General features: G+C 35.1%; 6 protein-coding genes and 1 pseudogene across 14 annotated transcripts in view; 3 read left to right on the forward strand and 4 right to left on the reverse strand.

The window, feature by feature from the left end:
• LOC104766309 (probable magnesium transporter NIPA1) overlaps positions 1 to 2,224 on the forward strand; it is a 6,247-nt gene extending 4,023 nt beyond the window's left edge. For 3 of the 6 annotated variants that reach the window (XM_019240660.1, XM_019240659.1, XM_019240661.1), the window contains exons 3-10: positions 477 to 539; positions 618 to 674; positions 762 to 852; positions 949 to 1,109; positions 1,199 to 1,326; positions 1,415 to 1,552; positions 1,646 to 1,738; positions 1,836 to 2,224. In XM_019240660.1, coding sequence (XP_019096205.1) covers positions 477 to 539; positions 618 to 674; positions 762 to 852; positions 949 to 1,109; positions 1,199 to 1,326; positions 1,415 to 1,552; positions 1,646 to 1,738; positions 1,836 to 2,042 — 938 coding nt within the window. In that variant the 3' untranslated portion in view covers positions 2,043 to 2,224. Of the gene's footprint in view, positions 179 to 291; positions 540 to 617; positions 675 to 761; positions 853 to 948; positions 1,110 to 1,198; positions 1,327 to 1,414; positions 1,553 to 1,645; positions 1,739 to 1,835 lie in introns of all 6 variants that reach the window. The other 3 variants (XM_010490163.2, XM_010490165.2, XM_010490164.2) reach the window with 2 other exon arrangements.
• Positions 2,188 to 3,429, reverse strand: LOC104766308 (annotated as a pseudogene).
• On the forward strand, positions 9,415 to 10,315 carry LOC104766310 (peptidyl-prolyl cis-trans isomerase-like). The gene has a single exon (XM_010490166.2). It carries the CDS (start codon positions 9,450 to 9,452, stop codon positions 10,224 to 10,226), a length of 777 nt encoding a protein of 258 aa, XP_010488468.2. The 5' UTR covers positions 9,415 to 9,449; the 3' UTR covers positions 10,227 to 10,315.
• LOC104767809 (DNA topoisomerase 2-like) lies at positions 11,808 to 17,612 on the forward strand. Its single transcript, XM_010491783.2, has 19 exons — positions 11,808 to 12,547; positions 12,658 to 12,950; positions 13,038 to 13,104; positions 13,195 to 13,465; positions 13,562 to 13,758; positions 13,834 to 14,043; positions 14,142 to 14,255; positions 14,356 to 14,469; positions 14,557 to 14,721; positions 14,806 to 15,147; positions 15,220 to 15,353; positions 15,431 to 15,779; positions 15,857 to 16,043; positions 16,128 to 16,177; positions 16,261 to 16,698; positions 16,778 to 16,964; positions 17,056 to 17,129; positions 17,210 to 17,291; positions 17,401 to 17,612. The coding sequence occupies exons 1-19, from the start codon at positions 11,981 to 11,983 to the stop codon at positions 17,610 to 17,612; spliced, it is 4,053 nt and encodes a 1,350-aa protein (XP_010490085.1). The 5' UTR covers positions 11,808 to 11,980.
• On the reverse strand, positions 17,498 to 21,694 carry LOC104766311 (serine/arginine repetitive matrix protein 2-like). 4 transcript variants are annotated; one of them, XM_010490170.2, is made up of 8 exons: positions 20,917 to 21,694; positions 20,390 to 20,830; positions 19,753 to 20,254; positions 18,455 to 19,668; positions 18,294 to 18,358; positions 18,106 to 18,186; positions 17,685 to 17,735; positions 17,498 to 17,608 (listed from the first exon to the last, which is right to left on the reverse strand). In XM_010490170.2, the coding sequence occupies exons 1-7, from the start codon at positions 21,482 to 21,484 to the stop codon at positions 17,703 to 17,705; spliced, it is 2,904 nt and encodes a 967-aa protein (XP_010488472.1). In that variant the 5' UTR covers positions 21,485 to 21,694; the 3' UTR covers positions 17,498 to 17,608; positions 17,685 to 17,702. The 4 variants fall into 4 exon arrangements, with proteins under 4 accessions (XP_010488472.1, XP_010488470.1, XP_010488469.1 ...); XM_010490168.2 differs by having other exon boundaries at positions 17,498 to 17,594; positions 19,753 to 20,275; XM_010490167.2 differs by having other exon boundaries at positions 19,753 to 20,275.
• LOC104766312 lies at positions 21,818 to 24,773 on the reverse strand. Its single transcript, XM_010490171.2, has 12 exons — positions 24,638 to 24,773; positions 24,462 to 24,561; positions 24,309 to 24,372; positions 24,090 to 24,191; positions 23,924 to 23,988; positions 23,753 to 23,833; positions 23,432 to 23,511; positions 23,141 to 23,357; positions 22,955 to 23,010; positions 22,698 to 22,826; positions 22,401 to 22,584; positions 21,818 to 22,122 (listed from the first exon to the last, which is right to left on the reverse strand). Exons 1-12 carry the CDS (start codon positions 24,685 to 24,687, stop codon positions 21,997 to 21,999), a joined length of 1,254 nt encoding a protein of 417 aa, XP_010488473.1. The 5' UTR covers positions 24,688 to 24,773; the 3' UTR covers positions 21,818 to 21,996.
• LOC104767811 (UDP-glycosyltransferase 71B8-like) lies at positions 30,203 to 30,784 on the reverse strand. The gene has a single exon (XM_010491784.1). The coding sequence runs from the start codon at positions 30,782 to 30,784 to the stop codon at positions 30,203 to 30,205; it is 582 nt and encodes a 193-aa protein (XP_010490086.1).

The following is a 72,089-nucleotide window of genomic DNA, read 5'->3' on the forward strand; positions in this document are numbered from 1 at the left end:
GTCGATTTTTTTCTTATTTTGATTTCGATATGATTCTAAATTTCTCTCTTCAGTTTCCTATATTTGCCTGTTCTGCCATCTGTTGGGAATTTAATATATTTCTTTCTGAAATTAATTCTTGTGTTTTTGGTTGATGAGCTAATTATTAAAAGTAATCAGTCATGATCATTTGCAATTTGTATGTGGCTTTCTTTCTTTGCTTTTTATTTTCTTTATAGTTTATGAAAATTCAGATTTTAAAACTCACTTTTGATGTTCTTATTCTGTTTTTTTTTTTGTGTGTGTGTCCAGATGCAAGAATCTCTTTGAAAAAAATTTGGAATCTTTCTCCCCAAAAAAATATTTTTTGGAGTTTCATATATCTTTCAGGCTGATTCATCTTATTTATATATAATATATATCTGCTAAGATGGATCAGATGTCACCTGATAACATAACTGGAGTCATTCTAGCAGTGTCTTCAAGTATTTTCATTGGTTCTAGCTTCATCGTCAAGAAAAAAGGTCTCAAGAAGGCCGGCGCAAGCGGAGCCCGAGCAGGTGAGTAGCTGATCTTTTACATATCCCAAGTTGTTGATATTAACACTTTAATCTAAACCTGTTCTTGTTAATTATCAGGTGAAGGAGGGTATGGATATTTAAAAGAACCATGGTGGTGGGCTGGAATGATAACAAGTAAGTCTTAAAACTCTAGATTCTGTTGATATGTTTTAAAACTCGAGATGCAAATGACTAAACCTGTTTTGGCCTATTGATCTTTAGTGATTGTTGGGGAAGTAGCTAATTTTGCAGCCTATGCATTTGCACCGGCTATTCTGGTAACACCTTTGGGAGCTTTAAGTATTATATTCAGGTATTCTTAATTGTTGAAACCTGCATCAGTATTAGATTATATATTCTATAGAGTAAGGTTTTCCTGAAAACAAGAACCTATATATGTTTTATGCAGCGCAGTGCTAGCGCATTTTATTTTGCAAGAGAAATTGCATATGTTTGGGATACTTGGTTGCGTTCTCTGTGTTGTTGGGTCTACAACTATAGTCTTACACGCTCCACATGAGCAGAAGATTGAATCAGTCAAGCAAATATGGCAGCTTGCTATTGAACCAGGTAGATGACTATTCTATAATCACCACAAATTTTGGTATGCAAAATCGATTTTAGTAAGACTGATTCTGATGCAAGCTCTGTTTCATTAGGCTTCCTTGTGTATTCTGCTGTGATTGTGATTGTGGTTGCTATACTGATCTTCTACTATGAACCGCGCTACGGAAAGACTCATATGATAGTATATGTTGGAATCTGTTCCTTAATGGGTTCTCTTACTGTACGTTTTTGTTGAGCTCTCTCTTTCTCTCCTTGTTAAGTACGTTTTCATTGGAATTTTCCTCAAGCTCTCTTGTGTTTCTTCATAGGTTATGAGTGTTAAAGCGGTGGCGATTGCGATAAAGCTGACATTTTCAGGGACGAATCAGTTCAAATACTTCAACACTTGGATTTTCATTTTAGTGGTTGCGTTTTGTTGCCTTTTACAAATCAACTACTTGAACAAGGTAAACACAAAAAAACTCCTTAACTTCAGTCGATATTGCTCGCACTCACATTCTTTTTTTTCTGAACTTTTCTCTTTGTAATTTGTCTATCAGGCACTGGATACATTCAACACCGCGGTTATTTCACCGGTTTACTACGTTATGTTCACAACTTTCACCATCATAGCTAGTATGATCATGTTCAAGGTCAAAAACAATCTCTGTTTATAATTCCCTTATCTTCTCTCCCAAGTAAATAAACTCCCATTATAAACAGTTTCCTCTGTTGTGTGAGATTTAACAGGATTGGGCATCTCAGAGTGGATTAAAGATTGCAACAGAGTTGTGTGGTTTTGTAACGATTTTGTCAGGAACATTTCTGCTTCACAAGACGAAAGACATGGGAAACAGTGGAAGTGGCCGTGGATCTGTCTCTATGCCTAGAGACACTCCTGTCTTCACCAACTCAGGATCCGCTCGGAGCTCCACCTCAGATAAACTACCCTCCTGACTCTAACGTTCCAAGATTCCCCCATTGTACGTATACGTGATCGAAAGACTTAAAAGCATAAGGATCAATGTATTTTTGAATACTTTGTTAGGAAATATATTCTTTTTTTTTCTTTTTGGTTTCCCACATGACAATGTAATTTACAACTAAAGAGAATTAAAAAAAACAAGATTTTTCTTTAAGTAGAGGACTAGAGGTACAATAATGATGTGCATATAAAACTGAACCAAATCTTGAATGTTAAAGAACATTTGGAGAAACCATTGTCTTGACATAAACTTTGGCGTCACGACAACCACTTAAGCTATGTGCAAGTGGGTAGTGAAACCTTCCATTAGCACAGTCATAGAGAGCTAAACCAGATCTAAACTCTAATAAAACCACTAAACCGTCTGAGATCCATAGCGGTCGAACAAAGTCATTCAAACCAGGAATGGTCAAGAGTTTAGACCAAGATGCTCTTTCTCCAAACTCCTTCATCACCAAAATATCTGCGTTAGCTCCTTTGCAATAACACACCATCGAAAGACATCCTCTCAAATCTCCAAGCGTCAATGTAAAACATCCTCTGCTGCAACAAACTGACATAATGGTCCTTGAACTCATCACGTGACATGTCATATGACATAATGGTCCATGATGACGATGATGACGAGTGAGTGGCTGCCCAGTTTAGAGTCCCTTTGATGTAGATTCCGGATCTTGATTTGTCAGCAACAACAACTCCAGATGGGAGACAAGCGTTGTTGCTTCTTCTCCAGAGCTTTTGTCTCCTTGAGTAAATCTTTGCCTCTATCTTCACTTGTTGTCTTTGTTGCAACAATGCAACAACTTTATAGTCATCTTCAGATTCATCATAACCGAATCCATACGTGACAACAAACTCATCCTCGCTCGTTTCAAGATCCGAACCAGACAATCTTTGTTGAAGCTTGGTGGTCGGGTTCCACAAGTAGAGGCTTTTATCGTAATCTACATGGAAACAAACCAATCCATGACAAGTCCCCACGACTTGATAGTAATCTCTGCCTAAAAGCTCACCATCATGCTCCGAAACATCGACCGTTGACTCATTGTATAGAGAATGTACGCAGCACGACTTGAGATGGTACCTAGACGTTGTGATGACTCCGTAAGGATTCGTCTTGGAAGTGGTTGCCTTCGATGCCTCCAAGATCGAAGCGTGTTTCAGAGCAAACAGAGTCTCTGAGATCAAAGATCTCCATGAGCTGCAAACGCATTTGAATCGTGTCAATGACTTCACGGGTAGTCTTAAGAGAATCTGTTCCACCATTTCAAGAGGAAGAATGGGTGGTGAGAACATCTCTCTGATGGTTTCCTCCATGAGTCAGGGCAGAGGAACCTATACTGTTGGTATTAAATAAGAAAATATTAAAAGATTAGTTCTTTTTAGGTGTACATGAACAAGTGGTTGTGGAAAAAGAGGAGATGCATGTATCAGGATAATGCAAAATATTATGTACTTTATGATAAGAAATATAGTATATTTAGATATAGAGATGATAATGTCGTAAAGATGTTGACATGAAGCTAAAGGGTAGGATCAGAAGAAGTCATAGGGCGATAAAATTTGCTCCTTTTTTTTTTTCATCTCGTAACAAAATTTTGGTTCGTATGCAAGAAACAACCAAAGCTTCATTATTGACCGTGGCAGAAAAGTTCCAAAGTATTACAACAAAATTGAAGACAACGTTATAGAGATGGAAACATAATCTATACTATAAAAGTTGTGTAACTTTCTCCATTTGAGTGATACGTCAGCAGTGCAGAGTGCCATCTGTCTATCATCATTAAAAACAAACAAACCTAAACTAAAAGGAATATGAAACATTTTATATGTCTTTATATATATATATATATATATATAATATCCCAAAAACAGTTTTAATATTCACATAAGAAATTTAGAGAGGCTTAGAAGATGTCTCAAGAAAATAGATGCATCACCAAAAGATAAAAGGGCATCAGAAGAGAATCAAAGAGCCACTTTTTTCCCTTGGCGTAAACCATGAATGTATCGACATATGGTTTAGGCGTTATAATTTTGTCAATAGTTTGAAGAGTTGCAGTAATAGTTGAGATATTTCTTAATATTGTAGAAAAATTTATGAAAATTTGTCCCAAAAGAAATAAAATTTTATATATGATGAAGATTGGGGTTTTCTTCACTATCAAATAGAATATAATTGAATTAAATTGTAGAATTTTAGTTAGAAAAATACAGAGACAAAGAGGAAGGAGGTTTTCATATTCTAATATTTAGAAGTTGTCAAAAATAAAATTAAATGAAATTATTATTAAAAAAAATTAGAGTTATGTTCAAGAAATAGAAGAGCTAACATAAAAGGAAGATGTCTATCTTAATTATATTTATATATATTAAAGAGTTAGCCAAGCTGCAATTCTTGATAAAAGAAAATATTAGTGTTTCATAGTATATAATTGAGAAGCTTAAGTATGAAGATATCTAAATACTTAAGCTTCTTTTGAATGAATGTAAAATTTATTCAACCAAAAAATTATCTGTTACAAAATATGCATACTTAGATCAAGCTTTCATTTGAAGTACTTTTTTAGAATTTTGAGACAAGAATTATAGAATGTTTAAATCTCCCAGAACAAAGTTGTTCATGCATGTATCTAATAATTCAATTACAAAATGAGAAAACCTATTTGAAGTATTAAAAAAAAATTAATGTCAAAACTATATTTTTCAAGATTTCAACAACTAAAAAAACCAAAAAAAAAATAGTAGCACAATTGTTTAAAAAACGGTAAGCCAGAAGCCCGCGCATAGCGTAGATATTTATCTAGTATTAATTATAGGAGATCATGATCAAAGGGTAAACTTACTCAATCAATTAATCGAGAAAGAAATGGTTTTTTTGTTGGACAACCTTGAGCAATATACAAACAAATGGTTAAGTTAAACAAAATAAGAGTTTTATACAAGATAATCAAAAGATTAATAGCTACTAGGATGAGTTAATAAAGACTAACTTCAGCTTTAGTGACATATACACATCATCACTATCTAGCTTAGAAGAGTACTAATTGGACGTGAAGTGTACATAATTAAATATTATATGAAAAGATATTTTTGCAATATATAACAAACTATAAAGTAGCCCATGCGATGCGTGGTTTATGTATGCATTATTAACTTCAAATATAAAATGAAGTTTATATTCAATTATATATGAAAAGTACATATGTAATTGTTAATATATGTCTTAAAAAATAATATTCAGAATACTACGTTTCAACTACAATTTATAATTTATATATGTTATATAATATTTCATAGAAAGGTCATGAAAAAGAGGAAAGTTAAATTACATATTACTAAATATTTTTGATTATAATATATTGTTGAAATTATTTAAACAGTATGTTACTATAATAATAAGACCATTACTTATAGCAAAGTCAACTATATATGGTATTTTCATAAAATAGTTAAGATAAATTATATTATTTTATGTTTTTGTCTTTTTGGAAAAGAAAAAACTGATAAATAATCTAAAAAGAAAAATGTAAGATCTTACTTAATTATTTTGATAGATAATTTTATGTTGTCCTATATATTAATTTTATTGTCATCATCTAAAGTAATAGTTAACAAAAAATTAGTTTTATATATGATAAGTAAATTTTAAAATAATTTATTAAAACGATATCACAAAACAAATATCTTATACTATAATTTTAACCAGTTTTATAAAAAAAAATCTTGAAAAGAAAAATGTGTGAAATTTAATATATATATATTTTTATTTTCTATATACTGTCTCTATTTCTAATCATTTTAATATAAATAGTATAATTAACAATAAATTAATTTTTGAAATTATTGTTTTCTGTTATATCATAGGGTGATAAAGCAATTATGTTATGATACCATTATGTTTTTTAGTATATATGTTTTAAAGACAATCAAACTGTAATTACTATTAAATACAAATTTGAGTTGTGTATTTAATACAATATATATGATTATTGAATATAATGTGAGTTTTTTATATATTAGAAAATCTTTTATATTTTTAAATTAGTCTATCATAAATTAATTTGGTTTCAGTTTTTACTTTGAAATGTATGAAACCACTTTATAGTAATAGGTCAATTAGTTACAGCAAAGTTAATTAAATTTTGTATGTTCGTTAAATAATTAAGATAAATTAATTAATTTATAGTTTGTTTTTTTAGAAAAAACTGATAAGTATTCTAAGAAAAAAAGGTGTAAGATCTTACTTTGATAGATAAATTATGTTGTCTTATATACTAATTTTATTTTCATATATAAAAGTAATAGTTAACAACAAATATTTTTATAATATGATAAGTCAATTTTAAAATAATTTATTGAAACGATATCACAAAAAAAATATCTTATACTCTAAGTGTAACTAATTTTTTATAAAATTCATGAAAATAAAAGTGTATCAAATTTAATAGAAATATATTTTTCTTCTATAAATTGTCTCTATTTCTAATAATTTTAAAATAAATAGTATAATTAACAATAAATTAATTTTGAAACTATTGTTTTCTGTTATTTCATGGGGAAGATAAAACAATTATGTTATGATACCATTTTTTTAGTACATATGTTTTAAAGACAGTCAAAATGTAACTTACAGAATACTATTAAATAAAAATTTGAGTTGTGTCTTTAATACATTATATATTATTATTGAATATAGTGTGAGATATATATATATATATATATATATATATTAGAAAATCTTCTATATTTTTAAATTAGCCTATCATAAATTAATTTGGTTTCAGTTTTTACTTTAAAAGTATGAAAGCATTTTCTATTTTATTTGGTTTCAATTTGTTTATATTTTTTTTTTGGGTTGATCAGTATTATTTTTTTAGGTTCTATGGTGTATGATTTCATTATAAAATATAATAGATGCTAAAACTAAAAAAAGGAAGGAATATATTTTTGTAACAATGTTGAAAAAAATTCAAAAAAAAACTATACAACAATTATCTTTTTTTAACAAACTATACACCATACAAATAAAATAAAGTCAAATAAAAAAATAGAATGTTAAATTTAAAATTAATGATGAGAATGACATGTATCACAAAAGTAGAGTGCCAAATATCACATTGTTAGACAAAGTTAGAAAAAACCTTATCTTATTATATAAGATACGAGCACTTTACAAATATATCAACTTTGGTCGAAGATGATACTAAATTGACCACTTTAGACAAAAATTTGAATTTTATCATAAGCTATACCAAAATGTTATTTACAAGTAATTGTGTAAAAGAAACTAATATAGAAATGTCAAACAATCTAAAGAAACAAAGTAAAATAAAAATTACATATTTACTACCAGTTTTTTTATTTATAAATAAATTTACAAGATTTCTTTTTTTTGGGTGTATTCAGTATGATCTGCTTGCTTACATTTAACCGCAGACTTTATATATTTTCCTGTCCCATGCGATCATCAAAATTTTATAAAGATCCTCTCATGCTCCTAGTTATTTTAATGTTTTGATATTTTTTTCCTTGCTCAGAAAAATAAAAAACCTTTCCATGTTCCTATATCAAACGGCGGAGCTATTCCACCACTGGTGGCCGGTAGTTTTACCATCAATTTACTACCGATGGTAAATTATCAATAAATGTACCGATCTGTTTTCTGTGATCATAGTGTCGGTCCGAGAATATTTGATGCTTAAAGAAAATTAGAAATTAATGTTCAAATTTGGTTTTTGCTTGAAAAAATGACAAAAAATTGATTTTATCTATAAAATTTCAATAATTTTTTTTAACAAACATCGAAACTATACATACAGAAAAACCTCTATAAATTAATAAAGTCGGGACCATGAAATTTTATTAATTTATAGAGGTTTTAATTTATCAATTAATTAATATTTTATTAATTTATGAAGAGATTTTCTCATTTTTATAATTTTGAAAAATTTCTGTTACAAGATAATATACTTTTGTTATCATTTGTATTTTTAAAGAATTTTCTTAATTTATAATATTGGTTATTGTAATAGGATGAATTTAAATTGTTTACTAAATTATATCTAGGTAAAAATGATAAATGTTAGAAGTTTAGAGTTTAGAAGAAATTGCTACTACTATCAGTTATGGTAATGATGAAGTCGAAGAAGATATTGCCCCACATTTAGAAACAGTTACTAAATAAGCAATTATTACATCTAGACTCTCCACAATTTTTGGATGCGATTGAGAAGACAACAATTGAAAAGATGAGAGCTGAGTTCCAACAAGAATGCAAATTCAAGAATAGTCAAACAACAATAGAGTTATGTTTCACTAGATTTTCTTAGATATATATGTATATATATATATATATATATATTTAGTTTATTTGATTATTAATTTATGATATTGATGAGACCATATTTTTACATAGGATTTTCAAAAAAATTATTATTTTATTATTTTATCGAAATGTGTCATTTTTTACACCGGCCCAACTTGGGACCTGAAAATTTTATTAACTTATAGCAAGTATCAATTTAAAGAGTATTAATTTATAGAGGTTATAATGTATATGAGTAAAGAAGAAAAATCGGCAAAGATTGAAGAAGATAGAATATAAGTAAACTAGTGTCAGAGAATATTAAATTCGGTAGAAAATAAAAGTTGAACTAATTGATACTAATTTTTACATATTAAAATTAAAAATATTTTATGTGTTTGCAATTGGTCTTAATAGAAAAAGAATAATAAGTGGTATTTGGAAATAGAAGTGTTTGACCAAAAGGATAGTTTGAACTTTGAACAAACACAATGTTAGAATACATACCTCACTTACTAAGAAATCTGAAATCTATACTAAAATTTTCAAAGTAATTATTAGAATGTATCTTATATATGTATCGCACAAAATGATTTTTAATATTTAGAATATTTAATATTTCTATTTAAATCTAAAAATAAGAAACAAAGATTATTTTTAATATTTGTATTTGATCAAAATTTTAGATAATTATTATTTAAAATACAGTAATATATTTTCTTAATAATTTTTAGTTATTAAATAAATTAGTTACGAATTTTAATTAATTAATTTAAATAATGCTTAATAGATAAAATGATATTTTGTCCATTTTCATTTTTCAATTTAAAAGGTTAGTTTTCAAATAATTGTAGTATATACGTCCCAAAAAAAAATGGATCACAAAAATCCTTATATCATATTCTCCAAATCTAAAAATATCCGGTCTGGTGTAATCCTACGATCTGATCTTTTTAATAATTTACAAACCTAAAGTCGACGATGAATCTCTCTATAGATTAGATACACACCTCTTTTATTCACAAGCGCAATTCATCTCTCCAAAATTTCTCTGAGATCCATATATCCGGAAATGGAAATGACTTTTACAATTCACGTTCCAGCTGGTGGTGGGTTTACAATTAACGTTAAACCAGTTGCCGGAAACGTACCACTGGCTGGTGGAGAGGGTAGCGGATTAAACGTTAATGTAGCTCAGGTTCATCCTCAGTCTGGTGACGGTGGTGGCGGATTAAACGTTAATGTTCATCCTCCCGCTGGTGGCCTTGAACAAGTTAAGGATGAGCCCCTCAACGTAGAAACCCCTGACCCATCTTTGAAAATGGCTAACCCTAGAGTATTCTTTGATATGACCGTGGCGGGCAAACCGTATGGTCGGATCGTGATGGAGTTATTCGCCCACACGACCCCTCGAACGGCGGAGAACTTCCGAGCCCTCTGTACTGGCGAGAAAGGCATGAGGAAGCTTGGTAAGCCACTCCACTACAAGGGATCAATCATCCACAATCTGATCCCCGATCAAATGTTCTGTGGAGGAGATATCACTGCTGGTGACGGAACCGGAGGGGAATCAATCTATGAGGAAAGATTTTTCGAGGATGAGAACTTCATCAATAAGCTAACAAGACCAGGTACCCTCGCCATGGCTAACCGTGGTATGGACACCAACGAATCTCAGTTCATGATTTGCATGGACAGTGAGTTTGGCTACCTTGATACGGAGCACGTCGTGCTTGGCCAAGTTGTTGATGGATTGGATGTGATCAAGAGCATTGGAAAGGAGGTCGGAGGTTCTATCCGCGCCCGTTCACTGCCCGTGATGATCGCCGACTGCGGTCAGATCTCATAGATATAACATTTATCCTGTAACGTTGTTTCCTCAGCTATGTTTTTGTTCTTCGTTAATTTGGTGTTTCCGTTGAGTTTACATTGGCTCCCTTTGAATAATTAATGATATGCGTCGAAACACAAAGAAAATGCCTTAAGAATCTCATTTCACAAACTGTGTCTTTGTATCACAGAAAGTTTCTTGAGATTCAAATCTAATCAATATAATTGATATACATGTTCTTAACCCTCTTGTTAGTTATAATAAAGATCAACAAAATAGTTTACCGGACAAAAATGATGAGTTTGTCTCGTGGACCCCGGCCAGCTCTCGTAGCGGTCTTCGCTTGGTTTTTCACTTTCACCGCTACTTCGGTTTCCATGCATATCCATTTTGCATATTGGATTGCATCTATATTATTACAGATATTTCTGCAAGCTGGGGCAAATTAACGCAAACACCTTTATAATTAACAAGTTAACATATATATGGTCGTCAATTTAAAATTTTTATGTAAACATTTTATCTAAAAGCCTCCAACATACTTCTGTTTTCACCAGTTTAGCTGTTCTTCTCAATTTCTAGTTCTATTTGTCGTATACTTGTAGTGAGATTAATTATCGGTCTTACTAGCCAAGAATATTCATTAAGCATTTGTAGTGCTGCAGAACCCACTAATCACAGTCTAAGAACAAAAAGCTTCTTAAATTAACAATGGTGCAATAAAGAACTGGTCCACATTTGCTAATCCTTTAACAAGGTAAATGCAAAATAAAGAGGATGCTAAACGTCTAGTCTACTTGTAGAATCTTTCTATTTCACTCTTGTATTGATCAAACCTCCTTGTCTCGTCTTATTTTCATTGTCGGTGTCATTAAACCGTTTTCTATCTCGAACGATATACATAAAACGTTCACATACATATGAGGACTGATTGATGATAGCTTGGAAAATTAATGATAGGCTAGTTTAGTATCTCATATTTGCATGAAAATAAACCATGATTACAACTTGTATTCGTTATACATAATCCTGAATATATTCAAAAATATGATAAAAATTCTAATTTATATTGTTTTAATGTTTGTACTTTAATAAAAAATTAAAATTGTGATCATGTTATCCATACTTTTATAAATTTAATTGTAACTTCTTTCTATCTTGATACAATATGTGTTTGATATACTCCTCTTATATCTAATTAAATTTAAATTGTTTGACTAATATATGGATACATGTCTATTTTCAAAATTTTCATATACGAAAGAGTAATGCAAGTGCCATTGAGAGGCTTAAGGTTAACTCCAGCCGTCCGATTTCATATACTAATAAGATCTCATATGAAACGTGGCATTGATAGGCTTAGGTTAAATCCAGCCGTCAGATAGGCTTAGGTTAACTCCAGCCGTCAGATCGTCCCCCCAATACGAACATCAAAATTCTGAAAAAATATCTTTCTCCCGCTCCTATCCCAAATTCAAATTTCGAATTTTGATTCGGTCAAACACCCAACCGTTGCAATTCTCTCTCTCTCTCTCTCTCTCTCTCTCTCTCTCTCTCTCTCTCTCTCTCTCTCTCTCTCTCTCTTCAATTCATTATATCTGTCACTCAAATTCCCAATTTCAAAAAGCAAAAAAAAAAACGATACACAACACTCTCCTCTCTACTTTCGCGAAAACCCTAATTTCATAGATCTGTTTTCTCTACAATCGCCTCTCTTCCGCTTCTAGATCTGAGGATCTACTCTCAAGTTTCTCCCTCAGAAACTCGCTACCATGGCTACCAAGCTCCCGCTTGAATCCAGCAACAACGCCAATGTCGCGAAACCTCGAGCCGCCGCCGCCGCCGGGAAGACGATCGAGGAAATGTATCAGAAGAAATCGCAGCTGGAACACATCCTTCTCCGTCCTGATACCTACATCGGATCAATTGAGAAACACACCCAATCGCTTTGGGTGTATGAGAACGAAGAGATGGTTTATCGTCCTGTTACCTACGTTCCTGGATTGTATAAGATCTTTGATGAGATTCTCGTGAACGCCGCCGATAACAAACAGAGAGATCCGTCGATGGATTCTGTGCAAGTTGTGATCGATGTTGAGAAGAATCTGATTAGTGTTTGTAACACTGGAGATGGAGTTCCTGTGGAGATTCATCAGGAAGAAGGTATCTATGTGCCTGAGATGATTTTTGGTCATTTGTTGACGAGTAGTAACTACGATGATAATGTGAAGAAGACCACTGGTGGAAGAAACGGTTATGGTGCTAAGCTTACTAATATCTTCTCTACTGAGTTCGTCATAGAGACTGCTGACGGGAAGAGACTCAAGAAGTATAAGCAGGTATTGATTCGTTTCTTGCTTCTGTGTTGTTGATTCGTTTAGGAACTGAAGTTTTACTGGTTGTTGTTTCATATCTCTGGCGTAATTGATTTGTTGAGTTTATGATTTAGGTCTTTGAGAACAACATGGGGAAGAAGTCAGAACCAGTTATAACCAAGTGCAAGAAGAGTGAGAACTGGACGAAGGTTACATTCAAACCAGATTTGACGAAGTTTAACATGACTGAGTTGGAGAGCGATGTGGTTGCTTTAATGAGTAAGCGAGTGTTTGATATTGCTGGATGTTTGGGGAAGTCTGTCAAAGTTGAGCTGAATGGCAAACGAATACCAGTCAAGTCATTCACTGACTATGTGGATTTGTACCTAAATGCGGCTAACAAATCAAGGACTGAGCCTCTCCCAAGGTTTGTTCCCGTGATTTGCTATTGCTCAGTTATAACAATTGTGTTTCTTGGAATGTATCTTTGATCTTTGGTGTTTTCTGTGATTAGGATGACTGAGAAAGTTAATGACAGATGGGAAATTTGTGTTAGCTTAAGTGATGGACAGTTTCAGCAGGTGTGTATACATTTTGCTGTGTATTAGTATTACCTTTTTTTCATATGAAGAATTGAGTAAAGCCTTAACAACGTTTTCTGCTGCTATCAGGTCAGCTTCGTCAACTCTATAGCAACGATCAAGGGTGGTACTCATGTTGATTATGTGACGAGTCAGATCACAAACTATATTGTGGGTATTGTAAACAAAAAGAGTAAAACCGCTAACGTTAAGTCCCATAATGTGAAGAACCATCTGTGGGTGTTTGTCAATGCACTGATTGACAATCCTGCTTTTGATTCCCAAACAAAAGAAACTCTGACTCTTCGACAGAGCAGTTTCGGATCCAAATGTGAGCTTTCAAAAGATCTTCTGAAGAAAGGTATGGTGTGCTTGATCTGTCTTTTTTGGGTAAGTGATGTAACTGATTTTTAGAAGAGTGATGAATCCTTTTTTTGTTATGTAATGTTTGTTTTAGTGGAAAAATCTGGCGTAGTGGAGAATCTGCTTTCATGGGCCGATTTCAAGCAGAGCAAAGACCTAAAGAAAAGTGATGGAGCCAAAACAGGGAGGGTTGTAGTTGAGAAGTTAGAGGATGCAAACGAAGCTGGAGGGAAGAACTCTAAAAACTGTACGTTGATTTTGACTGAAGGTGATTCAGCCAAAAGTCTAGCTGTAAGTGATTCTGATCTATAGTTTCTGCCACCTTTCATTTTTTATCACAACACTCCTAATACTCGTTATGGTCAGATGGCGGGTATGTCTGAAGTGGGTCAAGACTATTATGGTGTGTTTCCGCTTCGAGGAAAGCTATTGAATGTTAGGGAAGCCAGCACCACTCAGATTACAAACAATAAGGAAATTGAGAACTTAAAAAAAATTCTTGGGCTAAAGCAACATATGAAGTACGAGAATGTTAACTCATTGAGATATGGCCATATGATGATCATGACTGATCAAGTATGTTTACAGTCTATTTCTTATCTTTACGCTCAGTGCAGTATTCTAGATATATACATGTTTTCTTGACGAAATCTCTCTCTCTCCACCTTGTTCAGGATCATGATGGTTCCCATATAAAGGGGCTCCTAATCAATTTTATCCACTCTTTCTGGCCGTCGTTACTCAAAGTTCCATCATTCATAGTTGAGTTTATAACACCCATTGTGAAGGTAAGTAGAAAGACTTTATCCTTCTTTCATAGTTTTTTTATAGCGCTTGATATAGTAGATAAAAGAATGCTAACAACTTCCCTGAACATATCATACTCAGGCTAAGCACAAGAAGACTAAAAAAGTTTTGTCATTTTTCTCAATGCCTGAGTACGAAGACTGGAAAGAAAGTCTGAGGGGTAATGCAACCGGATGGACTATCAAATACTACAAGGTTTTCTTTCTGTTATAACTATTTAGAGACGAACTTTTTGTAAGTGCTCAAGTTCACTGCATACTAATTGTCCATATATCTTTCCAGGGGTTGGGTACAAGTGATAAGGTGGAGGCGAAAGAGTACTTTAGTAATCTTAGTCTTCACAAAAAGGATTTTGTTTGGGAGGATGAACAAGATGGAGAAGCCATTGAACTTGCTTTCAGTAAAAAGAAGATTGAAGCCCGAAAAAATTGGCTTTCGAACTATGTGGTATGGAGGATTTGAGTTATCTTTTAAAATATCTGTTTTCTGCTTATTACATCTGCCTATTCTGATTTCCTCTATTCCATTCAGCCTGGCACTCATCTTGATCAGAGAGAACCGAAAGTTACATACAGTGACTTCGTGAACAAAGAACTGATCTTGTTCTCCATGGCGGATCTTCAACGGTCAATTCCCTCAATGGTTGATGGGCTCAAGCCCGGTCAGAGAAAGATACTTTTCTGTGCATTCAAGAAAAACTTAGTTAAAGAAATTAAGGTTGCCCAATTCGTTGGTTATGTATCGGAGAATTCAGCTTATCATCATGGCGAGCAGAGTCTTTCCAGCACTATCATAGGCATGGCACAGGATTACTTGGGCAGCAACAATATCAACTTACTTAAACCAAATGGCCAATTTGGTACACGAGCTTCGGTAAGGATAGCTAATAGACCAACTGTTCTCATTAGTCTATGCTTGTGCTCATCATAGTGTACCCAATTGTAGGGTGGAAAAGATGCAGCTAGTGCAAGATACATTTTCACTGAACTCTCTCCTGCAACAAGGATCTTGTTTCCCAAGGATGATGATGTCCTACTTGATTACTTGAACGAAGATGGGCAAAAGATAGAGCCAACTTGGTAATTATTTCCCCTCCTTAATTGTTTGTTTTTTTCTCTTTTCAGACTAGTTAACTTAATATGTTAATGCTGGTTAGGTACATGCCCATAATTCCAACTGTACTTGTCAATGGCTCTGAAGGCATTGGAACTGGGTGGAGCACGTTCATACCGAACTACAACCCTAGAGAGATTGTTGCTAACATAAGGCGTCGACTCAATGGTGAAAGTGTGGTTCCTATGGATCCTTGGTATAGAGGTTTTAAAGGAACTATTGAGAAAACTGCGTCCAAGGAAGGTGGATGTACCTACACAATCACTGGTCTATATGAGGAAGTTGATGACACAACTATTAGCATTACGGAGCTGCCCATCAGGAGGTGGACTGATGATTATAAACAATTCTTGCAGTCATTAAAGACAGATAATGGTGCCCCCTTTCTCCAGGTAGAATGCATGCTTTAATTAGAAACTAAACTAGTATTTTTTTATGCCGCTTTCTGAGTCGTTCTTTTTTTCTGCAGGACGTCAGGTCATACAGTGACACTTCATCTGTGAGTTTTGACCTTAAATTGAGTGAAGAGAACATGCTGGAGGCTCGGCAAGAGGGCTTTCTTAAGAAATTCAAACTCACCACGACAATCTCTACAAGTAATATGCATCTCTTTGATAAAAAAGGTGTCATAAAGAAATATGCGTCTTCAGAACAAAGTAAGAAGATATCCAACTTGTTTTCATTCTGTTTTTTTTTTTCTCCTTTAGAAGACATACTAATGTCACATCCCTATGTTGCAGTCGTTGAAGAGTTCTTTGACCTCAGGCATGAATACTATGAGAAGAGAAAGGTTCGAAAACAAACTATGATTCAGTCCTTTAGAGGTTTTAGTCATCATGGTAACTGTCTTAACTGTTTTTCTGATGTATACAGGATACTATGCTGAGGAATCTGGAACTTGAGCTGCTGAAACTAGAAAACAAAGTGAAGTTCATTCTTGGAGTTGTCAGTGGAGAAATCATAGTGAATAATAGAAAGAAAGCTGATCTTGTTGAGGACTTGAGACAGAGAGGGTTTACACCATTTCCGAAGAAGTTAATGCCTGTAGAAGCTGCAGTTGCTGGAGCAGTTGATGCAGCTGAAGAATCTGAAGAAAGCTCAGTGGATCCTGCAGATTCCGCAGACACTTATATACCTGGCTCAGAGTATGACTACCTATTGGCAATGGCTATAGGATCGTTGACTATAGAGAAAGTCCAGGAGTTATTGTCAGACAGAGATAAAATGATTGAAACAGTTGAAGACTTGAAAAAACACACGCCGAGATCCCTCTGGCTCAGAGACCTGGACTCTCTTGACAAGGAGCTAGATGTAAGGATTCACAAAGCTATCCCTTATATAACGCTTAATATTTAATTTGTCACTGATATATCTGTTCCTCATATTGCAGAAACTTGATCAGGCCGATGCTAAAGCCGAAATAGACAGAAAGGTAGCACTGGAAAAAATCAGGGCCAGTTCTGGAGCACCAGTAAAGGCTAAAAAACAGGCGCCAAAGAAACCGGTAGCAAAGAAGACCACAAAGAAAGCCAGTGAATCCGAAACAACAGAGGCTTCCTGTTCAGCAATGGATACTGGTTAGTCTCCTCGTACTCCAGCGTTTTCATTGCGTTTTGTTTTCTTGGTTGGATCTAATATACGTTGGAAACTTTTTTTTGATTCTATAAGATAACAACGTAGCAGAAGTGGTGAAGCCAAAAGGGAGAGAAGGAGGAGCCAAAAAGAAGGCCCCAGCTGCAAAGGTGATTATTGCTTATAGTTAATTGATAGGTTGAATTGAATGACAAGAAAATACTTGAGCTGTTCGGTTTTTGTTTTGCAGGAGGTTCAGGAGGATGAAATGTTGGATCTAGCACAACGGCTTGCTCAATACAATTTTGGCCCAGCAGCTGCGGATTCAAGCAGTAAGCTGATAAACAGTTTTGACAAAGAAGCATTGATCTAACACAACCTATTGTATGTAATTTGGGTCCTAAAGTTCAGTCTTGTCTTTCTTGTGGTTTTTATCAACAGAAGCAACTGAAACAGGGAAAGCAATCGACGTGGACGATGATGATGATGATGATGATGACGTGGTAGTTGAGGTAGCTGCACCAGCAAAGANAACGTTAAGTTGTGGAGTCGACCCGGAAACGTTAAGTTGCGGAGTCGAGGTGGTTCTTGGTACTCTTCTGGGAGGATTCATTGGAATGGAGTTCACGGGTTTGCTGCAGCATCGAACCTGAAGGTAGTCGGAAGTCAAAAACTCAAATGGAGACAGGGTAAGGATGTAAAATCGGCAAGCACGTTGAAATTACCTTTTACGTAAAATCTTCCTATGACTCCAGAATCATCCTTTTCTCCTCCATCTGATTTTAAAGTTAAAACGTGTGAAAAAGGGTGTATAGAAGAAACTAAGCAGATATATGGTAGAGCTCTAATCTTTTTCTATTAAAACCGGAAATGAACAAATCTCTGCACAATATAAAGCAACAAGAAGACAAGCAGTGGCATGCAAAGAAAGTATCAGAGTGCAGTATATGTATTTTTCATGTTAAGTCTTAACCACTACGAAATTACTCATGTTTTGCCTTAGCAATTAGCATGCTCGGAAAAATAGTTTAGTGCTTTCTACCTCATTAGGTCTAATTAATCAGGCCAAGCAAGATGAAATTTTTGTTGAGATATATTTATATGTTCATTCACACAAACTTCTTCTCCTAGAAAATACAATCGCACCTTAATTTTCTCATCATCATTCGCATTCCATATTTCCACTGAGCTGCTAGATGGTTGATTCTCTTTTGACTTCTCCACATCCTATAAATAAGAATCACACAACTCTCAAAACAAAGCTTTTTCTATTCCAGCAAAAAGACATTTACTCAGGAATTACAAGGCAATAATAATCTATTCAATCCATTAACCTGAGATGACATCGAATCCAGTGTCGATAAAAGAACTTCACTGTTCCTTTCCAGCGGACTAGAATCTGTCGAGTTCGTTAAAGAACACGCATGACGAGAATATGGATACAATGCTTCTCCATTAAAAAAAATACAACTATTTCATTTTATGATAAACATACCTGAATTTGCATCTCCATCGTCAACTTTCTCATCATCTGAGTGGGGTTTCTCATTCACAGATTTTGATCCAGAGTGTCTTTTCTTGATCTTATGATCTTCTTCTGAACTAACAGGAGATGATGACCGCAATCTTTCATGACGTTTTGACCTTTTTTCTCTTGAACTGTTCTTTTTCTCTATTGATCTTGACCTGGAGTGGCGCTTACGTCTTGATTTTTTTTCATCAGAATATCCTGGGGATGACCTAATATCTCTCCCTTTCTTACCCTCAGTTGATGGTGACCTCGACCGTCTTCCACTCCGACGCTTGGACTTTTTGTCCCTGCTCCGACTCTCCTTGTTATAACTTCGCTTATCTTCCACTGATTTCGACCTGGACCTCCTTCGACGTGATCCTGTGTTTCTGTCTTCATCCAGCTTACTTTTCCCAACAGACCTGTTTTTCGTTTCCAATGATCTAGACCTGGACCTGGACCTGGACCTTCCCCTCCTCTCTTTCATATCATAGTTCTCATCTAAAGATTTTGACCTGCGCCTACTGGGGCGGAGATTCAGATCATCATCGTCTTGAGCAACATCAACATTCTCATGAGAACCATTGTCATTTTCCAATGATCTGGACCTAGTCCTCCCTCTGTGTTTCTGTTTAGTTTCATCAGAATTTCGAGATGCGTCTCTGGTTTTACTCCTACCTTCACGAGATCTTGACCTCGACCGCTTTTTGTGATGTTTCAATTCCTCATCTCTAGCCTCATCCTTCATCTCTGCGGAATCTTCCGCCGATCTAGATCTTGAACGTGTTCTACGTTTTAGTTTGTTTTCTTCCTTACGTCGCCTCGGTGATCGTGAAACAGCACGAGATGATTTCTTATCTCTACGTGATGAGCTATCGCGCCCATGTCTTGACAGCTCTGAATCTTCTTTTCCAGATTTTCTCTTTTTGGGACTTACACTCCTACTTCTCCTTAAACTGGAAGAATGGTGTTCATCTGATCTACCGTATCTCCTACTTTCAGAAATATCCCTAGAATCTCTATATGGCCGCCTTCTCCCCTCATAAGTTGATCGCCGGTGATACCTTAATGGTGATCTCGATCTATGACTTCTTGGACGACGAAACGGTGGTGAATAGGACGGAGATCTCCGCCTTCGCCTGTAACTAATTGGTGATTTTGACTTTGATCTCGACCTCGCAGGAGAGTTAGATGGCGACCTGCACAAGAGAGGTGACTATCAGTTCAGGTTTCAAATTTTGTATTCGAGAGAAACATCTATAAAATTTGTATTAGAAGCCCACCTAGACTTATGATGAGCTTCTTTTTCATCATTTCCAACTCCATCAGGTCTCAGTTTCCTACTTATCTCTGCAGCTCTAGCTGCTGCAAGCTCGGTGGCAGACTTCATGGTGGCAGCTCTATTTGCTGCCTGCTGAGTGGCCACGGCTTGTTGCATTAGTATAGCCTGTTGAAATTGCATCTGCTGCATCGCGACGGCCTGTTGCATCATCATTGGTAGTGAGGACGAAGAATTATTTGAAGATGGTTTCTGAGGAAGTGATTTTGCAATCTCAACATTCAATGGTCTACCAAAGACTTCCGTATTGTTTAATGCCAAAGCAGCTGTTGCTTCTTCCGAATTTGAGTATTCTATGTAGGCAAGGTTCTTTGAATCAGTTATACTACAGTCAACTACTGTGCCACAGAAGCTAAATAGCTGCCTAAGTTGTTCAGTTGTAAGCGATGGACTTAGGTTGCTAACTTGGAGAAATTTCTTCAATGAATCCCCCTTCTCTCCTTTTTCTGGAGAACCTAAATCAGAAGCTACTTTAACTCATGAGTATCACAAAATAAAAGAAAGCTAGATAAATCTAATGGGAAATTCAACTTGAGACCCCAAGACAAATATGGAGAGACTAGCAACGAAAGGCACAATACCTAAAGATCCCTTGTTTGATTGAGCCTGTGCTTGCATCTGAGAAGCATGAGCTTGAAGGGCTTGTGCGGCAACAATGGCCTGCGCAGCAGCCATCGCTGCAGCAGAAGGAGCCATAGGCACCTGACTTAGGTTACCCATACTTGTCGTTGCAGCTATAGCAGTCATCAGCAAATTCTGAGGAGGGTGGTTTAACTTGCACATAGTAGTGTTCACACATCTACCATTAAGATATTCCCGACAGACTTCCCCAAGGGAAGCTCCAACTCCAGGCAAAATAGCACCACCTGAAGGACCAGAGGAAATGCCTGGAACCATTCCCAACAACCCCGGGAAAGCACCCGAAACAGAACCTGTGTAATTCGGCATGTTTGGCATGGTTTGATTTATAAGATTCGAGTATGAAGCTGGAGCAGAACCCATCAGTCCAGTCGAAGAAGACCCTGTTTCAGAATTTCACAAAGTCAAGACCTTTACCAATCAAACAAAGTTTCTATATACATAAAGAGTCTTGATCGTATTGATTTACCTTGGCTAAAGAAGACAGGAAAGGGACTTCCCATGATGGCACTCCCATTGCATTCAATGTTAACCATATAGTTTCCTCTCTTAGGGACAACATAAGTAACAGCATAACTCCCATCTCCAACATCTTTAACCACTCCTTGTTGATCAGTACCACCAACACCAACACCAGGAGACACTTTAACTCTAATCAAAGCTCCACCATTAGGAACCTTCCTTCCATCTGAATCCTTTGTGACAACAACAAATGTACAAGGCACACAAGCCGTTCCACCACCAACCCCAGCACCAGAAGCTGTGGACTTGCTAGGATCCACAGGACCAATTGGTTTCCTGGACAAGTAATCAGATTCATCATCATCCGAATCACTATCAGATTCCTGATGTACCACAGAAGACGGTGCAACAGCTTCAATCAAATGTGTGGTTTGGTCTACACCTCTGAATGTAGCTTCAAAGGCTGCTTTTGCCGCAGCGTCTTTCTCACCTTCGTCTTTAATTTTCGCATCTTCCGCATGTTTCATCCAAAAGGGCTTACCAGCAGCAGCGGCTGAACCACGATCTGAAGCCATCAAAACCAAAAAGTACCAACTTTTTTTTGTTCTTCAATCTCAGATGAGAGCTAAACCCCTAATTCGGGAATTACAATCGACAAGAAGCAGAGCCTAAGATTCCATCACCGAATAACTAAAAATAGCAGCAGAATGGTGAAATCGAAGGTTGAATTTGCAGTTTTAGGGTTTCTGAGAAATCTAAGACGACGAAGGAAGAAGAAGAAGAGAAAGGTCGAATCTTTTTTATCTAAACTAACATTAACTTACTTCGCTATATTTGCAACTTTGGTCCTCATATATGTCAAACTTACATATTTGATCGCATTCTTTCTAAATTACACGTGAATCGAATACGTAAAAGTTCAGAATATGCCGAGGAAGTTTATGATAGATGGGAGGTTTGCATGTAATGTAACTAACAGATAAGAATTGTTTGCATGTAACTAACAGATAAGAATTTTTACAATTCCAAAAGGTGCAGATAACACAAAGCAAGACAACATAAAGGTAGGTTGTTCTTCTTGTTACTTTCACTTTTGGGAGGATTCATTGGACTGGAGTTCTTCACGGGTTTGTTGCACAAGTATTTTCTCAATAGCATCCATGCAGCCTGATAAGTTTTGCCGGGTCTGTAAATCCAACGAATTCGCTAGTTCCTGACGAGTATAACAAGAGACAAAGTGTTAAACCTTAGCAAAACCAAAAGCACTAACACCTACAATGTTGCAAACTGTATTTGGTCTTCGGCCAATGGCTTTATCATGTTATTACTATCTTAAATGTTCGTTTTTGAAGAGATTAAATAAGACTGACAACAATGACCAGGAGAAGGAACTAATAACACCCATTATTTACCAACAGAGAAGACCTTTGTTTATAATGGAACTGTAAAATCGAGAAGAAAGGGTTTGAGTTTGGAGAAACAATGTCTTACCTCAACTTTGCAGATAACGCTCAGAGAAATTCCCTTTGACTGATTGTCCGAGCTCTTGAGAGATGCAAGCTTCAATGGGGTATTCAGCATTGGCCAACCATCAGAGACCTTTAAAAATGCATCAATACCTCCAGCTATATAAGCCACTATTGTTTCATCTTTGTCGTAGTATTCGAAGGTGCGCCTGTCATAGGATCATAAAACATGCAGTCGATTGGCTTGCTCAGACAACTCAATGACATGATTTAGCTACGAAAGATAAATTCAGCTCTTAAGTTACTGAAAGGGAAGGCTCACCTGATTGTTTTCGAACTCGTCACAATATATTTTCTCAAAGTGGTTGAAATAATTCTATCTTGCACTTTGGCGACAACCCACTGGACTGAAGATCTTGTGTCTAGCACTGCAGAGTGTAACCTTACCTGCCTGCAGTTTTAAGGTATGTTATGCCACACTCCTTAAGATTAAACAAAATGTAACTTTGGTAACTGAGATACAGTTTCAGATTGATAAGTAATACAAATTTCAGGACATAAAGAAGCTAGAGCACAGACCTGAAAGAATCAGTAGCCTTGATGATGTCTCCTATGTATATATCATTTGGAAACATCTGAGAGAGAAAGTAGATTTCAATTTTATTCACAAAAAGGAACAGGAATCAACAAACAGATAAATTTATCTAGATCCATGCAAAACTACAACATAACAGTCATCAGTGAAAGAACGGAGAGTGTTGTTACCTCCAATTTTGTTATCTCTGTAGTTTTATCCTTGAGGTATATTATCAATTCATGGATCAATTCAGATGGCTCAGTAGTGTGTTCAAATTTGTGCTGTCCAGGCAAGCCGTCTAGTTCTGGAATATATGTTCGGAGTTGGAGCCTAATAAAGTTTCCATCAAACTCGAGCACCTTCAAGCCTGTCAATGCGTCCTCAACTTGTTCTGCAGCATCAAACCTGAAGGTAGAAGAAGTGAAGAACTCTAATGAAGACAGGGTAAGGATGTAAATCTGAAAGCACATTTAAATTACCTTTTACGTATAGAATCCAGATCTTCCAATGACTTAAGAATCATCATTTTCTCCTCCATCTGATTTTCGAGTTCAAAGATCTGAAAAAACATGTGGAAAAGGGTGTATATAAACTAAGAAGATAGGATCTTTTTGCCTCAGCGTGCTCGGGAAAAGTAGTTTAGTACACTCCACCACATTAGCTCTAATCGATCAGGCAAATCAAGAATTGGAATAACTGAAAGATATAATTGTGAAAAGATGAAATTTTGTTGAGATATCTACATGTTTCACACACACACACAAGCTTCTTCTCCTTAAAAAACCAATAAAATACCGCACCTTAAACTTGTCATCATCATTCACTTCACATACTTCCATTGAGCTGCTAGATGGTGGATTCTCTTTTGACTTGTCCATATCCTAAAATGAGAATCACATAACCCTCAAAAATAAGAATCACATAACTCTTACTGAGGAATTACAATGAAACAATGTTTTCAAGACAGTAACCTGTGATGACATAGAATCCAGAGACAATAAAAGACCTTCAAGATCCCTTTCCAGCCTACTAGAATCTAACAAATCCATAAAAGAAAACTCATATTGTAAAAAGAAAGTAGGACATAGATACCATGCTTCTTCAAAATGAAATAAGCAGAAGAAAACTACATAACACCTTCAGCATGAGACCTAGAAAGACGTTCAATCTCTTCAGAAACTTTGGCACTTTCAGCCTCCACAGAATGAAGCTCCTTTCTCAAATACTCCAAGTAAGCATCTGTGAGATTCATATAACATTTACTAAATTAAACCTCCACTCAAGTCTTAAACCACCAGTTACTAAATTCTCACAAAGAAAGCTGTAGAAAGGGCTTCAAAGCAACGAATAGCAAACCTGAATCTTCAACATCCAATAAATCAACATCGCTGTAATCTTCAACAATCTCATTCACGTTCTTCTACACAAATCCCATAAAAATGTTAAAAATTTAGCCATCTATCGAGGTACTTAATTAGACCACACAGATCCCAAATTTATCGCAATTACTTGAAACTGAAGAACAAAATCTTGGACCAGAGTCTCGGAATCGGATTCTCCAGGTTCGTCTCTGCAGTTCCGGTGAACGAACTCGAGCTCTTTCACGCGCCTGAGAGAAACAAAATAGATGAACAAGCAAACACAAAAACCAAGGACTCGAGAGAGACGAGAAAGAAAAAATAAACCTGCGAATCGCTCGGAGATCGAGAGATCCGTCGTGGGTATCTTCTTCCATTGAAGAAAGCTTCAGCCTTGATGGTGAATTTTGGCGCTTACTGTTCCAAGTGAAGAGTGTAGCGGTGAAGTTGAAAGCAGAGAAGACGATTTCAATTTTCAAATGGGAAAGGTTAAAGAGAAAACATAACCTTGTAAAATCACCCCTAGATGTATACTTTTATTCGACATTCAACCCCAAAATTATATTTTTAGTCAATTAGACCCTCAGATTTGGAGCTAACTACAATTCCGGTTCAATTTATGATGGTCAAGTATTGGACCGGTTGGTTTGTTCTGTTTAAATCTTTAGAGATGTTCTGTTTAGAGATTTAGCTTTTGAAGTACAGTCCTTGAATTTGATTTATATACATAGTGTATATGAATCAGATTTCAATACTCCAAAACAATTTTTTTTTGTTATAAACAAAATTTTCTTATATGGCTGGACTTACGAATTTTTATAATAAAGTATCTCAGATTAACTATTGCCAAAAATTCAATTTGCGTTTAATTTAATTTATTTTTCCCATTTAAATAGTTGATTTTTTTAATAACTAATTGAATTATTACAAGATTATATATATATATATATATATATATATATATATATTACTACTAATAAAATGGACAATTTGAACCCTTTGAGAGTGTCTACATCGGCAAAAGTAAGGAGTTCAAACACAATGCCACATAGCTTTCTTCAAAAAACGATTTAATGTAAGCAAAAACAATTTCTAACTTCCTCTTTTTCCCAAATTATTCATGAGTGGTGACGATGTGGATCCTTCTTCCTCATATGTCCCCTTAATCTAATTACTACTAATAAACTAAAAGGATCGATTGCAACGATTGTAGATAGATGAGGATTAAATCTATCTACACACGAGACCATGTAAGATGTTGTATATCCGTAGAATTATCGAAATTGATACGACTATATGAGCCAACATCAACATGCTAAATCAGGTCATTCCCACATTTTCGATTGCAACAATTCAGGTTTATATATAGTCTCCTTATTATGAACACTAGTACACTTGTTTTTAGTAATATCGTTAAATTTTAAGTTGAGTTTAACTATGGTCAAATGTAAAGCTTATATATCATCTACTTTCGTTTTTTACAATTTTGTAAAATTAATATTTCTACAAATTATATTCTAAATAAAATATAGTAAATTTTTAATAGCAAGTATGAACTTCCATTTTGTAAATATAATTTAGAGACAGAAAAAACACTTTTACAAGTCCCAATCATTTTAATCACCCACAACACTCACACTGCCACATAAGACGAATGTATCTGCTATACTTTCTTCTAGAATCTCTTAGGACATCTCCAGTGGAGTAACTTAATGGGTTGCTCAGTATTATTATGCTCCAAAAATAAATAACAAAAATTCATTTACCAGAGAATCGTTTCTCTGCAAAGCATCAGAAACAACCCTTAAGACACTATACGCATCAGAAGCAACCCTTAAGACACTATACGTGTCAAATCCATAGTAATCCGATTTATGTTCGGATCGATCTGACGATTCTGAGTTCGTGAATCCGTGACCATGTCGTTTGGTGCTTCGATGTAAAAGAGACAGAAGCAAACGGAGGAGGAATAAATCAGGAAAGTGCAGGAGCTGCAAGCTGAGCTAGCTTCATCTAGAGAAACACGGGAGGCGCTTGAGAGGAAGGTTTGTAAGATTATTTTTGTTTTGCGAATCTGTTAACAGTAAGATTTAAGTTTGTCGTCTTTTCCTAACTAGTGTAGGCTTTGTTCATCGGAATATATATTCCCTTGTTTTTTTTTCTGTTATTATTATTCATTCAGTCGATAATTTTGGAACTCACAAGCTTCTGTAAACTTAAGGATATGTATTAGTTTCAAGTGATGTTCATATGAGGTTTTGATTTTTGTTTATCGTCTTTTCTTAGAGATCATCTAGTTTGTGCAATGTTTAATTCATCTGTTTGTTTCATTTAGTTGCAGATGATGATTCTTCAGAATGGTTTTGTAATGGGAAGGGTTGTAACGCCCCCGAACCGTCCGTCACTCGGCCGGACAAACCGCGGACCGACCCAGAGGTCGTTACGTGAGGAAAACTGCTCGCGATCCGGCCAAGGTTCCACCAACGAATTAGGTTCTCCAACCAGTCCACTGGCAGCCGCCTATCCGCTACATACATTCCTTAGGCTTTTCAACCCTCAGAATATATGCCGCGTTGTGCTGGTCCGGACTAGACCGTACCATTTCCACTTGTCCAAAAATATATAAGAAATTATTTTGATTTATTATTTATTTATATATATATATATATATATAAAGTTTACATTCAACAAAATCACTTCAGAAAAAATCAGTTGGATCCATTCGAATAAAACAACATGAGAAAGAAACAAAGATTTGCAACACAACACGAAAACACCCTATCTGGTTTCTTAAGTCCAACTCTACTCACTTACTTTTCCTGCAAGAAAAATGATGAAAGAGGGGAGTGAGTAATCTAGGATTACTCAGTGAGTTGGGCTACCTCTAGCATGCTATCTTAACTCATCCAACTACCCCAAACAAACAACCCCAATCAAAGCACGCAATGCGGAAGCATAACAAGCAAGCAATCAAGCAATCAAGCAATCAAGTCTAGGAAACAATCAAGGCACTTGACTCATCTAGACTTTCTCTCTAACTAGGCCTCCACGCCACTTCACCCGCAATCACTACCAGGTGGAAATTACTAGCAGTGTATTAAGATAACTTGACCACCCTAGTCTTCACATGCAATAGGTCAATCAAACGGATATCCACATTAACGCTTGAGACCTACCATGAACCATCCTCACATCCTAAGGAAACACATCCTAAGGAACACCGACACATCCTAGGGCCCATCCCAATCACACATTCCGCATTGATACCACAAAGGCAATCAACCGGCCAACCAAATCCTCCGCGTTGTTACCTCCAAGTAAACAACTGGGCACTCAAAGCTGCATCGTCATGCGGTTTGGGCTCGTAGCTAGCTATACACCGAAGGTTGTCCTGCCATGAGATCCCTCTGGATTAGCTCACCGGACAAACCCACCACATGATGGGAACAAAGATCGTCTTCTAGCTAATAACTGAGACGTTGACTCAAGCACTAGCTAGAACATGCTCTCAATTCTAAGTCTATCAACACAAAGAATTAGGCACATACCACCACACAAAGCAAGCAAGAAAACAAGCACACAAGCAAGCAATCAAGCAAGCAATCCAGCACACAATCACATAGAAACTTAAGAAGCAAGGAAAAAATACTCATGCAACTTAAGTTAACTACTCATGCATGCAATCCTAATATGCACCCAACCCCAAATTAATTTTAAGGTTTAATTTTCTACATTTTAATTTAATAATTCTTCCCATTTTCACAAATGCATGCGACTCTTTCCTTCCTGGAGATTCTCGCATGACTTACAAAAATATTTCACCAATGAACTGATCTTCCATCAAGTCCATGGGAATATTTTTCTCAAGTTTTGCGGCCCTCATGCGACTCTTTCCATCTTGGAGATTCTCGCATGGCCTCACCAAAACTGCCCATCCCGTAGACTTTTCTCACATCAAAATCATGAGGAACTACTCTCAATTTTGGGCCCTCATGCGGCTTTTTCCGTCATAGAGATTCTCGTATGGCCTCACCAAAATTCACCCCTCTCATGAATTGATTTTTCCACCGGTCTACAAGGGATTAACCACCTCAACTATTCATGCAAAGTTTAAAATAATTAAGTTTTTAAAAAATGCATGACCATTCCTTTACCCCAAGTTAAGTAAGAAATTTTTTTACTAATTTTTCCATCGATCCACATGATCGAGAAAAATTCCAAATCGAACATGCATGGCGTTTCACACTTGTAGTTTGATTTTTAAAAAATATTTCTCACCTTAAAAAATTCTCAAAACTCCCAAAAATTAAGCATGCAAGGAATTTTACACTTGCAGCTAATTTTTAAAAATGCCATTCTTCCCCAAGAATGCATAAAAACCCCAAAAATCACTCTTGATTAAATGCAATCATCTAGATCTACATGCAACAAGGAAACAAACTTCACAACAAGACCGATGCAAGAGCTAGAGAGCTAATGCACCTCCTTAAGCAAGATCTCCAACTTGCTCTCAACAAAAACACAACAACAACTCACAACTCATCTACAACCAAAGTCTCAACTCACCTTAGCTTGTAGATCTTGGCTGATTTGGAATTCACCACACCACGCCAATCTGACAACACCTCCCATTGATCTTTAGCTTCTACCTTCCTCTAGATCTCCTCATTCTTCCTTCTATTTGGTCGAAAATCAAGAGATTTTCTCTTCAAAAGTTTGAGAGAAAATTTTGGTAGAGTTTGGGTGTTAAGAAAGTTTTTGTGTCGAAAATGAGAGCAACGAGGGCTATTTATAAGTTCTCTCACTTGACTCTCTAGCTGGGCGGGTGGCGATTTTGGCTTGACAAATATCAAGAATTTTGCATGTAAATTATCCATACTCTCACTCACTCGCGTGTGCATCTCAGGCCCTGGCGAGAACCACTTAATCGTGTGACACGTGGCGTTGCACTTCCATGCAGAGAGACCTTTCCACTTCCTCGTCTATCCGCGTCTCTCTTGCGTGGTAAAATATATAGAATAAACTGCCATTTTTATTTTGTGATAAAATATTAATTATTTGTTTTAAAGAATATTTTTCACCTTTTCTAAAATGGAAATTGAGGATATACATGAGATATATATAAACAAAATTCAAAATTGAGTTTTTTATTTTTTATTTTTTTTTATTTTTTTATTTGTTGAAATTGGCGTAACCTTACAATAGAAAAAATTATTTGTTTTAATTTTATTTAGAAACCTTGTTTTAATTTTATTTAGAAACCTTAAATAATTTTTAATAAAAATTATAAAGATTTAAGGTTGTAATTAATTTTATTTATTTATTGCCAAATCAAACAGTAAACATACTGTTGAAAGAGTATTCTCTCTCTCTATATATATATATATACTATATATTGTAATTAAAAAACGTAACTAGATATTTAATTAGAGTTAAAAATACTGAAAAAGATTAAAAATTAATAAATTAATATATATATTTCTATTCATTTTATTTGCTGATGATTATGCATGTTGGTTTTATTAGTGTAAAATTTCTTAATTGATACAAATTAAGAGTAAATAACAGTTTGTTTTATCTATATAAAACAAGTAAATAGTTGTATCGGTTTTTACAATCGATGTGAAATCATATAATTAGCATCACTGTTTATTGATGTAAATTTGTATCAACTTTTTAAAGTGATGTTATTATAAATTATAAATTATATCAATTGTTTAAGTGATTTTAAACTATATTTTGTATCAATATTTTTAAGTGATGCAAATTAATATAAATTTATATCAATTATATTGAATTGATGTAAATCAGATTACTGATGGCATCAATTGTTTGAATTGATGTTAAATTTTATTTTTTTGTATCATTCATAAAAAGTAATTCAAATTTGAATCATTTATTTATTTGATACAAAATAACTGATGCAACATGCCCATTTTTTTGTAGTGTCGGAACGTCCAACAAGGCTTCCGAGTCCTCAAAATCAGTTTCGGTGGCATTGTATACCTTTTTATCGTACAACATCTGGACGTGAAGTCCAAGTGCGAGAACCCCAACGTTCGAGGTGTAAAACAAGTAACACGGAACACCAAACTCGTTAGCCACGTCTATCACCGAGGTACAGAACATGTCCACGACTACACCAGCGAGCCTCGGCGAGTCCGGTAGACTTGAGTAGCCATCGACGAGTTTTGCAACGGCACGTTTCACCCTCGGGATGTGGTTCTCGACATGTAACTCGGTGGTTGTTTGATCTTCGCAAGAGATCACTTCGTAGTGAAGGCGGTCGTTGGATGTGGCGACGAGGGCTGAGATATAAGCGGAAGTACTGATGTCGTCTACTGAAAGAAGAGGAAGGATGATAACGGAGATAGAGAGGCGAGTTTCTCGCTCCACTAGTAGCTTCGCCATCTCTACTGTTGATCTGAGATGACCAATAACAGGATACGGTACGAAGATTAGCTCAAATTTCATGTTTATTTCTTCTTTATTCTCTCTTTTCTTATTTTTTTTCGGTTGCTTTTGATTCAATCGTTAGCTCTGTTTATAGGAATAAAAAGAAAAATAAAAAAAATAGATACGTTTGAACTTTTCAAGGCATCGATGGATTTACTTGTTCCTAAGTTTCCTCCAATTATTACTGTTTGATGTGTTAATCTCAAACTCTGATCAAAGGTATACACGTATAAAACATGCAAAGTAAGTAGACAATCATAGTAATAATGTATATTATTGTTGTGACCATATACTAATACAGTATACTACTATTTTTGTGAAGTTATGATTAATACGAGGCCGAGAAAAAGCCGCTCCACCACACATAAAGGAATCAAACTTCGAACGTGGCTTCCAAGTATGAAGTATGTTCGTCTTATAAAAGAAAGAACCCAGCCGAACCGAACTATATATATATGAAACTTGAAGATCAATTATGTTCTCTTAACGGAATTCGAATCAAAAACCGAAAATCTCGGTTTGGTATTAACCCCATGCGTTGTTGTAGACATTTTTCTTTCCTGCTTCTAGAAGAAATTTTGATCGAATCTTTTTCTTTTTGTGCAAACATTATATGAGTATGACAAAGATATTCAGAATTTATTTAGAATATGATAATGTGGAACCCCATTTAGAAGTGATTTTGTATATACTACTAGAAGCAATGTCGTGAGGAAAGTATTTCAAAACAAGTTAAATTAAAATTATTTAAAAATATATGCTAAATAATAGAATTAAAAATTATCTTTAAAATAAAATAAAATAAAATAAAAATATATGTTTAATATTCATAAATATTAAACATATATAATTGTGAGTTTAAAAAACACAACCATCAAAACAAAAAATTATAATAAAAAATAATATGGTAAAAAGACTCAACTTTAATTAAAAATTAGTAAATGTAAATTCATAATGAATCGAGACAACTCTACTTATAATTTGTATGTATTTTTTTTCTAAATTTGTATGTATTATAAGTATAAGATATTGTATGAAAAATTATTATAAAAAAGAACAAACATCATAACAGTTATTGATATTTATATTATTCATAAACAAATATTATGACGAAGTGATCGCAAGTGAGAATATTAAACGAATGATTATAATAAGTAAATGTAATTTTCCGATAAAATACTTTTAAAAATAAAATAAATTTCATCTTAAGTGAAAATTTATCAACCAATAATTATAATAAAAATACACAACTTCTAAAAATAAAAAATGAAATAGTTAAATCTTAAAAAACACATATATTTTACGAAAAGTTACAATTAAATAAATGCAACTGTAAGTTACATAATTAAAGTTGATTAAATTTCTATATTATTATAATCATTTCTAAAATCTTTAGTTAGATTGTAGAATAATGCTGGATATTAATCATTAAAATTTATCTTATTTAGATTCAGCACGAAACAAAAATTTTGTGTCAACGAACAATGATTCATTGATTTGTTAGTTATCTAAGAAGAGCCAAACAAGTAACTAAAACTGGCTATATATATATATATATATATATATATATATATAACTAATATAAGTAATAGGTTGAAGTTTTAATATATTTTCAGTTTACAAATTCTAGCTCTTGAAAAGTGGTTGCAATACACATATTTCTTGGTATTTGATAGAATTTCAAGCTCAGAGAATTGTCTTTTGATGGTCTTAAATTTTCCAAAAAATATTTTTCACTATAATTTTGATAAGGTTCAATTTATCTCTATTACAAATGGCTGAATACAGAGAGTATATAGTAAGCCAATAAGCTCTTGGTATGTACAGTATCTAAGTAGTAGGCAAGTTATTTTTGTATAACAAGCCTCCATCATGAAACAATTCCCCTAGTTCTATCTTCTTTGATCAATCGATCCTCTTGCCTTAACTTCTTTTCGTAACGCATTTCAATCTTCTTTGATCATTCATCTAGCATCATTATTTATTAACTTTCTTCGTTTTGCACATTTCATCTCCTCACTACAATATACACCCAAATAGAAATTTGAAACGACTCCACATACAAAATCTCCTTCAAATCTGTTCTGCTATAGTCTCAACTGCCATCGTTGCCATTACAAATCCATTATGCATCTCAACAAATCACGTTGAGCATTTAAAGATCGAATCATTCAAGTAAGTTTCTAGTTGAAATTGAGTCTGATTAGTATGTTTTGTGAGTCTCAAAGCAAGAACGCTTTCCAATGATGTGGACAAACGTGGATTATTGCAGATTAAGGCTTAGAACTTCAAGTTTTTGTTTCCTTGATCACATCATAGAGCATGTAAACAATATGATCCTAGACAAAAGCCTTTTACCATCGCAAGCCGTTGATGATCAACAGTTTATAGATCTACATGGTGAGGCTGAGATCTCTTTGCTTTTCTTTCAATGTTTTAGTATCTGCTTTCAATATGATTATATAAATTGGTGTGAAACCCTTCAAAATATGAGACATAGCTAACTTGGTGTTTCATAACTTTTGTGGGTTTATATAAATTTCTCTGTAATTCAATTAAACATAAACCTAATGTCTGTAACCCTAAATCAAGAAGATCTCAAAATGAATAGGAAAAATCTATGAACTCTTTGTTGTACTTAATATTCATTTTCTATCTTATGCTTTATGACTAGCATGCCTCATCCTACTTCTAAAAATTATGTTGGTTTATGTATTGTCTGAGAATATAAAACTTAAATATGAACCATCCAATTCTCTTCATTGATGCATGTACATATCGGAATATATAAGACCTTAAAACTGTACCATAGGTAGTAGACATAATTATTGGCTCTGGAACTTTATGGTAATTCTTCAACTGAAAGGTCAAACAGTTGAAATCATTATTCACACAAGTTAACGGTGTTACAACCAAAAACTGGTCAAATCAGGTAGGTCTGAGCATATAAGAAAATATAAGCGTCCAAATATTGTTAAACCGTCGAGAAGAATTTAAGAGATCATCATTATGAAGAAGAATATTACAAAGTCTGATAACCAAATTATGATATGCAGTCATTGAAGGAAGATAAGTACCTCACCATACTGACCACTAGAAGAATGAGCTACCTACATGTACATGTAAATATGTAATCTAAGATATATGATGCAACAAAAGACCACACATGTTGTTTACAAATCCCAAATATTACACAACAAAACAAGTAATTTTGTTAAGATAAAGCGTTAGCTATAAATGATCACATGAAAACTAGTGGTTTTGTTCACTTTTATAGTACTATGTAGGTCATTTATATGAAAATGTTAAATACAATAACTCAATAACATCTGATTTTTATTGTAAGGTATACTAAATTGAATTTAAACCTGAATTAACTAAATAAAAAAATGTTAATTATCAAATATATTACCGGGTGTAGGTCAGATTTCCTCATAGCTACTACTTATTGATCAAGTTTAGGTCGAAGGTGTGTCCGTACGGTACAGACATCCGTACAACACCACGATAAGGCCGAGTATAATTTGGATACATAAGAAGAGGGAAAGGAGTTCGGTCCATCAACAGCCCATCCAGAGTTCTAGATCCTTCCTATTTAGCCATTGGGAGAGAAGAAGAAGGAAGAGTCACGGGTGCGCAGCAAGTTGACTATGGAGGTGTCACTATCAAACCTTGGGAACGCTCCTCTCTCTCTCTAAGTGTCTCCATCGTTTGTTTCTATTCTTGTAAAGGGAGTTGCCCTAATTTAGTTCTCTATTTAAGGTTATAGTCACATGTTGTAAAAGGATATTCTAATGGAATCTTATCTTCTCCCATATTCTCTTTGTTCTACACACTAAACTCTCTCTAATCTACTCAAACTCTCAATCTCTTCCACTAATTCTAACATGGTATCAGAGCTAGTTCTTCGATTCTCTACCGTTTAATCTCATCATACTACTCGTCTTTTTTTAATATTAAACTCTTATTCTCAAATCTTCTTCGATCTTTCTTTACTTTAACTATGGATAACTCCAAGCCGATTGTTACACCAGTTGTTCTTAAGGGAACAAACTACTTACTATGGACAAGAACTCCAAATCTCTCTACTTCGTTTAAATCTTGTTTTGTTGTTAGTTTGGATACTATGTGGCATGCTAGGCTAGGCCATCCCCATTCTCGTGCTCTTAATTTAATGTTGCCTAATGTTTCTTTTGATAACTCAAGTTGTGAGTCTTGTATTCTTGGTAAACATTGCAAGTCTATTTTTCCTAAGTCTACCACTATTTATGAGGATTGTTTTGATTTAGTACATTCAGATGTATGGACATCACCATGCCTATCTAGAGATAATAACAAGTACTTTGTGACCTTTATTGATGAAAAATCTAAATACACATGGATCACCTTGTTACCTTCTAAAGATAGAGTGTTTGATGCATTTGTTAACTTTCAAAATTATGATACTAATCACTTCAATGCAAAATAAAGGTACTTAGATCAGATAATGGAGGAGAATACACAAGCCACAAGTTCAAGGAACACCTTACCAAACATGGAATTCTACAACAAACTAGCTGCCCATACACACCCCAACAAAATGGTGTGGCGGAGAGGAAAAATCGACACCTCATGGAGGTTGCAAGATCGATGATGTTCCATACAAACGTCACTAAGAGATTTTGGGGCGATGTTGTCATGACGGCGTGCTACCTAATTAATAGGACACCAACAAAAATCCTACATGATCAGTCTCCATTTGAGGTACTAAACAAAATTAAACCATCATCAGATCACTTACGCGTGTTTGGGTGTGTTTGTTTTGTGTTAGTGCCCGGAGAGCAAAGAGGTAAACTCGATGCTAAAAGCATCAAGTGTATGTTCATTGGTTACTCCACAACCCAAAAGGGCTATAAGTGCTATGATCCGACCACAAGTCGCTTGTTTGTTTCTCGAGATGTGAAGTTCATGGAAAATGTCGGCTACTTCGACAAGAAAGATTGGAATAGCCTCAAGGATCTTTCAAGTTCACCGAATGACCGAGCGTCCAGCCTGAGGTTCCTCCTTGATCACCTTGGCAATCCTTCACCAAAACCTATGAGTGATCAAAGTGCCAATGGTGGAGTAGTGCCCACAACTCCTACTGAACATCATGATGCTCCATCAGTTAATGCACCTCATGAAGGCATCGAGACGGTTTGTGTAAGAAGTGGTGAGACAACCGAGCCAGATGACGAGACAGCTGAGGAAGGTGTAACTGCATCAAATGATCGAGAGAGTACACATCCTGTTCTACGAAGAAGTGAACGCATTAAGTCACATCCTTCTATGTGGAAAGACAAGCGTGTGTACTACAACAGTCAAGCTGTGGCTCATCCCCTCCAAGCGGTCTGTTCACTTGAGCTTCTCCCGGAAGAACATCAAGCCTTCTTTGATAAGATTGAGGATCAGTGGATTCCTCAAACCTATGATGAGGCCAAAGATCATGATGAATGGTTAGGAGCAGTATAAGACGGAACGAGTGCTATGATTAAGAATCATACTTGGGATGAAGCCGATTTGCCTAAAGGAAAGAAGGTCGTCAGCTCCAAGTGGGTCTTCACAATCAAGTATTTGAGTAATGGAGATATTGAACGGTACAAAGCTCGCCTAGTGGCTCGAGGGTTCACTCAGACATATGGGACAGACTACAAGGAGACATTTGCCCCCGTGGCCAAGCTACATACGGTTCGAGTGGTTCTTTCCTTGGCCACTAATCTTGAGTGGAACTTGTGGCAAATGGATGTGAAAAACGCCTTTCTCCAAGGCGAACTCGAAGACGAAGTCTACATGACTCCCCCGCCTGGTCTTGAAGACATTGTTGCTCCGGGGAAGGTTCTCCGACTTTGTAAAGCCATCTACGGCCTTAAGCAGTCTCCACGAGCTTGGTACCACAAACTCAGCTCTACGCTTAAAGATCGTGGGTTTCGCCGGTCTGAAGCTGATCATATCTTGTTTACCCTCCAAAGTGACCTTGGCATTGTTGTTGTCTTGATCTATGTCGACGATATTATCATCTCCGGTGACAACAAGGACTGTATCTCGGATACTAAACTCTTTCTTAAGACTGTCTTTGATATTAAAGATCTTGGCGAGATGAAATACTTTCTTGGGATAGAAGTATGCCATTCTCCGGAAGGCCTCTTTCTATCACAACGAAAGTATACTCTTGATTTGTTGGCTGAAACAGGTAAGCTTGCAGCTAAACCGGTTCTCACCCCCTAGATGACGATTACCAGCTTAAGCGAAAGGGGGTGAGTGTTAGAGCCAAGGAAGGCAAGCTGCAGGAACCGATGGATGAGCCATACGAGGACGTCACACGATATCGACGACTTGTAGGTAAGTTGATATATCTCACAATTAGCCGACCTGACATATGTTATTCTGTGAATCAGGTAAGTCAGCATATGAAAGCTCCAACCAAGTACCAATGGAGCATGGTGGAAAGGATTCTAAGCTACCTTAAAGGACACCCGGGTCAAGGTATTTGGATGGGCAAGAATTCCAACACCGAGTTAGTAGGCTACTGTGATGCCGATTATACCGGTGATACATTGGACAGGAGGTCCACCACCGGGTACTGTACGTTTGTAGGAGGCAACTTGGTGACTTGGAAGTCAAAGAAGCAAAAGGTGGTCTCATGTTCAAGTGCCGAGGCTGAATATCGAGCGATGAGGAAGCTAACGAGTGAATTGACATGGTTGAAAGGACTACACAAGGATCTTAGGGTTGAGACAAAACAACCGATTACTATGCACTGTGACAATGAAGCTGCGATTCATATTGCCACCAACTCAGTCTTTCACGAGCGAACCAAGCACATTGAAGTAGATTGCCACAAGGTTCGTGAAAAGATAGAAGTAGGAGTGGTCTTGCCGTGTCATACTAGGAGTGGAGACCAACTGGCCGACGTTCTCACAAAGGCTGCATGCCCTAAGGTTTGCGAACACATTCATAGCAAACTCGAGCTTGTAGACCTTACTCATCCTTGAATTACTTCTCTGATCCGTGGACATCACACTCTTTTTCCCTAAACATAGTTTTGTCCCATGAGGTTTTATATGTTAAGGTTTTTAATGAGGTGATGCTTCACGGGTTCGAAGCTTATCTATTGCATTTGGCTAAGCTTGAGGGGGAGTATTGATCAAGTTAAGGTCGAAGGTGTGTCCGTACGGTACGGACATCCGTCTCAACACCACAATAAGGCCGAGTATAATTTGGATACATAAGAAGAGGGAAAGAAGTTCGGTCCATCAACAGCCCATCCAGAGTTCTAGATCCTTCCTATTTAGCCGTTGGGAGAGAAGAAGAAGGAAGAGTCACGGGTGCGCAACAAGTTGACTATAGAGGTGTCACTATCAAACCTTGGGAACGCTCCTCTCTTTCTCTAAGTGTCTCCATCGTTTGTTTCTATTCTTGTAAAGGAAGTTGCCCTAATTTAGTTCTCTATTTAAGGTTATAGTCACATGTTGTAAAAGGATATTCTAATGGAATCTTATCTTCTCCCATATTCTCTTTGTTCTACACACTAAACTCTCTCTAATCTACTCAAACTCTCAACCTCTTCTGCTAATTCTAACCCTACTATTAAAAGAGACAATTTGAATCCTGTGAGAGTGTCCACCTCTCCCAAATAGAGACTCATCTAAGAGTATGCCACAACACATTAAATAAAAAGAAGAAATATAAGTTCAACACTATCATTATAACATTATTATAAATTACCAACCATCTATTACTAATAATTAGATACAAATTCACAAACCTAAATTTAAACTAATCGACCACTTTAGGTACAACAATTAAAAAAAAAACTGAACAAGAAGCCACCACGTTTCTAACCAAATTATTAAAATAAACCAAGTAAAAAAAAATACTTTAAAATGTCCAAAGTGAATAAATCACCTCTTTATAAACCACCATCCCACAATAAATATAGCTTAAAGATTTGAAATACTGAAGTCAAAATTTCCAATCAGTAGCAACCTCAAGTGAAGAAAAATTCAATTCACAGTTATGCCCACCGACTTCAGTTCAATAACAACATGTGCCTCTGCTTTACTACTTCTATAAAGAAAGTAAAATTCTAAACCCAACCAAAAAAAAAGCCTCTAACAAATTTATTGAAACAAAAGAAAACGGAAAAAATAGACTAAAACACAAACACAACTGTAATATATATAACAAACCTCTCTCAAAAACATCAACAACCTTAACCATATCTACCACCAAATGTATAAAGATTTTGGTTGTATACAAAAAATATTTGTCAAATAAGTAGGGAAACAAATCATTAAAAATTTAATACAATCAACTACAAAAATAAATATAAGCTTCTGATTTTGATGCAACAAATAGTAAAACATACCGCGCTAGCGCGGTGTAAACTCTAGTATATATATATATATACTTTTTAAAAGCAAGTTGTAACATCCGTGTTCCGGAATTATATTTTGGGTTGTGTTAAATAAACAAAAAGAGGATTTTAATTAATTTCGAATTATTGGTTTAATTAAATCTTGATTTAATCTAATTAAACCAAAAACCTCTAATCTCCCACATAAGTCACGCCTCCTCTTTATTTCTTTTGCTATTGTCGACATTGTTATCAGAGCAAGAGAGAGAAAGAGAGAGAACTCTTGGTTATTTGTTGCGAAGGAGAAGGAGAAAGAGATCAACAAAGCTTTGTCTTAGAGAAAAGGAAAAGGAACAGAATTATCAGGGTTTGGGAGAAGGAGAATCCAACTGCTCAAATCATTCCTAAATGTATTTATTTCTGGTAGAGTTATAGCTAAGAGATTTTCGTACACTCTCACTTTTTACAGAAGTGAATTTGAGTTAATATTCTAGGAGTTATCGACATTTTCGTGGAAAGTTTCTTCTCAGTCGCGATTTGAGACCAGCGGGTGTTTCAGGAACGATTGTGGTTTCATCTGAAATTAGATCGTTCTGAAATTTTGTGAGAAGCTTTTGGACGTCTAGAACTTGCTTTTCACCGGAGGGATTGGAAAGTTAACGGTTCGTTCTGTTTTCGTGGTTTCACTTGTGAGGTTGTTCTTTTATGATTTTTCTGGCAGTTTGTTTTCAATGTTTATTTGTTGTTGTGATTGGTTGTAGGAGCGAGTTTGGTTGTTCTTGGATATTGGACAGATTCTCTTTTGGCTGTAGTTATTTTCGTGAATCACTTGTTAAGGTGAGTGCGTGACCATGAACTTATCTGAGCGATTGAGTTGTATGACTTGTTTTGTATGATGATATGTAGGTGTGGTGAATGTGTTATTGGGTGACCTGTTCAATGAATGGTTTGTTATGTTTTTTTGTGTGGTTGTACTCTTGATTTGGTTGTGTATAGCTCGTAGATGGGAGGATCGCCTCACTAGGTATTTCTAGTAATACTCACGCATCTCATTGTGTTTGTGGTGCAGGTAATGAATGTGTAGCATGGAATTATGGCAATGAGGAGGAGGATGATCTAGGGTCTCAATTGTTGTGTTGTGGTTATGTTAGTTAGGTTTATATGTTTCTGCTGTGCATGTTAATGGTTGGTTTATGTTAATTGGAGTTGTAGATGTTAGTTTATTGTTTGGGTTGTAATTAAATATTATGGGATATTTAATTATATTATTATTATTATTAAAAAAACGGATCGGGTTGTTTCAGTTTGGTATCAGAGCCTTCACTGTTCTAGGGCGGGTTAATGTATGGTGTTAGAGATTTAAGGGAATTTAATTGGTGAAATTATTTTCCTGTTGCTTGGTGCATGATGTTGTGAATGATGTTGTGTCATGGAAATTGATTATGAGTAGTTAGTCAATTTGAGTGAGTATGGACTCCTAGTATCATCCTCTTCGAGCCTTCAATTAGATTCCACGGTAAGTTGTTTTATGTGTTGTTAGTTGTGTAGTTTTTTTAGCTTATGTATGGGAGGTGCAGTTGGCTATTGAAAAGTTGTTAGAAAGTGGGGGATCACGCCGGTATCAGAAAATACTGTTGGTGGTGATTTGTGAAAGTGGATGTGTTGGAAATGAATTTCCGATAAGTTCAGATGAAGATTTATTATGGATTTTTCTTTTAGGACATGTGCATCATGTGGAAAAGGAAATAGGTCGGAAAGTTTCTATAAATAGAAAGTTTCTAAAAATGAAAAGTTTATAAAACTGGAAAGTTTATTTAGAGTTAGAACTTGTCTATTTTTGGAAAGGGAGTGTGTAAACACCCGAGTGGTTGGGGATGTTCTAGAGTTGGCCAGAAGAGTGGTCATGATGGTGGTGATATTCTAGGAAGGAATATGGTGGTAGGTATGACATTGCGATGTTTTACGCGGACCACTGAAGGTAATTCTTGTCAAGTAGTGCTTAGAGACGTCGAGACTTGTTTTCCCTAGGGATGGTGGGTTCTGAACAACTCATAAGGAGATGGTGGTTCTCCTGAGGGGATGGTGGTTCCCCTGTATACTGATAGCTTGAGGGGTGGTGGGCCCTGAGAGCGGTAGGTTCTCCTGAGGGGATGGTGGTTCCCCTATATACTGATAGCTTGAGGGGTGGTGGGCCCTGAGAGCGGTAGAGGAGATGGTGGTTCTCCGGAGGGGATGGTGGTTCCCCTGGTACCGAAATCTCGAGGGTGACGACCCAAGAGTGAGACGGCATGACTCGAGTACGGTGGTCTGAGAGTGAAATCGGTATAACTCAAAGGTTTTGACCTAAAATTGGATGAGTTGAGAGCAAATAATGTTTAGGACGTGTGGATAAGCATAGAAACCAAATGTAGATGTTGGGGTTGATGGTGGTTCAATCCCGGGATAGGTTACTTTTATTTGTATTCTTTGATTATGTCTTTTAGGTTTTGTTTTATAGTTTCCTTTTTCTAATCCAATTTGCTAATTAGTAGTCCTGTTACGTCTTACTTAGACTATATATATATATACTTATTTCTCTCAGCTTTTGCTTTTATAACCCAAAAATCTCCAGTTTCACTGATTCTGAATTCAACGTTCCTTACCCTTTCGAGCTATCGATACTTTGGCAACACAATCGATTCAGAATATATGGCTAACGCTATTGAGGTGCTCAAGATAATATATTTATGAAATAAATCCTCATTTCTAAAATAAATTTATTACTTTTAATCTATACTAGTATTTTTGAAGTATAATTATGAAATAAATTTTCATTTTCAAAAGAATATCATTACTTTTAATCTATACTAGTATTTTGAATCACATTTATGAAATAAATCTTCATTTTCAAAAATATGTCATTAATTTTAATCTATACTAGTATTTTTGAAATACATTTATGAAATAAATTCTCAATTTCAAAAGAATGTCATTAATTTTAATCTGTACCAGTCGCGGAGGGAGAGAAGGATCATCTGTGTCATATGACACCCATGAATTTTTTTTCTTTTCATATTAACTTTTGTTAAAATAAGTAATTTACCCTTGTTGAAGAAACATATTGTTTTATTGACACCCCTCTCAAATTTTATTGACACCCATGACTCAGTTTTCTGGCTCGGCCACTGATCTGTACTAGTCTTTTTGAAGTACATTTATGAAATAAATCCTCAGTTTCAAAAGATGTCCTTACTTTTAGTATGTACTAGTATTTTTGAAGCACATTTATGAAATAAATCCTCATTTCCAAAAGAATGTCATTATTTTAATATATACTAGTATTTTTGAAGCACATTTATGTAATAAATCCTCATTTTCAAAAGAATGTCATTGTTTTTAATATATACTAGTATTTCTGAAGTAAATTTATGAAATAAATCCTCATTTTCAAAAGAAAGTCATTAATTTTAATCTATACTAGTATTTTTGAAGTACATTTATGAAATAAATCCTCATTTTCAAAAGAATATCACTACTTTTAATTTGTACTAGTATTTTGAATCACATTTATGAAATAAATCCTCATTTTCATAAGAATGTCATTATTTTTAATCTATATTAGTATTTTTGAAGTACATTTATGAAATAAATCCTCATTTTCAAAAGAATGTCATTAATTTTAATCCATACTAGTATTTTTGAAGTACATTTATGAAATAAATCCTTATTTTCAAAAGAATTTCATTACTTTAAATATATAATAGTATTTTTGAAGTACATCTATGAAATAAATCCTCATTTTCAAAAGAATGTCATTAATTTTAATCTGTACTAGTATTTTTGAAATAAATTTATGAAATAATTAATTATTTTCAAAAGAATTTCATTACTTTCAATCTCTATTAGTATTTTACTATTTTTTGAAGGATATTTATTAAATAAATCTTTAGTTTCAAAGGAATTACAAAGAATGTCATTACTTAATCTTTATTAGTACTTTTAAAATACATTTATGAAATAAATCCTCATTTTCAAAAGAAAGTCATTACTTTTAATCTAAACTAGTATCTTTGAAGTACATTAATGAAAGAGAATTTCATTACTTTTAATCTATACTATTATTTTTTTAAGGTCATTTATTAAATAAATCTTCATTTTCAAAGGAATTACAAAGAATGTTGTTACTTAATCTTTACTAGTATTTTGGAATACATTTATGAAATAAATACTCATTTTCAAAAGAAGGTCCTTACTTTTAATCTATACTTGTATTTTTGAAATATATTTATGAAATAAATTCTCATTTTCAAAAAAATGTCATTACTTTGAATCTATAATAGTAATTTTGAAATACATATATGAAATAAATCCTCATTTTTTAAATAAATCTATAATAGTATTTTTGAAATACATCTATCAAATATAATAGAAATATATAACTCTCCGCAAGTCATAGAGTTAATAGGAGAACTAAACAAATTCGATTGTTTTTTTTAAAGGAAACTTAAACAAAACCTAAAAAATGTACCGAATTATACAAAAATAAAAGTAAATAGCCTTCTACCTTCCTCTCTATTTTTTTTTGTTTTTCCTTTTTTTTTCTTAGACATCAAGACTTAAAAATTATATATACGATTTCTATTTTTTTCCAGACATTATATATATATATATATATATAGATATATTTTATTATATAAAGTTTGGTTCTTAAAGTTAGTAACTCACCAGATCGTGACACGTGTTAGTTTTAACATCAGAGATCAAAGTTAAAAATTCACTATATCGTGACACGTGTCAGTTTTAACGATTAAATATCCAAGTTAGTAACTCATCAGATCGTGACACGTGTCAATTTTAACGATCAGAAATCACATATCAAAGTTAGTAACTCATCAGATCGTGAAACGTGTCAATTTTAACGATCAGAAATCACATATCAAATTTAGTAACTCATCAGATCGTGACACGTGTCAATTTTAACGATCAGAAATCACAGTTTTCAAGCTTGGTAAACCGATGTATAAGATAATTGTAATCTTATTATATTAAAAAAAAAATTTCTAATCCTGAAAGGAAAATGATTGTAAACACACCCTCTATATAAGCAAATAGATGATATATATATATATATATATATATATATATATATATATATATATATATATATTTGAATGAATGCTAAATTATATTCAACCCAAAAAACTAAATGTACAAAAGTTATCGGACCCTTGTTTTAAGAGTAAGAGTAAAATTTATTTGAAAAACAAAAGGAGCTTTAAGGTCTGGACTGAAACCAGATTTGTAAGCCATCCCAAAGTTTCGCAGAATAGAGGAAATCTTGTTACGAACTAGGCGGTTCAGGAACTGGTTGAGCTGAGCTGAGGAACGCGACTGTTCTCCATGACGGCGTTTATTCCTCTCACACCAAAGCGTGTGGACAGTGGCTTGGAAAACAAGGTGAAGGATGTAGCGGGTGGAACCGTGAAGAGTGGAAGCTGAGAGCAGGCTGAGAATCTGCGCAAAACGAGTTGTGTAACGGTGCCGTAGTAGCGTCCGAGTTAACACTGCCCAGATATGAGAAGAAAAAGCACAACCAAAAACTAGATGTATCACTGTCTCGATAGGCGCTTGGAAAAAGACACAAGACCGAGAGGCACCAGTGTTCCACATAGCCATACAAGCACCTGTTGTGAGCCTGTTCTTTATCGCAAGCCAGAGCAGGAAAGAATATTTGGGAACAAAATTAGAAAACCAGACAGCGTCAGCCCAGGGAACCATAGCTGTCACCTGACGCAGCTGTAGCCTAGTGTCGGAAGTGGAGAAACAAGGTTAAGACTGATTATTTGACGGTCGCCACAAAGCTACATCCATTTCCAAAAGAGGACCTCTGAGATTGAGTTTTGATAACTCTGCCTCAATATCATTCAAAATAGGATCTTTATGGTGACGCCTTCTATGAGAAGAGAGTACCGAGGCTACTGAGGTTGAGAATGGGATTCCCAAAGCAATAAAAGCCCTACTCCCCACCACATCATATAACCTCCCTAATGGGCACCCATGATCATACCAGAAGGAAGTTTGCAGTCCACTCTTTATCTCTACTGAAGAAAATGTTTTGGCAAGAGCTCTGTATTTTAAAAGCTTCTGCCACATCCAACTCCCACGGTTTGTTACACTACTCACTGACCAAAATAAAGCAGACCGAAGAAGCTCCCGTCGAACCCAATTAACCCATAGCGAGTGAGTACCAGAGATCAGCCGCCATATTAGCTTGGGACAGCTAACTTTGTTGGCCTCAGCCAGAGACTTCAAACCAAGACCACCTTCGGACTTTGGAAGACAAACATCCTGCCATGAAATCTTAGTCTTCCTCGCGTTTAGCTTCGGCCCTGACCAAAGAAAAGCGGAGCAAATCTTCTCAATCTCTTTAACAGAAGCACTTGGCAACCGAAAAGCTGAAATCCAAATATTTGTAAGGCGCGATATCACTGAGCTCAACAGTTGTAATCAACCTGAAAAAGAGAGGAAACAATCATCCAAAGACATCCGCCGTGGGAGGAAAGGGAGACCTAAATAGCGAACTGGCAAGGAGCCACTTTTAAAAGGAAACCGAGCCAAAGCTGCATCCTGAACAGAACTTGAAACTCCAGCCAGGAACAATGTCGATTTCTCCAAACTTATGCTAAGTCTGGAGAAGGCTTCAAACTCGCGAAACACCTCAAAAACTCCCTCCAGCGAGGAGACATGTCCATCTGTAAAGACTAAGATATCATCAGCAAAACAGAGATGAGTTAATCCAAGACTTATGCAGCGAGGGTGGTATCCAAATTTCTGATCAATGGCAGCTCTATCAAGGAGCGCAGAGAGAACATTCATACAGATCACAAACAAGTAAGGAGAGAGTGCACAGCCCTACCGCAAGCCCTTTGTACTCTGAAAGTAACCAGCTAACTCACCATTGATCTGAACAGAGAAAGAAGCAATTGATGTGTGTGGAATTTCACTTCAATCTTTTACCTCAAAAGACCACACGAAATACTGCAAGTGCACAGTTGATCGGTAGTAATATTTAAGGATCGATCCCACAAAGACGAATAAATCACGTTAAGAGTTTGTTTAGAGAGGACTATGGCTACGACAATAATAAGATGGGGGTTTTGGTTGGGTTTGTAACTAAAGAAAACAATAACTAAATGCGAATAATATAAGAAAATATAAATGGACGGGATATTGGGCTGTAGGGAATTCTTAGGGTATCAAGCACCAGTCTAAGCCTAAAGGGAATAGGATTGGAAGTTCAATGGTTAAACGTTCTTGGACTACGAAACACAAATGAACGGGAGATAAGCTACTCGCTAATCACCTATCTAAAGTCTATATACTCTGTTACTCAACTTTCGCAGGCAACGACGCATATATCCCAGAAATTAAAGCAAGTTTGATTCTAATCCGTAAAGTTCTATAACTCAACTGACGCAGGTTATAACACGATACTTGTCTAGGCTATTGCAAGCGAGTTTACAACACTTGTGATAGTTAAAACGCCTATATTTAACCACTAGTTAGCTAATCAAGCAATATGCATTAAGAATAAACCTAGAACAAAGAACTTAGTTGAACTAAACCAGATCTAAACACCCTTAAACAAATGATAACATGAATCCCCTTTGAAACCCTATTACCCAACAAGTAAACTACNAAAGTGAAATCTTACCATGGAAAAATCGATCAATGGCTTGTAGACTCTCTTCAAGCCAAGACTTTCTTCATATGATTCCTTTCCTCTCCCTTTTCTCACTTCTTCTTCTTCTTTTTTTTATAAATCAAAGGTGTAGGCGAATACTAGGGTCATCGGTAATTTACCTACCNGTAGGAAACCAAAAATAAGAAAACTAGAAAGAGATTGGTGGCTTCCAAGAGAGCTGTAGATGAACGAACTTCGACGGCTAAGTAGAGGTCTAGGGACGTCTCTAAGGCTAGATCTTATTAAGTGAGTGATTAAGATGTAGGAGGTGTGGATGAGTGATTAAGAGGCGGAAAGGAAGCACACCCCAAAACCCTAGATCTTAAGAGTATTTATAGGGTTTTGTTTANATTATTATTATTATTATTATTTTTATAGTATTGAAGGGAAGAGAGAGGGGAACGCTTGAATGTAGAGATCTAGTCCAATGTAGAGATCTAGTCCAATGTATACCGATTCCCAGGGCTTGAAAATTAAGTCCGGTTTAGGTCCTATAAAAGTTAGNATCTTCTTAAGTGCAGGACAAGGGGCGGCGAAGGAGGCTTCTGGACCGTGGAGGAGGCTTGGACTGGGGCGTGGTGATGGTCTCTGGTCAGGCCTTGAATAAAAGCCCATCGGCTGATTGCTTCTCTTTATGTCGGTTTATAACATGTCTCGGTAAATCGGGCATAACTTCCGGATGAGTGAATGGATTGACTTGATTCCACTTCGAGGAGAAATATGAATCTTCTAGCTTTCCATAGACACCAAGAATGATATATTTTGAGTTATGGAAGCTCTTCAAAAGTGGCCCATACTGAAAAGCTATGAAACTTTCCTAAAACGTATTTTCCTTGTCTTTTGGTCTTTTTTGCTATAAAACCTATAAAACCTTGTTGAAACCTGAAATACTTGATAATAGACTTTTTATGCTTGAAATCCTATTAAAATCTTCCTAAATGCATATGAAAATTATAGCTAATACGAGTAAAATAATGATGTTATCAACTCCCCCAGACTTAGACTTTGCTTGTCCTCAACCAAATAATCAGAATAAATCATGGAAAAGAGGTTTTGAAAATAATGGGAATTCACTTATCTTTGGGGATATTGTCTTTGCACTCTTCTTCGCTTTGGCATTAGGAACTTCCATTTGTAATCCACCATGAGAGTCATCAACGCTCCTTGATCCCACAATTCTTTAGAGTCTCCAGAATCTCTATTGTCATCTCTTTACATAAATTAAGCAATAAAAAGTGAAATCTTACCATGGAAAAATCGATCAATGGCTTGTAGACTCTCTTCAAGCCAAGACTTTCTTCATATGATTCCTTTCCTCTCCCTTTTCTCACTTCTTCTTCTTCTTTTTTTTAATCAAAGGTGTAGGCGAATACTGGGGTCATTGGTAATTTACCTACCCCTCGCTTCCAAGTTTTGTGTGATCATTTGACTCAAGAGTAGAATAATGAGGTCACAGGTAATTTACCTACCTCTCTAAACTGATCAAAATCATCTCATCTTTTATTCTCTTTTATTATTATTATTATTATTATTTTTATAGTATTGAAGGGAAGAGAGAGGGGAACGCTTGAATGTAGAGATCTAGTCCAATGTAGAGATCTAGTCCAATGTATACCGATTCCCAGGGCTTGAAAATTAAGTCCGGTTTAGGTCCTATAAAAGTTAGAGACAACGTTAGATCATCTGAATATCCATTGAATAGGGACTTGGGGGATTGTTGAGTCGGCTCACAGTCTTTCCAAACTTTGGTTCTGTTGTCAAGCATAATCAAGAGTCATAAGAGTGTTAATACAAATTCAAATAAACCGTTAGAATAAGATCATAATCCCCTACTAGTTTTGACTCAATAAAAAAAAATGTGACTCGATAAAAACTTCAAAATTATTGATGTAAAAAGTGGAAAAAGGTCTCAAGTCAACAAAACAGAAAGTAGCATCAGTATAGGATGGATCATCCTTCCCCCCAGACTTAAATCACACCGTCCTCGGTGGGAAAAAAGAAAGAGATGAGGATTAAAAATCATAAGTAAAAGTGTAGGGTTTAAGAACAATGTCACCTTGATGGAATGATGTTTGTCGACTNTTTGGCATTAGGAACTTCCATTTGTAATCCACCATGAGAGTCATCAACGCTCCTTGATCCCACAATTCTTTAGAGTCTCCAGAATCTCTATTGTCATCTCTTTACATAAATTAAGCAATAAAAAGTGAAATCTTACCATGGAAAAATCGATCAATGGCTTGTAGACTCTCTTCAAGCCAAGACTTTCTTCATATGATTCCTTTCCTCTCCCTTTTCTCACTTCTTCTTCTTCTTTTTTTTAATCAAAGGTGTAGGCGAATACTGGGGTCATTGGTAATTTACCTACCCCTCGCTTCCAAGTTTTGTGTGATCATTTGACTCAAGAGTAGAATAATGAGGTCACAGGTAATTTACCTACCTCTCTAAACTGATCAAAATCATCTCATCTTTTATTCTCTTTTATTATTATTATTATTATTATTTTTATAGTATTGAAGGGAAGAGAGAGGGGAACGCTTGAATGTAGAGATCTAGTCCAATGTAGAGATCTAGTCCAATGTATACCGATTCCCAGGGCTTGAAAATTAAGTCCGGTTTAGGTCCTATAAAAGTTAGAGACAACGTTAGATCATCTGAATATCCATTGAATAGGGACTTGGGGGATTGTTGAGTCGGCTCACAGTCTTTCCAAACTTTGGTTCTGTTGTCAAGCATAATCAAGAGTCATAAGAGTGTTAATACAAATTCAAATAAACCGTTAGAATAAGATCATAATCCCCTACTAGTTTTGACTCAATAAAAAAAAATGTGACTCGATAAAAACTTCAAAATTATTGATGTAAAAAGTGGAAAAAGGTCTCAAGTCAACAAAACAGAAAGTAGCATCAGTATAGGATGGATCATCCTTCCCCCCAGACTTAAATCACACCGTCCTCGGTGGGAAAAAAGAAAGAGATGAGGATTAAAAATCATAAGTAAAAGTGTAGGGTTTAAGAACAATGTCACCTTGATGGAATGATGTTTGTCGACTCTTAGACATTTTATGGGTTGCCCAAAAATTGTCTAGAGTTCGGCTGTGGTATGAAAATGTGGTGAATAAATCTCTCTGGAAGGTTCAACGCTGCAAGGACATTAAATAGAAAAGGACACTGAACAGAATCATAAGCTTTAGAGATGTCAATCTTCAAGGCACAACGAGATGAGATCTCCTCTTTATGATAATCCTTCACCAACTCTGTGGCAAGAAGTAAATTCTCCATCAGCAACCTACCTTTAATGAACGTAGACTGATTTGGGATATAAAACCAGGAGAATTGCTTTTAGACGGCGAGCTAAAATATTTGAAATGAGCTTATATAGCACATTACAACAAGATATAGGTCTGTCATCGTTCATTGCAAAAGCATCAAGCTTTTTGGGGATAAGAGCCAATATGGTTGAGTTGACACCAATGGGTAAAAAACCATAACAGAAAAAAGACTGAACCGCTTTGGTTAGATCACTACCAACTATCTACCTTGCAGTTTTTAAAAACTCAACAGTGAAACCATCGGGACCAGGAGACTTATTCGAATACATAGAAAACAGAACTTGCTTCACCTCCACTGCAGAGACTTCCACAAGCAGCTGAGCCTGTTCTTGTTGAGAACACCGAAAAGGTAGTAACTCACGAAGAGCATCAACCAATAAACCAGTGAACTCGGACGGCTTATAAGATAACAGATCAGAAAAAACCAAACAACCTCTGCATTAATGTCCTAAGGTTGCGTAAGATTGCGACCATGGTGATCCAAAACCTCATGAATTAGATTTAGGCTTAAACGAGTATGCAAAGCGCTATAGAATGCCTTATTGTTCTTATTACCCACGTGCAACCAGTGCAACTTAGACCTTAGTTTAAAAAAATTCTCCTCAATCAGTGTGACTCTCTCCTAGCGTTCATAAGCAAGGGCCTCAGCCGTAGCTGCCATGGAGGAGGGGTGAGATAAAGAGACCAACTGCTTCGTACACATATCCTAATAAGCTTGAACCGCTCGATGAGATATATAAGACAACTTGCTACGACCAAGTTCACGGAGAAGAGGCTTAACACCCTCTAGTTTCTTTGTTAAGCGAAATAATGCAGAGGTAGAGTGAAACAGACTCGGTGTGGACTGCCAGTAATCAACCAACTTAGGAAAGAACTCAGCTTAGGAAGCAAGGATATTTGCAAATTTGAATGGACATTTAGTCTTTTGGATGTTAGAAGCTAGATAGATTTGCCCACGGAGATGATACGAGCACCCACCTGACTCCATAACATAGTAAGACCTTGGAAAAATTGCACACCAGGCCATATTGTGAAGAACCCTATCCAACTTCTTACAAAGAACACCACTAGCACACTTATTTGTCCAAGTAAAACCAGGACCATGGACTCCCAGTTCCCATAACGAACAATAGCGAATGGTGTCTTGTAAATCCCTCATTCCCGAAGTGACAAAAGGATCCGTATCACTATTAGAATGCTCAGCAATGTCAATAGTTTCATTGAAATCCCCAAAGACGAGCCATGGGGCACCCTGGAGCAAAGCAAGATCATGTTGTTGCGTAATTTCTTGCCAAAGAGGTAGCCTCTCCTCTGCTGTATTAAAAGCGTAAACAAAAGAACACCAAAAACTTCAGGAAACCCCGGAATCTGAACCTCACAAGTTATCACGTGTCCACTCTTAGAAAAAAACCCGTAGCTTAGTCTGTTTTGTAATCACCACCCAGATCCTTTCCAACCGACTAAACTTATAGTTAGCCACTAAATTCCAATCTCGCAACATAGAGTGCATCACCTTATCAACTCTAGTCACCTTTACCTTTGTTTCAACGATACAATCAAACTGAAAATCATTACGTCGAACCACTCCTTAATCACATTTTGCTTATTTAACTTATTCAGACCACAAATATTCCAAAAGAACCCCGACATTAATAATGTTTTTTGTTAGTCCGCTTATTGGAATTGCGAGGAGCATTGCTCTTCACAGATTGAGAAGTGTCAGCTAGATACTTATGGGTGTTCTTTGTGTGTCGTGGCAATGGAACACGCTGAGAAACAGCAACCCTCGCAGCTTGCTGCAGCTCGTCTGTCTCCCCATCCCCTCCCACCGCCTTGTTTAATATCAAAGGTAACTCAACACTTGCATCAACAACTTGCTCAGAGTCTTTCACTATTTCACCCTCCTCTGTGTCATCACGAAGAGAATCATAGCAAGTTGGGGAAGCAATAGGAGCTGGATCAAACTCCAGCTTCTTACTGGCAGAATTTGAAACCCGTCCCCAGACCTCACTTATGTCCAAACTTCATCAGTCGAGGCTGCCAGCTGAGGCAAAACTGTGTCAGCAACTGCTATACCAACCACATGATTTGACACTAATGGTACTTCCAAACCCCCAAAAGCAGAAGCAACAGAGGGGAGTGGAGATTTCACTGCGATAGAACCGGGAACCTCCCCACCAGGAGGTACAATATCGGGTTGGGAACTAGTTCCTTTGTTTACGCAAACAACCCTCTGCAGAATGTCTCCATTTCAAACAGAACCCACAACGATGAGGCAACCAGGGATATTCAAACTCCACACAAACTTCTTCACCTCGGATCTGGAAGAAACACCTCTCGGTTAAGTCCACCGAGAGGTCCACTTCTACAAAAACTTTGGCTTCTGCAAAATTTGTTACCAACTCAGTATCCAGATGCAACCTCTTTGGTTATCCCACTGGGCTAGCGAGAAAACTAAGACCCTTCCATGTGAACATTGAATGAGGAACATTCTAGATCACAACCCAAAGAGGCATAGTCTTAATGGCCGGCTGAGCATCCTCAACAATAGGAGTCCACTTCGAGACCACCATGGGAACCTCACAAATGTTCCACATGCCTCTTCTCAACACACGCAATCGAGCATATGCATTGCGAATCCGAAATTTGACAGTTGTCTCATCAACACCAAACACATCAATTTTAATATTCTTATCCCCCAAGTTCAAGATCTTGTTCACAATAACATGGATCTTGGCTACATGGGGAGCAGCCGACGCAAATCTACCAACAAGAAAATCCTCCCACAGAGGGACCGAGTCATCGAGTACATCGTTTTTACCATCCACCATAGCGACTTCAACATCAAATTTGGAAAGGCTAGGCTGACCACCAACAATGTTAGCATATGACTTTAAACCCTGAACATCCTCCCCTCGACCTCGAACAGGGGAGGAGAGTACTGGTGAACTCTCCACCATCACTAAATAAAACACACCGGACGCGGTAGCCGGAAAGACCTTGACGTGCTGCAAAAGCAAACCCTAATCGCCCCTATTATCGCCCCTGCTGACGTGGCAGCTTTTTAACAACACAATTTTTTTCGATTGATGATATATTTTTCACCAAACAAAATAATTTCGATTAGCTTTGTTTTTTTTGGTAAAATTTTCTTCTTTGTTTTTTATTAACCTTTTGTTTGACACATCATTGTTCTTAAACAAATCTCAAAGGCAATTTGTTGGTTGTTTAATCGAAGCAAATATATAAAAAGATTCCTAGATATTACCACGTGTTTTCATCTTCATTTCTTTGAATTTTGTTTTGTTTCTCAATTTTATAATGCATATTACGCAATATTTGACTTTGAAGTGGTAACAAAATTTCTTATGCATAATGACTAAGGTTTTGGGGATTAACAAATTTCTCACAGTGTTATTATTATCTTCATACTATTAAAAGAGAAGTACAAAACTAAGAATGTCCAAAATCCTGGCTAATATTACAGCAATTGCCACTCAATTAAGCATTAAGGAGATGATTAATTAAAATTGAAAAGGGTAAATTTGAAATTAAAAACTTAACTAAAAAATCCAACCCAGTTATCGAAGGATCTGCGTGTTTTTTATGGATCTCCGACTGGGTCATTAATTTTTTTTCCAGTCATCTCCAGATTTATTTTCTTTGATAATCATTTCCATTGTTTCTTTTGGTAATTGCTTTTTCTATCAGTAAAGAAAAAAAGGATATGTGTGGCTTTAAACGAATCAAGCAAACTTGAATTGTCTTTTTGGGTTATGATCTGTTCATGTAAATTAAAAATAATAATCTCAAAAACAAAAATCATTTCTTCGTTACTAACATAGAAATAAATATTTACTTATTGGATCTAGCATATGATGTATAAAAAATAGAGAAAAGAAGAACTGATTCTAATTGTGTCCTAAAAAAGAAAAAACTGATAAAAATGGAGATTCAATTTCTGAAAGAAGAAGAAAAAGGGTAATTTTGTAATTTTGTAATTTTGTAATTTTGTAATTTCGTAATTTCTAATTAAGACAACGAAAATGAAGAACAAAATCTTATGTTTGAGTCGAACTCTTGACGTGTAGGTACTCAAACAAGCAGACTATGCAATATACTTTTTTTTGTAAAAAGACTATGCAATATATTATTAGTTTAATGTTAAATATCATAAGATATAACCGGTTAGCAGAATATTTTTGGTTTAATATGATGATGTGATACTTTAATAATACTTGGATTAATCTGTAGAACTATGATTGCCGGTTCAAAACAGATTACATAATTTAATAATGTTGTAGGTCATGTGATGGAAGGGATTAATGTTTATATAAATATGATTATAAGAAAAGTGTACATAAATATAATTATAATACAATTATTTGACTACAACACATATTTTCACTATTTTTAATGATAAAATAAGGATCATAGCTTATTTACCATATTTTTACTTTAAATATTAATGTGGACTAATTAAAACTAGCACAAACCAACAACAATACAACTGATTTACTTTGATAAGTAGTAAAATTTTAAATTTAATACTATCGGTAAATTTAATTACAAGACATATAAAAAATTATATAAAAATAAAAAATACGAAAAACTAAAATATATTAAAAACGATAAATACAAAATAATCTCGCGGTGTAACGCAGATTCAAACCTAGTTTCTATTAATTTGGAGGACAGGTAACATAAAAAAAAATGAATACACAAATGCAAAATAATAACAGGGATTATTGATATGCTCAAATTTAACCCAGAGCTACTCTCTCAAATTAAGAGATCAACTGTAGTACTTAGGAATCAAATCCACAGACTCTAGATTCATATAATAGATTTAATAATCTTTTAATTATGCTAAACCAAAATATTAATTTAAATTACAAGATTAAACAGAAAATAAAAGAGTTGTAAGATTCAGAAGGATTAAACGCTAGGCCTAGGGAAATTCTCAGGAAATCATGGAAAATCAGATCAATTAATTAAGCAAGCAGCATTCAACAATTAAACACCGTTCTTGAACTCTAAACACAATTGTAAAATAAATCAGTTCTCACTGCAAATATTATCTAAGTTTTAAAAATCGAAAATCCAAATCTCTTTGCAAAATTCAAGTTAAAAACCAGCAATAAAATCAAGTTTAGATAAGTTCACAAAATCACTAATTCAAATCTCTATGCAAAAAGTAATTTTGCTCACCAAAGGTTTTTGTCAGGAAAATCAATTATATTCTCATATCAATCAATAATCCTAAGATCTAAATCCAGATGACTAATCAAAGGTCTAGCATTAAGAACAACCTATGGTGAAGAACAAGAAAGATAATGAATCCAAACAATTAATCAATCTAACAATCCATGAAATCCCTAATGGGAAACCAAACCTAACAAGCAGATCTACTCAGACATAATTGTAAAAACACAAATCATGAATAAAATAGATAGCATTAAAAAGATAAAAGGAAGAAGATAAGGAGTTCTGAATCTTCTCTGAAGGAGTCTTGATTCTTCTCTCCAAAAGCTCTCTAAAAATCTCTCAGAGTTCTCTCTCAAAAATTGCAGGAAAATAAAGCTTAGATCTAAACAATGACCATAAAAATCCTATATATATTCCTAAAACACGTACATGGACTAATGATGCAAATATGGAAAACTTTGGGACAACTTTGTAAATCTTCAAAACTTGTGGAAAAACTTCCGATTTCTTCTTTGGCTATGCATCGATCGACACATATGAAGCATCGATCAATGCCTTCTCTGAATTTGTCTCCCAACTTTGCAGCTTCAGCCTCAATGCTTGAATNGGAAACCAAACCTAACAAGCAGATCTACTCAGACATAATTGTAAAAACACAAATCATGAATAAAATAGATAGCATTAAAAAGATAAAAGGAAGAAGATAAGGAGTTCTGAATCTTCTCTGAAGGAGTCTTGATTCTTCTCTCCAAAAGCTCTCTAAAAATCTCTCAGAGTTCTCTCTCAAAAATTGCAGGAAAATAAAGCTTAGATCTAAACAATGACCATAAAAATCCTATATATATTCCTAAAACACGTACATGGACTAATGATGCAAATATGGAAAACTTTGGGACAACTTTGTAAATCTTCAAAACTTGTGGAAAAACTTCCGATTTCTTCTTTGGCTATGCATCGATCGACACATATGAAGCATCGATCAATGCCTTCTCTGAATTTGTCTCCCAACTTTGCAGCTTCAGCCTCAATGCTTGAATGTATTCCAAATCCTCCTATTTAGCTTCATTATGCTCTCATCCATGCTAAATCCTATAAAGACTCAAAAGACTCTAAAAATACCAAAAAGATTCTATAAATAAGACTTATATCGTGGCTAAAAACACCTAAAAACCATGATATATCAATTATATAACACTAGATCAACTAAACAGAAAGCGTTCTTATCGTCGACGATAGTACGTCTTACAAGAAACTGGGAAGCAAGAAATTTTTTAAAAAACAATGAGCTCATTGGAATAAATTTTGTCATAAAATATAAAAAAGATTAAGGAATATACAGAAATTATTAATTCTAAAAAATGTAAACTCTCACTTCTATATATACATAGATCGTCTCATATTATTCATCTAACAAAATAATTTATTCAAAAANGTGGAAAAACTTCCGATTTCTTCTTTGGCTATGCATCGATCGACACATATGAAGCATCGATCAATGCCTTCTCTGAATTTGTCTCCCAACTTTGCAGCTTCAGCCTCAATGCTTGAATGTATTCCAAATCCTCCTATTTAGCTTCATTATGCTCTCATCCATGCTAAATCCTATAAAGACTCAAAAGACTCTAAAAATACCAAAAAGATTCTATAAATAAGACTTATATCGTGGCTAAAAACACCTAAAAACCATGATATATCAATTATATAACACTAGATCAACTAAACAGAAAGCGTTCTTATCGTCGACGATAGTACGTCTTACAAGAAACTGGGAAGCAAGAAATTTTTTAAAAAACAATGAGCTCATTGGAATAAATTTTGTCATAAAATATAAAAAAGATTAAGGAATATACAGAAATTATTAATTCTAAAAAATGTAAACTCTCACTTCTATATATACATAGATCGTCTCATATTATTCATCTAACAAAATAATTTATTCAAAAATATTGCTTTCAACTTTGTTCCATTGGTCAATTTTTTTTTTTAATGGGAAGACAAATTTTCCTTATTTTTTAAAACCAAAATATACTTTCTACCTTTTCAGTTTGGAATAGGTAAGATTAATATGTTTACCCAAAAAAATGGAAGATTAATATATGCATCTTCTTTTTCTAATACTGTATTTTAAAATTTATTGTAGTAGTTATAGATTGTTTTATTTAATTTATATTTTCATCTTTGAATTATTTGAGATTCATATATTACCATGCTTATAATTTTCTATTATTTCTTTAATTAAGTCAAATTAATTTTTTTTCAAATTTCTCAACCTTGATTGGTTGGTCATAGACCTTTTTTTTTTTAGCAAACATAATTGTTACCATTCGTTCAATCTAAAAAGAAGATAAAGATTAGAACCTTATCAAGCTAATGGTTGGATAAAATTGGCTAATTAAACACAAGCTTACAACAAACATAGATAGACAGATTGAAAAAACATAAACCGTTTTTGATAGATCCATAGAAGCTCGGAGACAGAGGCTACATCATGATGTGTTAAAGACACTTCCATGAATACATTGGAAAATTTAACATTAGTTACTGTCAAAATATTTTGTGAAGTTTGGAAAGGGTGAACATGTTCTCTTCATGGTGGAAAGGGTGAAATGTTAAAAGACATTTGGAAAGGGTAAAATGTTAAAAGACATGAACATGTTCTCTCCACGCATGAGGAGGGCAAAGCCAAAGTTCTCTCCATGGTGGAGGAGGTTGGACGCATACAAGGTTATCTCCCCAAGGGAGGAAGGCGGAGCAAAGGTTCTCTTCATGGTGGAGGAGGTTGGCCGCAAGGCTCTCTCCATAAAGGATGAGGGCGGAGCCGATATTCTCTTCATGGTTGGTCATAGACTATTGTGATGATACATCATTGTTTAGTATACTATGTTATATATTTTTTATTCGAGAAGTTTCTTAAACCAACAATTTTAGTGATTAAAGAAACTATGCAAAAGTGAAAATAAATAGACATATAATAGTTGGCTTAATGTGTTTATATAGATGTTTTCCTAGGTGGTAGTAAAGAATATATTTGTAACATACAGTATACTTAGGTGTAAAAAAATACACTTTTAATGGTAACATAGGACCAACATACTATTTCCCCCTCAAAACTATCATATCGTGCCAGTTCTCCATTGATCTTTGATCTCTTACCAGTTCTCCTTCGAACTTATATCCTCCGCCTATTTCCCCCCGAATCCATACTTCTCCGCCTATTTTTCCATCGAACTAGATTTACACGGTTTTGGGACTAAACCCGATAGAAACCCATGTTAAACCGGCATGAAACCAATTTATAACTTGGGTAACGTATACAACCGACCCAACTTCTTCTTCTTCTATTTCAAAACGATAACCCCCAAATTGGCTACTAATAACCCTAAAAATCGAAATTGAAAAGGAAATCTCTATCTATTTCTCTCAAAATCATGAGCAATTTCTCTGGATCTTCGAGCTGTTCGACAAATGTCCGCGAAAGAGGAAGAGTTGTTGGTGTACCTAAGAGAAGTTGGTGTGGAGAAGCAATTGTGGCCAAAAATTCCAAATCTGACCATAACCCAAATTGACGATACTTTCATTGTGTGTATGCAGCTGGAAATAAGGTAATACGAAGAAGATGCAAATCAATTGTCTATGTTATAAACGATAACCTTATTATTAACACAGTTATAAACGATAACCAAATCAATTGTCTATGGTCTAGCTTATGAATGACAATCACGTTTTCAAGTGGATCGTTGAGGCTTTGTTGGATGAGGTGGAGACAATGAAAGAGTTCATATCAGATTCTATCTCTATCGTACATGTATTGCTTCAGGTTACATCCGGTTACCAGTGCGTAGTCGAGAACACACTCCTTAAAAGCGATCCATTGTAGAACCTTTGCCCTTTGTACATTGAACCATCACCTTGAACGATGGGTGTCCCCCTTCTCGCACCACTACGAACACGTTCCTCAGCCTCATCGTCACTTTATGGGTAAACGTTATGACGAATCGATTCCTCAGCATCCGTAAAATCTGTCGCCAACTTGTCGATATGAAATTCATCCCGATCCTCAGCTTCTGCATCGAAATCTACTCCAATAGGCGGATTAGGAACGGGAATTAACGCCATCGCAAGCGCCAAAAGAGCAGAAACGAGAAGAAGAAATCAAAACCAATTTTAGGGTTCGTCGAGAGAGCAAAGGAGAAAACACAATTTGGGGATTTTTTTTGATTTTTAGGGTTAGTTAGGTTTAGTTATGTAATCGGGTTGTAATCCGGTTTAATAGGGTTTAATTTGGTTAAGAAGGTTTGTTTGTTGGTTAATCAAAACAGTAAACCGTTAAAACCAAGACGATGGGAAATTAGGTGGAAAAATTTAAGTTCGATGGATAAATAGGCGGAGAAGTATGGATTCGGGGGGAAATAGGCGGAGGATATAAGTCCGAAGGAGAACTGGTAAGAGATCAAAGATCGATGGGAAAATGGCACAATACGATAGTTTCGAGGGAAAAATAGTACATCGGTCCGGTAACATACATAAATTTTTTTGTAAATGAATATAAATCTGTGAATTATAGCAAAAAATTAACGTAAAACAAATTTTAATATATCTTTTTGTTAAATTTAAATTTATTTACAAAACTTAAAAACCTGCACATCGGGCGGATCCTTATCTAGTAACTATATAAACAATCAATGAGCTTCATATACAATTGGAAACCATCACAGGTCTTAGATTCCCAATTTTTGAATCAAACGGTTTAAAAAAAAAAACGCTAGAGTTTAAATAATTTAATTGAAGAAAAACCTTGAGAACAAGAATGTAGTTGGTGCATTCAAAAGGTAAAAATTAAAGTCTTACCCCCCATACCGTTTAATTAAGTCGATGGAGGACTTTGAGAATTTGGCCATTTTTTTCCTGCGTCCCAGAGTTTGTGAAATGGGATGCAGAGTTTGTGTGTTTAGAAAGAAAAAAAACTAATTGAAATTGAAATTATATATGAAATAAATCCTCATTTTTATAACAAAGTTATTACTTTTAATCTATACTAGTATTTTTGAAGTACATTTATAAAATAAATTCTCATTTTCAAAAGAATATCATTACTTTTAATCTATACTAGTATTTTGAATCACATTTATAAAATAAATCCTCATTTTCAAAAATATGTCATTAATTTTAATCTATACTAGTATTTTTGAAGTACATTTATGAAATAAATTCTCAATTTCAAAAGAATGTCATTAATTTTAATCCGTACTAGTATTTTTGAAGTACATGTATCCTCATTTTCAAAAGATGTCATTACTTTTAAAGTTTTAATATATACTAGTTTTTTTGAAGTACCTTTATGAAATAAATTCTCATTTTCAAAAGAAAGTCATTACTTCTAATCTATACTAGTATTTTTGAAGTACATTTATGTAATAAATCCTCATTTTGAAAAGAATGTCAATGTTTTTAATATATACTAGTATTTCTGAAGTACATTTATGAAATAAATCCTCAATTTCAAAATAAAGTCATTAATTTTAATCTATACTAGTATTTTTGAAGTACATTTATGAAATAAATCTTCATTTTCAAAAGAATGTCATTACTTTTAATTTATACTAGTATTTTGAATCACATTTATGAAATAAATCCTCATTTCAAAAGAATGTCATTATTTTTAATCTATACTAGTATTTTTGAAGTACATGTCATAGTCCGATGTATGATTCAGTAGAAAACACTTCCAGATTTTATACTGGTCTACAAAATGGAAGTCCACTCAGAAGTGAAAGAGAAGTTGAGTGACTTATTGAAGGCCATCGAGGAGAGACTAAGTTCGTCGGAGATGAGACTCTACACTTCCTTGTGTAAAGGCTTCCAGTCCCATAGATTCGGGTATGACAAATTCGTTACGTATCTTCTACAGTTGATAGAGCAACACAAGACTCTCTACCAACGCTTCATGCGACTTGCCTACGGTGATAAAGAAAAAGAAAAAGTTGGAGTTGCAGAGACCCGACACGATCAAGACTGTCTTGATGGTGATCGAAAGATGATTGGAACATGTCCTGAGTTTAGGGTTAAAGTAGATGAGATCCCGCAAGAACGAGGGATGGATGAGACCAACGTGGAGAGAAAGAATAAGAAAAGAATCTTGTCTCCAAAGGATTCGAACCTCCCTCTGAAGAAAAGGAAAAGGTCTAATCCTCAACGACGAGTGACGCCTAACTATAGGCTTATCCCCGAGGAGCTACGGTCACCGGTCTCAGACCCGGTTCTGAACAACACGTATGTTGTGAAGAGATATGATTTCGAGGGAGGTAAGGTGCTAACCGGAGTCGAAGAAGAGATGATTAAATGCGAAGATCAGATGTACGAGGCGGATATGTTGATGAGTGCTTTGAGAAGTGCAGTGGACAATGCGGAGAGAGTTATGAGGGGAGAGATGAGAGTGGAAGATCTTGGAGTGAAGTTTTACAGATGCCTTGAAGTGTTATATGATGGAGACATGTTTGAGATAGTGAGAGAAGATCACCAAAGAGCTTTACCTGTGATCTTGATACGGTTGGAACAGAAACTGCGTGAGCTCACGGTTGCTCGAGAAAGCTGGATAAGTGGTTGGGAGAAAACTTTTAAAAGACTTTCTCCAACGCAAATAGATTCTGTTGCACAAAAAACTGATAAGTGAAGGAGACAGCAATCTGATTAAGAAGAGTTCTTCAATGTAATTTTTAAATAGATTTATTTGGTTTTGGCTTTTTTTTTGGTTTGGTTTTTGGCTTTGTGTTTAAGTGTGGAGTTTGTGCTAAACTTGGTGACTATGTAGATTTCAAAATGCAATTTTCAGATTTGTTATCAATTTCTCTAGACCAAAAACAATTGAATAATCTGTTTATGGATAGAGCAATCTATACCTGTTCACGAGAAGCTCTTTTATACTGATCATATACTCATCTTCATGTGCTGTTCCTTTTTCAAGTGAATCAGCAACCTATGGCGCAGATTCGTTAAGGGCGAGCCAGGATCCACAAACAGGCATATACATAGAAAGACGAGTATAAGAGTCAATTACATTATCGTAATATGGGGAGAGTACAACTCATATAAGCTTTTAGAAAGGTAGAATGAAGATCTCAACCTTGTTAAGGGCATTTTATGAAGAAGGGGGCGTATTCATGGATGGTCGTTGCTAATTTATTTCTTAGCTTCTGCAGTCTTTGTCCCTTATCAGAAAGGTTCTGGGCGTTTGCAGGTAGACAAAATCAGAGAAACCACAAAACCAACATGAAAATTCCAGCATACAATAGTGTTTTCTACTGAATCATACATCGTTTCGGACAAGGATTGTGGGTTTTTTTATTCTTTTGTCCCCTTCCTTAACGCCTTGTTTGCATTTTATGGAGAGATTCCTCTATCTTTCCAACCTTTATCTGCTGGGTCACTTGACTGCACAATATCATAGATACAAAAGCTTAAAATGTCAGCAAGAAGAGAATCTCAAAATGATTGCCAAAAAACAAAAAAAAACAGAATATCAAAATATGTGTTAAATCTTCATTTTACTATTTTAACAACATTAAAATAAAATATATCATAATCAAACTGATTTAACTAAGTTATATTAACTAAAAAGTGTTGTGCAGTATACCCCAAGTTATATACAAAATTATTAGAATTAACAAAATAGAACATTAATGAAATTAATATTAAATAGTATATTAACAAACAAAAAAAAATTAAAAACTTATTCCACAAATTGTGGACCACAATATACTGCATTTCATAATCTAGTTACTTTTATATAGTATTAGTATTTCTTTTTAAGACTATTATTAAATAAATATTCATTTTCAAAAGAATATCATTACTTTTAATCTATACTAGTATTTTTTGGAATTAAGTGATTTGGTGTGGTGTGGCTACCTTTAAATATATTTTGCAATATTAATATTTGCATGGTATATTAAATATTAACAATTTTCCCAAAAAAGAATCTTAACACTTTACAAGTATATCTAGCTTTGTAAAAACAAACTAGAATTTCACCTGTAGTACACGACAAATCAATTGTTTTTCTAATTTTTTTTTGTTATACCATAAAATGATACAAATAATTAAAAGATTATGGGTTTAAAATCCAAAGAAATAGGTTTGACATACTTGTTGTTGTCATCATTAAGGCCCAATGGATTGTTTCTCTTCCCTTTTTTTTCTTTATTTTACAACTAACAAAAAGATCTTCATACTCAAAACTTCGGTCAAATTGACAAAGACAGCGAGTCGATCCCAATGGATTGGTTTGGTTTGGTTCAAGTATTAGACCGGACTCTATACAATTTTAACTTTGTAATAAGGTTGGTTTGTTCTGTTTAAAGATGCTCACAAGAATATAGAAGATTTTTAGCTTTTGAAGTAGTACTTGAATTTGATTTATATATGTATGGATGATCAGATTAATTTTTGGTTATAAACAATTAATCAGCTACCTAAGCTAAGATTTATATATATTTAATGTCTGGAAAAAAATAGAAATCATATATATAATTTGTAAGTCTTGATGTCTAAGAAAAAAAAGGAAAAATAAAAAAAAGAGAGAGGAAGGTAGAATGCTATTTACTTTTATTTTTGTATAATTCGTCTTTTAGGTTTTGTTTAAGTTTCCTTAATAAAAACAATCTAATTTGTTTAGTTCTCCTATTAACTCTGTGACTTGCTGAGAGTTATATATTTCTACTAGATTTTTGATAATACTTTTATAACAAAAAAAAACTAATTTAAAAAAAAAATGTATGTTTGTTAATTTTGTTTTTTTTGTTTAGTGTTTAAGATTGTATAATTGTATTTAATTATTAATTCTAAAATTTGACCAGCTGTATATCGTAGACATGACAGGACAATTATTTAGTTTTATTTATAATAATGTTACATTTTTAATTTTTTAGTGCCTTTTAGATTTAATCCGTGAAAAAAGCTATTCTTACACTGATCATATACTCATCTTCATGTTCTGTTCCTTTTTCAAGTGAATCAGCAACCTATGGCGTAGATTCGTTAAGGGCGAGTCAGGATCCACATACAGGCATACACATAGAAAGACGAGTATAAGAGTCAATTACATCATCAAGAGTACAGAGTCAAATTACATTATCGTAATATGGGGAGAGTACAACTCATATAAGCTTTTAAAAAGGTAGAATGAAGATCTCAACCTTGTTAAGGGCATTTTTTATGAAGAAGGGGGCGTATTCATGGATGGTCGTTGCTAATTTATCTCTTAGCTTCTGCAGTCTTTGTCCCTTAGAAAGGTTCTGGGCGTTTGCTGGTAGACAAAATCAGAGAAACCACAAAACCAACATGAAAATTCCAGCATACAATAGTGCATTCAGAAGCAGTTCACCAACCTGACAAGAAAATTGATGCAGGAGCATAATCGGTAGGATTTTAATTAATTTAGCTTTTAATTATTAATTCTTAATTATGTTATTTTCTATTGGTTTTCCATTCTAGGTTAGGGTTTAGCTAGTTTTGAATTACTATATAAACAACTTTAGTTGTAACCTAAGGGGCAATCATATTATTCTTATCAATAAAGTTTTAGAGTTTATCTCTTTTATCTTTTCTGGTGGATTCCAGAACCCCTTTTCTGGTGGATTCCAGAATTTTAGCTTTCGAATTTGTTGCTTGCAAACTCGTTTTTGAACTAGGTTTAGCGCTTGCTTTACCTAAGAATTTCCGCTGCATTATTTGGTATCAGAACAGGCTTTCTCTTGTCTCTTTTTCAAAGCTTGATCAGCTATGGGAGATCAATTTGTGACCAAAGCAGACTTTCAGAGTTTTCCAGAGACTCTTACCACGGCTCTATCTGTTTTCACCGACCATATGACGAATTTGACAATTGAGGTCAGAAACGGCTTTAACAACGCAAATCAACGAAGAGACATAGGAGAAGAACCAGTTAAGGTTAGAAGAAGTGAAGATGTTACTGGAAATCAAGTGAGATTGTTAATCAACAAGATTAGGATTCCACAAAGAGAAAACAATTGTGTGATTGTTGAGAATTCGATTTCTAATGAAGAAGAAACTACAGAGAAAGAGATAGTTGATCACCAGAGCATAATTGTTGGTGCAGAATTCAGATCTGATAAAATTCAAGAGGAATTCGGGCAGGATGAGATCTGTGCAAAATCGGGTCTGATAAGATCCGTGCACAATCCGGGTGTACGGACAGTGTGAAAATCATCCAAGACGAGAGTCATGCAAATTTCGGGTATGATTCGGCCTGTGAAGATTTTTGGAAAATTTCCTTTTCTGCCAAGTTCGGGCAAGATACAGATGGTCACTTAAGTAAAGTTTCTAAAAAGTCAAGCAATACGTGTGAGGTGAAGCTATATGAGTTTTTCATAAAAGCTAATGGGCTAATTCATGTTGCAAAAGAGAAGACACCATCGTTAGAGGAAGCACGAGTGATTTTAACTAATTTTAAGGAGTTGAGTTCAGATGGATATCTACATTACTTTCCTCCTATGCGGGATAAAGAGATGATCTTCTTTAACAAGAAGATAACTCGAGGACGAGTTTTCTTGGAAGTGGAGGAGTCTGATGCAAGAGCATAATTGTTAGGATTTTAATTAATTTACCTTTTAATTATTAATTCTTAATTATGTTAATTTCTATTGGTTTTCCATTCTAGGTTAGGGTTTAGCTAGTTTTGAATTACTATATAAACAACTTTAGTTGTAATCTAAAGGGCAATCATATTATTCTTATCAATAAAGTTTTAGAGTTTATCTCTTTTATCTTTTCTGGTGCATTCCAGAACCTCTTTTCTGGTGGATTTCAAAGTTTAACTTTCGAGTTTATTGCTTGCAAACTCGTTTTTGAACTAGGTTTAGCGCTTGCTTTACCTAAGATTTTCCGCTGTATTAAAAATGGATTATATTTATAATGTTGGAAAATTTGTAGACCAATTTAAAATGTGGAAGTGTTTTCTACTGAATCATACATCGTTTCGGACAAGGATTGTGGGTTTTTTTTATATTCTTTTGTCCCCTTTCCTCAGCGCCTTGTTTGCATTTTATGGAGAGATTCCTCTATCTTTCCAACCTTTATCTGCTGGGTCACTTGACTGCACAATATCATAGATACAAAAGCTTAAAATGTCAGCAAGAAGAGAATATCAAGAAGATAACTAACAATAGAGAAAATAAACTACTTCACAAGCACTATGACATCTAAAGAGGACTTTGAGGATGAATAATAATAATTAGGAAGAACATTTTTATCTTTAATCTCTATGGTCTCGTACGTAATGCTATATATCCTCATTATGGTTATTACATTACTCAATATGTACAACAAACAAAAAATCAAGGACAATTATCACAAATCACATGTGTCTTTTCTAATCGTTTCTAATCACAGTACTAATTTTTTATGCAATCAGAAAAACCTAATTTCTTTAGCCTCAAATAAACAAGAAGTCGTACCATGAGAAACAACGCCGATTTGCTGAAGAAAACTCTTCGATTTGTTGCCGATTTGCTCAATCATTTGCTGAACCACAGTCCCCAATTGTCACCCGCGCCGGCGGATCGAGAGAGCAACGGAGGTTTCTTTTTCTCTCCTCCGCTTGCTTTTAAACTCGCCGCCGTTCGTGTGACACAGAGACAACTTTTGCGGACAAATTTTTTTCCTTCTGATACAATATTTCCGCCAATCAATTGATGACACATATGTGTGTCTAAACTTTGGATTTTTGATTTTAGTTTTGACAATTTTTTTTCCTTCTGATACAATATTTCCACCAATCAACTGATGACACATATGTGTGTCTAAACTTTGGATTTTTTATTTTATTTAGCTAGCTTTGTAAAAACGAATTGTAACATGTATTAACTTTGTTAACGGGAAAAAGCTTAAAAATACCCCATCTATTTTTTTTTTGGAAGTTTAATACCTGGTCTTTTCCGGTTGGAAGTTTAATACCTGGGATAATTTTTATTGTTCAATAAAACACTGGTCTATATTTTTCTTGGTTGATTAGGATCTTGTGGTTAACAGTCGTTAAGGGTTGTGACAGAATCACTAACTATGGTTAAAAATTAATAGCATGTGGTTAATTAAATCCACTGAAAGACATTGTTGCCCTTAATCGTGTAAAAGCCCCAATCTCTAACCTAAATCGCAAAACCCCCAAATTGAAAACCCTAACTCAATTTTGTTCTTCCTCTTCTCTACCTCTTCGTCATTGGATCTATTATGAATCTGGGTTTTCGATGAATCTGGGCGTTTGATTACATGCGAATTGTTGTCGTTTTGGAATTGGAGAGATGAGGTATGTAATCGAATCATTGTCGTTTTGTAATCGTCATGTTGTTATCGTTTTGTTTCTGGGTTGGGGTTTTGTCTCTTATTACTATCGAAATCGATCATCTTGTTAGCATAGTTACATGGCTAATCACTTAATTTTTCATTGTGCAGTGCTTGAGAAAACCTGAAACTCAATATACACTTCAGAGGCGATGTCGAATACAAGGATGGGTCGTTTGCTTACATTGGAGGAATCAAGGCGAAGGGTATGTTGATTGACCCAGATCTGATGACATGGTCAATCTTCGACGAGTTCTGCATCGAGAATGGAGTAGCGAGTGTTGTAGAACAAGTTTGGTACAAGCTTCCACAGGAAGACTTAGGACGTGCAAGAATTATCGAAGAAAACAAAGATGTTGAGATTAGACAGCTGTGTAGTGAAGCTTCGATTGGTGGGGAAGTCGATGTATACATCCAGCAAAGTATGTCTAAACCTCCACCATTTCCACTGTCTCAGACTGTTGATCAGTGTGACGTTGAAGAGGATGTGGAGTCAAACGAAGATAAAGCTACTGACGATGCTGAAGAACCGAGAGTACAAGATGAGGGAGATGATGTGATAGAGGAAGTAGGTAATGGTGATCCTCTTTTTAGTGCCTTTTATAGAGAATCAGAAGGTGAGGATGAGGCTAATAACCAAGCTGGGGAAGAAGCTTTGCGACAAGCAGAAGCAGAAGCATTTCGTGAAGCTGAAGAAAATGTTGCTCGTGAAGCCGAGGAGGATGAAGAACTTGAGAGACAATGCATGGATGCTGAGCGTCCTGAGCCTCTCATGGACACAGACGAAGAATGGGAAACGTTTGAACGCCATGAGAAAGAGATATCAAGAGCCAACTACGCCAAGGACAAAAAACCTTACTTGTGGCTGAAGCAGACATTTGATAGTGGAGACGATTTCAAGGATCAGCTACTGAGGTATGTATTGAAGATGAATTATGATGTGAAGTTGTGTAAATGGGGGCAGACACAACTAGCGGCAATATGGAGCCATAAGAATTGCCCTTGGAAGATTCACTGTTCTGTGGAGAAGCGCATAGGTAAATGGATTGTGAGAACATATGTTGATGGTCATAATCATGCTGTCAGTGGTAAAGCTAGAATGTTGAAACATGGCGTTATTGGAAGATTATTCAGAGATGAAGCAAGAAGAAGGCCGAATTTGAGATGGACAGACATTAAAGATGAGATCTACATGAGGTACACGATTTCTTTGTCTAAGTGGATATGCCAGAAAGCAAGGAGGATTGCTTTTAATTTGGTGATGGAAACTTAGAGGCAACAATTTGCAAAACTGTGGGATTATGAATGTGAGCTTCGGAGGTCTAATGAGGGCACCACCACTGAGATTGTCACCATTCCTCAAGAAAATGGCAAGCAACAGTTTGATAAATTCTATATTTGTTTTGAGCCGTTACGAAGAACTTGGAAAAGTTGTTGTCGGCCTATTATTGGACTGGATGGAGCTTTTTTGAAATGAGAATTGAAGGGTGAGATTCTCGTAGCTGTTGGTAAGGATGCAGACAAAAGAATTTATCCTATTGCTTGGGCAATATTTAGAGTGGAAGACAATGAATCATGGACTTGGTTCATTGAGAAGTTGAAGAAGGATTTGCTTTTGGAGTTAGGGGATGGCCTTACTATTATGTCTGATAAGTAGAAGGGTTTGATCAATGCTGTTGGTGTGTTGCTTCCAAAAGCAGAACATAGGCATTGTGCTTGACACATATTTGCCAACTGGAGGAAGACACATGGTGATTATGCTCATGAAAGATTCTTCTGGGCTACAGTGGAACAGAAGGGGACTACATGTATAACATCACAACTTTGAGACAATATGATCCACTTGCTTGTGAGGATTTGCTGAAAACAGATCCCAAGACATGGTGCAGAGCCTTCTTTAGTTATCACTCTAGCTGTGAGGATGTTTGGAACAACCTTTTTGAGAGTTTCAACAGGACAATTAAAGATGCTAGGAATTGTCGGTGATAAACATGCTCGAGGAAGTCAGAAGAATATCAATGAAGCGTAATAGTAAGCTAGTTGCAAAGACACAAAAATGCAAAGGTCGGTTCCCACCAAAGGTATTGCTAATACTAGAAGCAAATCGTAGATCTTCCAAGTTTTGTTCAGTCCTCAAAAGTGGTGAGCACAAATACGAGGTCTTAGAGGGAAGTGGCAGTTTCTATGTCAATCTCCTCCGTAGAGAATGTGCTTGCAACCAGTGGAATCTCACAGGCATACCCTGTCTGCATGCCATTTATGTTATCAATGAACAAAACCGCGATCCAGAAGAGTAAGTTTAACTCATTATTTCGGATCATTACTTCATTGGCTTATACATTATGAACTGATGAGATGTTTTATTTTGTAGCTATATTGATAGACGTTTACAAACAACTGTCTGGCAAGCTACTTACAAGGATAACATCGATCCTGTCAATGGGGAAAGATTGTGGAGGAGAACAGGCAAAGGACAAATTGAAGTGCCTGATAAGAGGAAAAAGCGAGGGCGTCCAAAAATTTTTGATAGGATAAATGAGCCAGGTGAATCATCAAGTAATCCAACCAAGCTCACTCGTGAAGGCAAATCTGTGACCTGCAACAATTGTAAACAAATAGGTCACAATAAGGGAACCTGCAAAAACCAAGCTGTGCAATTAGGACCTACACGCAAGAGAGGAAGACCGAGGAAAAGTCTGGTAAGCAATTTGAACTTCTATTTTAAATATATGATATCAAATAGTAATTGCAAGTTTAACACATCAGATTTGTGATAGGATAATGATGATCCATGGAGCATCAAAAATGCACCAAAGAGGTGGCATAGAGCGCATACCCAATCAACACCACCTATCGCTCAAAGCCAATCAACGCAACAACCACAACATTCAAGTGCTCCAGCTACCACTAGTGATCCAGGTAACACAAATGCAAAAGGACGTGCTCGTGGAGACTCTAGACTACACAATAAATTATAGAGCTTTATGATTACGCTAAACAAGTTAATTTAAATAAGAAAAGCAATGCAAAATATTAAAATAAAACTGTTGTAAATTCAAGGGATTAAAAAGCTAGGCCTAGGGAATTTCTCAGGAAATTACGAAATATTAAATCAATCAATAAATTAGGATGCAAGCAATAAAGAACAGATCTAGAACTCTAAACAATGTTGTAAAACAATTCAGTTCTCACTACAATTATTATCTAGATTTAAAACCAGAAAATCCAAATCTCTTTGTAAAATTCTAAGTTAAAAATCAGCCTTAAGAACATGTTTAGATAAGTTCACAAAATTATTAATTCAAATCTCTTTGTAATAAATAATTTTGCTCATCAAAGGTTTTAATCAAGAAAATCAATTATATTCTCATATCAATTTATTTTCCTAAGGTATTAATTCTAGGTGATCAATCAAGAATTAATATGTAGAACAACCTATGATGAAGATCTAGAAAGATAATGAATCCTAAATAAACAGATCTAATAAATCATAAAATCCTTGTGAAAAACCTTGAACCTAACAAGAAAACTACTCAGACATATTCAATGAAGAACAAAACATAATTTTGAATAATAAGCAATTGAAATTAAAAGAGTAAGAAGAGGGAGTTCAAGAATTCTTCTCTCAAAGCAGTTCAGATCTCTCTCCCAAAAGCTCTCAAAATCTTACAGGGTTGAAGAAAATAAAACTTGCTAGAAAAATAGCTTCAGGGTTTCTAAAACCTAAAAATACTATATATATGTCCTAAAACACGTCAGAGACTTGTGTTGTAAATATGGAAAATTTCGGGCAACTTTTGTAAAACTTCCAATTTTGAAGTCTTGTGTCGAACACGCTTGGTGTCGACCGATGCTCCTTTGGTGTCGGTCGACGCTCTTCATAGGATCAGACTCCAAATTGATTTCCTCCAGTTAAATGCTCCAAAACGATCCAAATTGCCCTATTTCGCTCCATCTATGCCAAAATCCTAGAAAACCTGTAAAGACTCAAAAACATCCTAGAAAACAAATCAAAATACTCTAAAAGACTCCTTATATCATGGTTTAAAACCATAAAAACAATGATATATCAACTCCCCCAGACTTAGCCTTTGCTTGCTCTCAAGCAAAACAGAAACTTAGACCTGTGTAAGAGGTTTGAAAACTGGGAACTCACTCAATTGCATGCTGATTCTTATTTGCACTCTTCATTTACCTGACTCAAGAACTTACTTCTTATATTTAACCATGATAAACATCAACATTCCTTACTCAAATCCCACAATCCTCTGGAATCTCTAGTCTCACCATTGTCATCTCATTACATAAATTAAAGCAAGTCCAGGTGAGTTCTTAC

Source organism: Camelina sativa, chromosome 19 (genome assembly GCF_000633955.1).
Source record: "Camelina sativa cultivar DH55 chromosome 19, Cs, whole genome shotgun sequence".
Lineage (NCBI taxonomy): Eukaryota > Viridiplantae > Streptophyta > Magnoliopsida > Brassicales > Brassicaceae > Camelina > Camelina sativa.

Excerpts from the sequence above, each read along its gene's own strand:
- LOC104767811 (XM_010491784.1), bottom strand. The coding sequence starts at position 30,784 with ATGAAATTTGAGCTAATCTTCGTACCGTATCCTGTTATTGGTCATCTC.
- LOC104766312 (XM_010490171.2), bottom strand. The coding sequence starts at position 24,687 with ATGGAAGAAGATACCCACGACGGATCTCTCGATCTCCGAGCGATTCGC. Across the intron at positions 24,373-24,461 it reads ATTTTGTTCTTCAGTTTCAA|AAGAACGTGAATGAGATTGT; the intron begins GTAATTGCGATA and ends GGATTTGTGTAG. Across the intron at positions 23,834-23,923 it reads TGGATTCTATGTCATCACAG|GATATGGACAAGTCAAAAGA; the intron begins GTTACTGTCTTG and ends TTCTCATTTTAG.
- LOC104766310 (XM_010490166.2), top strand. The coding sequence starts at position 9,450 with ATGGAAATGACTTTTACAATTCACGTTCCAGCTGGTGGTGGGTTTACA.
- LOC104766311 (XM_010490168.2), bottom strand. The coding sequence starts at position 21,484 with ATGGCTTCAGATCGTGGTTCAGCCGCTGCTGCTGGTAAGCCCTTTTGG. Across the intron at positions 19,669-19,752 it reads GAAGCTCATCATAAGTCTAG|GTCGCCATCTAACTCTCCTG; the intron begins GTGGGCTTCTAA and ends TCTCTTGTGCAG. Across the intron at positions 18,187-18,293 it reads TGGATTCGATGTCATCTCAG|GATGTGGAGAAGTCAAAAGA; the intron begins GTTAATGGATTG and ends TCTTATTTATAG.